The sequence below is a fragment of the Pangasianodon hypophthalmus genome, chromosome 5 (genome assembly GCF_027358585.1).
Source record: "Pangasianodon hypophthalmus isolate fPanHyp1 chromosome 5, fPanHyp1.pri, whole genome shotgun sequence".
NCBI classification, from domain to species: Eukaryota; Metazoa; Chordata; class Actinopteri; order Siluriformes; family Pangasiidae; genus Pangasianodon; species Pangasianodon hypophthalmus.
In genome coordinates this window covers 4,348,428-4,417,192 of record NC_069714.1, presented here as the reverse complement: position 1 = coordinate 4,417,192, position 68,765 = coordinate 4,348,428, and the positions used below count along the sequence as shown (strand labels likewise).

Here is a 68,765-nt window from a genome sequence, read left to right as displayed (position 1 = left end):
GTGGTTTATTGTCCACGTTGTTATATAAGCCAGTGTACTGCACCAGCAGACTGGTCAGATCCAGCCAACAAACAAACAAAATATTGCTTCTGCCTTTAAAACCAAAGTCCTTGACTTTTAAGTAGAAAGTGTTTTCTGGAGCACTGTAAAACTTCACTTTAAATGATGCACCTCCAAGTACCTTTTATCATGAACGCACTTCCATCATTTTAAAATATTAATGCTTCGGCATCATTTTGATGCTCGGATGATTTATTCATTCCAGAGAGGTAATTCAAACTAAAAGCAAATGATAAATATTCCAGCTGGGACGGGCATCATGGCCAACCTGGGGAACGACAGAAATAAATTTGCGAAAATGGATGTCAGCGTGCCTTTCAGTATCTCGGGTCACAAGTGTTGAGTGAATATATCCCATGACTCTGCTTCTTGCCAGAAGCAAAATATACTTTAGGCCATATGGATGGATGAGTGGAGATGTGAAATATGTCATGCATGGCTACGTTTTTGGGAACGTCTATGAAAAATTGCTAGTTTTATAATAAGCAATCTTGACAGATCCAGCATTTGAAGGGTTTAATTATTAACTAATGAAATGAATCAGTTGTTAGATTAGGGAAAGTAGAAAAAAGTGCAAGACATACACTATCCAAATCATCTATCCAAAGCTGCGTCACAAATGTTAAGACTCAGATGGACTTCGGTAGTGTGGCATCAGTGTTGAAATGGATAAAGAAAATCCATCCTGAACAACGTTGATTAACTTGTGATCTTTAATGGGGCCTAGTTTATTTTGTAATGAAATTCTGAGTTGAATTTTTTTCATTTTAACTTCTTTCTTCAACATGTTGGTCTATTTCCACAATGGTTTCCTATATTTCCTATATATTTATCTGCTGAATTAGCTCTTGCTTCATCTCTACCTGAAGAGAGCGCTGCAGCAGTGCTTTAGTCCTTCAGTCTATCCAGCTCTCTGACCTCCTCCTTTGCACAAACAGTTCAGCTTACAAAGCTTCAACTTTCATGCTAATACTGCCGTTAATTGCAGTCCTCATCTCATTGACCTCTAACTACTCAAGCCCAGCTTGTGCTGTAACTCAGCACTGTGCTGTATAGACGCATTGCATTCTGGAACTACGAGTCCAAAATTTGCATCAGCATCTCCACTACTTTCACATTGGATTTCTCATTAATATGACATTGAACGTCAGTGGAAAATGGTAGGAACTGTAACTGCACGAGCGCGTCCTCCCATGACATCAGACTGGCACACAACCGCAACCGTCACTTCCCACCGGAATAACAAAAAGATGGCACAAACCAACAAAATCACTAAGAACATCACAAATACTGTATTTCAGTACAGACATATTTACTATGTGTCCAGATTGGACTTGAGAATCACCTCAGTGGTTAATTCCTACAGAAATCAGTTTGGTGATGACTCCGTTTAGATGCTGAAATATTTCTTAAGAAACCAAAGCATCGTTAGCATAGATAAAAGCTCTCCGAACAACAGAGTAAATGATTTGTGCACTAATATCACACCAGTCACATTTATTTATTTGACAGAAACGCTGATACTGAACAAGTAAGAATCTAAAGAATCTACCAAATGACCAGCAGGAGAGTTCTAGGAAGAACAGAGAGAATCAAGTAAACAAATGATCCAGTCATCGTCTACAATAGGCACAAAATGAATAAGAATAATAATAAATAAGCAATTACTGTAGAATGATAAAGTGATATGAAGTATTATGATTTGTGTGTTTATATCAAAATACAGCTGTTCTTGGAATAAGTTAGTCTTTAGGGTTTGTGTGTGTGTGTGTGTGTGTGTGTGTGTGGTTTTTTTTTTTTTTTTTTTGAAGGCTAGTTTGTTCTACTTTTACAGAACCACAATGAAAAAAGTCGACTTTTAGATTTTACCTGTGTCTCAAATGGTGCATTAATACTGGATGATGCACTAAAACTGCAAATAAAATAAAGTGTGATGTGATGGACACTTTTTGCGTTTGCAGCCCAGCTTACGTAGCAGTTTAAACTGAAAATGTACCAGTGGCTGTTTTGGAGTGGTTCAATAATATAAGCTACTGCATAGTAATTTGTTATTTGAGTTTAGAACAAAACTTTAATGTTCTATTTAAGAGTTTACTACCCTATAAAATGAGATATGTAGTGTATGGTGTGTAGATTTAATAGTTTTAGTGCCTTGAGACAGTAGCTATCAGGATGGAAACAAAGCCATTGATGAGTCCATTTAGGTTACTCTATAGTCAAGTAATAAGGTTGAATAAGTAAAGTTTAATGCGAGCAGCTATAGGGATCCAGTGGAGTGAGATGGAGAGGGGTGTAACAGACACTGTTTGGTTGATTGAACACAGCATGACAGAGTGGTTTTGGATCATTTGCAGTGGTTTAACAGTGGAAGCGATGCATTAGCCAAGCTGTGAAATGACAAGCACCTGGAAGAACAGATCTTCAGATCTTTTTGACATTATATGGAGCAAGATCAAGAGTTCACCAACATGGTGTCTAATGGAAAGTTGACCAAGTGTTGTTAGCATAAGACTAGCAATGACACACTGACACATGTGATGGTGATGTTTTGTTGGATCGTCTGATCCAGTACTAAATGGAAAGGCTAGTTTTGTTCTTGGTGACCATCCACTAAAGCTAAAGCTGACATGAAGACAGAATATGAATAAACTGAAATTTAATCCCTTTTTATCAGATAGTATATTTTGGTATCTAGGAACATCAGGATATAATTAAGTTCTTATTTACAGTGCCTGGCTTAAGTATTCACCCCTTTTGAACTTTTCCACATTTTGTAGTGTTACAGAATTGAAATGATACGGACTTAATTGAGAGTCTACATAAAATAACCCATAATATTAAAGTGGGGGAAAAATGTATGTACTATGTACTTTATATATATATATATATGGCTATTAAGTCCAGCCCAATTAATTACATTTCAGTTCCAGGTTGTTATATCTACAATATTTGGGGAAAATTCAAGGGGGTGAATACTTATGCAATCCACTGTAAGTGGGTAGATTAGTTTACCTTTTAATTAGCATGATTAGAGTTAAAAAATAGTTAAAATGATGTTTTTTCATTGCCTTTTATATCCTATATAGCCGTTATATCTTATATCTGCAGGTCTGCTTTTTAAAAGTGCTTAAACATGTGCTACATGAGCTTTCACAGATTTCTCTCCCTTGACTGCTCTGGTCTCCACGACACTTTTCAAACCTAACTCACAGAACAGAGCAACTATTTTTGGTCTCAACTGATGTTGTTTATTTTTGTTTGTTTATATTGCATGTATTATATGATACATAACCAAACAGACTCAGGAGGCACATTTCTATAAAAATCCAAGCAACATAACTCAAAGCTCAGAGTGTGAGACAGGCAATGGTCAAAACTTGGTCAGATTCATAACAAGGCCAAAGTATAATCCAAAGAATAATTCAAATGAACAGGCATAAGGTCAAACACAGCAGAGACCATCATCGGTAAACAAGGCTCAGATCTTACGCAGCCGCTAGGAGTGGCAAGACTTCACAAAGTTATTCAGAAACTTGTTGAACTGGAGGTGGTAAGGTCCTGGGCTGGTATTACAAATATACAATATAATTCAAATTTTTAGAAACATCATCACTGTGAGCACTGTGTCAGAAAAAATGGCCAATCTCACAGAAATATCTGTAGATGTCATGGAAACGGAGTTATTACAGATAGAGCACTGCAGAGTAGGTCTGGAGTGCTAGTTGTTAAAGGTGCTGTTTGAACTCTGTAGAGACGCTAACACACTGTGCCGTTATAATTCATGTCGATAATTCAGGAGCATACTGGGAACAATTCCAGCAGTATTGTAGCAATGTGTTTACTTACTCAATAAACACAGCATGTCAAACAGTCATGCTGTTGTTGCTATGCAATTTTGTTATCAGTTGTGAATACAGCATATTCCTACAAAGAGTACAATGAAGCAACTCACCCTATGAACCTAGTACAAATCATACGGTACATAATATAATAAATGCATGTAGGTGCAGCTTATATACCATCTCACCATGCATTAAACTTTAATCCACAGATTAATGTAAATGCCCAAAATCGCAGGGTCATGCATCATATCAAATGCAACAGAGAATACATACCAAAAACATGTCCCTGGTTTATACTGTCATCTGTTCACAATGTCTGTCAGTTCCCTTTTTCAGTTCCTTTAATACTTCTCTATCAATGTCAACAAATTACATCTATTTGCCTTCACTAAAAGAGAAAACAAGCCATTTTAGTTTGCAGCGCTTTGCCGCAAAGCTAAATTTGAAAGGTAGCAAGCTTAAAGGCCTTGCCATTGAAGCTCATCTTTGATTCATCAATATCCAGCATGCCGTGCTGCTGTAAAGCATGCGTGTGAATCAAACAGCCTGGCTAAGCTTTCAACACAAAGGCTAAAAAACATGTTGCCAACTCTTATTTCCTCCCAATCTTATCATACATCAAAAGAAAGGAAGGTTTTTCTTTTTTTTGGGGGGGGGGGGGGTGGGGGGGGGGGGCAAGATGAGGGGTTAGGAAACATTGAAATAAACCTCGAGAAAGCAATTTGTCTTCCACAAGTGGCTCGGCACATTGTGGGATTTGCAAAGAGATGGCGAACACTCAATCTTAATAGATGTCACAGGGAGCTCGTTGCCAGAGAAATGCAAAGTGTAGGCAGGACACTGAGAGACATTACAGCTTTGTGTTTAATTCTTTTTATGGCCGTGGGATAATCTGTCTTCTGATCCCGAGGGAAAAATTACGATATTGCGCCGTTTGAAAAAAAAATTAAGAATTGCTGGAATAAAAAAAATAGTAGAAGTGTGACTATACAATGCTGATATAAATTGTGTGGAATTTATTTTCTTAACTGATGTCATCTTAAGAGGTCTGTGTCTGTCACTACATACACATGTAGTGTGTGTGACACTACATTGTGAGACATTCTCAAAGGAGTAATTTGTTGTTTTTGTTGTTGTTGTTGTTTGGTTTTTTACCTGCTGTCCTCATGCAAGGACATTTTGACAATCAATTCAAAGTTTCTGGCCTTTTTATAGTAACAGCTAATTTAAAGGGACTTGTATGGCAGAGACACAATTTTTGCCTAATAATAAATGTATTTAAAGAAAAATTTGTGCTGTTATTTAAAAAAGAAAATATACTATATGGCTAAAAGTATGTGGACAACTGACCATCATACCCATAAGTGTTCCTTCCCCAAAATGTTCCCAAAAAATTTGGAAGCACACAATTGTATAGAATTTCTTTGTGTTAATATGGTGATATTTTCTGTAAGGAGATGTTTAACATTTTTGAAAGGAATCTCCAGTGTCAGTGCCTGTTCCTTTCAGTTTTCCAACACAGGGAAAGTCTTCAGGAGCGAGAATTTTTGAGCTTTTCTCAAGAAGAAGAAGAAGAAGATGCCTTTATTTGTCACATACACATTACAGTGCAGTGAAATTAATTTGTTTGCGTATCCCATCTTGTTAGAAACTTGGGGTCAGAGCACAAGGTTAGCCATGATCTTGCACCCCTGGAGCAGAAATGAGGTAATGGCTATTTACTTTGCATCACACCACCCTGTTGTTGATTATTTTCTGCCTATTTGAGAGGTTAAAGAAAAGCCTCCTGGATGAAGCTCCTCATGAAGCTGGTTAAGAAGATACGAAGTGACTGTAAAGGTTCATTAGGAATAATTTCCTTAGTCACTATACGCTGTAATTTCATGTGTTATTTTATAGTGTTTCTTCATTGTTATTCAAAAATGTTAGACAATTAAGTGTATGTGTAAAATTACGCTAAATCGTTTTATGTTTACTTTGCTATTTAATTACACTTGTAATTAAATGTGCCTTCCTTCAGGCCAAAAGAGTAATTGCAGGCAATTACAGGAAATCTGTATGTACATCTTGCTTGTACATACCAGCACCGTAATCAGTTGGATTGTGTGGGAATAATAGGAATGCAGCTAACCGTACATCGTGGCATTATATTACACCCAGTCATGAGTTTCATTTCATTTTGAAATACTGTACCCATAGTGTGGTTTCATTGTATTATTATATCACATTTACATAATGAAATGCACCAAGAGTAGAACAACGAGCTAAGCAGCTGCCAGTACAATCAAGCCGGGGCCACACTCAGTACTGAAATCCCTCACTAGGCAAATCAAGTTAGGGAAATTCATGATGAAGAAAGCATATGCCTCTATCTCTAGAGAGAAGAGAGAGAGAAACAGTGCTATTTCCATTAACCTACTTTTCTCTCTCTCCTCTGATTTCCTTCCCGCTGCTCTGGCCTTCACCCACAGCGAAGGCCAAATCCACTCCAGCCACACCACCTTTCTCCAGCTGTGAGGGTCGTCGATGTGACACTCAGGCAAACATCTGGACACACTGGGGGTGGAACAGGGGTTGGACACACCATTTGAGTTCTGATGGTTATATTTAGAATGTCAGGACTAAGGTGAGAATGACCGCAACACCAGATAACCCTGATGTCCGCAGTAACACCACAGGACAACATGGCCTGCCTTTTCTGGGCAGCTTCACCTCAAAACAGAGCCAATTGAGTATTATGGAAATGGAATTGGACCTGAAGCCAAGGGTTTTAGATATAAGAATAAACTGTCCTTCCGAGTCATAAAAAAAGAACATACAGCATATGGTCAAAAGTTTGTAGACATCTGACCATCACACCTATGTGTGTGTTCCTTCCCCATTCCACAAAGTTGGAAACGCACAATTGTATAGAATGTCTTCGTATGCTGTAGCATTACAATTTCCCTTCACTGGAACTAAGAGGCTGAAACCTGCTCCAGCATGACAATGCCCCTGTGCACAAAGCGAGCTCTATGAAGACATGGTGTGTGAAGGTTGGAGTGGAAGAACTCGAGTGGCCTGCACAGAGCCCTGACCTCAACCCCACTGAACACCTTTGGGATGAACTGGAACCCCAGACCTCCTCACCAGCATCAGTGCCTGATCTCACTAATGCTCTTGCAGCTGAATGGACAAATACTCTCAAGACTCTCTTGTCCATCTTCATGAGTCTTGGAATTTATGGTATAGCATGGCAATGGTTTGCTTCCTACCTGGAGGGTGGCACATGCGTGCAGCGTATGGAGTAGTCACTTCTTTTGGAGCTCCTTTCTGTCGGCGCTAGATTTCGCAATCATTTTATAATTGTGGCATTAGTCCACCTCATAGCCTATGATGAACTATTTTATTAGCTTTCTGTCACTAATTTTGAATGCATTGTGTAAATTTATGTAGGTAAAGGGTTGCTTTTCCTCATTTTGCTGCCTCATTATGAGCCCACAAAACTGCGACGAGTCCACAAAAGCTGCTGCAATTAATAATGAGGTCACACAATACTTGCTGCAATAGAAAATCAACGTAATGACTTGAAAAAGCTTATAGAAGACAAGGTGATGCCTATAAATGCACGTCTGCCCCTCAGTGTTCATCTCTGGCCTGATCACTGAGCTCTTCGGCCATGATAACGTCCCAAAGCCTTTTAAAATAGACAGGGCCCCTAGGGCACTGTTGCCCAAACCCACCAAAGGACAAAGGCCTCACACCATTATCGCAAGGATACATGATGACGGCGATAAAGATTTGATCCTTCGTCTCATCCATGATAAATTTAATTGGAATATAATGGAAAGTGTATACACTTTCCACCGATTATATGCCGGAAGTGACCATGCGGCAACGTGCATTTAACCCAGTCACCAAAACACTCCAAGATGCCAGATTAAAATGGACCTTGCGATTTCCTGCAAAATTGTGTTTGCCTCATATCAGTCGGGAACTTTCTTTTGAATCCCCAGTGGAGGCCAAGATGTTCGTGGACTATTTGCAGAAGAATTTGTTAACCTTCATCTAATTGTATGGGACGAGAATATGCTGGTTCCTCGTGCTGCAGAGAGCAGCTGTTACTTCACTGTGGGTGTTTTTTTTCTTCTTTCTCTGTCAGGGTAAGCTAAGTTAGCAATTTCATCTTGCACTCTTGCTGTCTTCAAGAGGATGGGAATGTTTGCTGCTTCACTTGGGGAGATAGCATTTTCTTTCAAGTCCTTTGTTAAAATGAATGTAAATCCACATAGCCATGCTCTAAAGTCTAGTGGAAAGCCTTCCGAGAAGAGTTCAGGTTATTATAACAGCAAAGAGGGGACTAAATGTGGAATGGGATGTTCAAAAAGCACATATGGGTGTGATGGTCAAGTGTCCACAAACTTTTGGCCATATAGTGTATCTGTGTTGATCAAATCTAGCTTCAGTGCTGGTGATGAAACAAAAATAAAGCAGAAATGGCTCTTGATGGCTGAACCAACAGACAGTAAACTGAGAATGGACATCTTCTGGACATTATGTCTGAATCACCTCATTTTAAACGGACCATTGGATGGACCAGAGTGGAATGTTGAATCTTTAAAGAGTCAGAAAGCCTGTGAAATACAAGGCACTCATATTTGGTAGTCTTTTACCGTTAAATACCAGACACTTATTTGGAAATGACTTTGAACAAGCCAAGGGTGGCTGATTTTTATGCTGAAGAGGAAATGGTTCTAGCAAAGATTATAGGTGAGTCAGTGATCGACGATAACTCTTGTTTCTGAAGCAGTTTCCCTCAGGTTTACATTAAATGCTATGTATGAGTGGTGCTCAGTCAAGTTCTGGGATCTCCATCCAGTGCACAGGTATGTGTTTTCCCAGCTCCAACACACTTTTTCCACTGTTTATGAGAACATATATGTTGAAGCAAAGAAAAAAAAAAAACACATTTTCCAAAATTTGCTTTTTGGATAGAGATATGTTTCATGAAAGTTTAGATAATGTTAACTAAAGAAGGATTCATAGCAGAACAACTGATAGTTATAGTTGAGGTTTTGAGGAAAGCTAGGACCACTAACCTCACTCTTCATCTGTCTCATAAATTTAGAAATTTCAGTGTGAATCATGTCCTTCAGTCATTAAACTACAACTTCAATCTGTAGAAAAAGGGGCAGTTTATCCTGCTCCTGGGTGTATTATTTGCGCTATCATTTTACAGACTTTGGCCCCAGTCTTTGTAATATGACGAATGCCAGATTTGGTTCTTTGGTTCCAATTTGGCTCAGTCTGGTTCTGTGAACACTGAAAACTGGATTTGCTGATTGAGCTGTCTGAGATAATAGTATGTTTCTGTGTTGTCTAAAAAGTTACAATTATTGAGACTTGAAACCATGATCAGCAAGTCAACAACTGGATAATGAGAACAGTACGGAAGCATGGACAGGTCAGTCAGTGTTGTTATTCTCTTGTCCTTAATGTAGCAAGATGTACTAATATGTAATAATATGTGCAAGATGTAATAATATTAATAATAATAATGCCTGTACTACATGTAACTATTTTATTTGTACCCAATTTGCTATTCTCGAAATCTCGAATGAATGAAATTGTGCCCATGTGTTGCTTTTGCTCTTGTCTATAGGAAACCGTTTAATTTAAGCAGCCAAGGTGCTGTTCATGTGCAATAGTCCTGTTACAGTAATGCTGTTGGAGGCAATGGCATCATGTTTCACATCCCATGCTAACACTTGAATTTAAAATGTCTATCCATAGAATAGGTAGACCCAGAGCTGAGACCTCTGAGCTCCACCTACTTAAAGTGAGCTGTAAGCTGCTTGTTCAGTTTATCCTATTTTTTAGACAATAACACAAAATGTGGCCAATTTGAATGATTTCTAGGATTCACAATAGCAGCATGAAAAAGCCTTACAGATTTTTTATTTACTATCTTATGGAAACCAAAATATATGTGCACCAAAATATATTTCTATAACGATTCCAAATGAATGATCTAATCTTGTTTACAGCAGACATTTTGTTCAGGGTCATGAATACAATCCGGCTAACTCAGTAAGCCACATTTGTTTCAGCCCAGTGTTCATCTACAATGTTTCAATGTTTCAGATTGAAGATTTAGACAATTTCAAAATTCTCGCTGTGGTAGAGTGGACTCTAAACTGGTTGGTTCAATGATGATAGGCTTTAATGTAGGCTAAATTCTGACCAATTACATACTTTCAATTGTACTCCCTATTGCTAGTGTGCTGTAGTCTATAACCATGCACCATTTCCATGCATTAGTCTGTCTGATTTTGCACTTTTTTGATTTCTGGGAGTTGGGACTGGTATTAGAGAGATCAAATGAAACTACAACAGTCACCCTCATCCCATCCATCAGTGCACATGGATTGCTTTTTAAAGACCTCATCATTTAGCCTTGTTACAATTGCGCATTCAACTTACACAATGACTTTGACACGGTGTGTTTTTTTTTTTTTTTTTTCTAGATGCAAACATCAGCAACGTGCAACACTACAGAAATGGCTCCATTTTACCCAGAACTCTTTTAACTTCATCCATGTATTGAGCTCCTGCAGGCCCACTGAGTCATTAGAAGACTCATGAAGAAAGCATAAAGCTTGTGGTTGCTGATCCCGGGAAGCGTCCAGGCATATCGGACGAGTCAGCGCACACTGCCGTCTTAATCAGTGTGTTTAAGAGAGCCATTACATGGAGCCTGCGAATCCCCAAAAGGCTCAATTACTGGAGGAAAGAGCTGATTTATCGGACTTTATTACAGCCACATCCGGGCCAGAAAACAGCTCTGAGTAAATGAATGTACATTAGCAAACTTAAATTGTTGATGTTTCTAGATAATAGAAACAGATAACAGACTGCAGCTTAAGCTCTTAAAAAAACTTTTTACGGGTAAGTGTTACAGCAGAGGATCCATAAGCATCAAATAGAAATCCATCCTTTAAGAAATATGCCCACACAGCACCTAGACTGACTGGTGATATTACAATGTGTGTGTGTGTGTGTGAGAGAGAGAGAGAGAGAGAGAGAGAAGATGATGATGATGGTGGTGATGGTGGTGAAGTGTCATTTTAGTGTAGAAAAATTAGTTTGTTGTAAATTTCTCTCAGGATTTAAGCTTCTGATCTCTGGCAGAAAGCCAACCCCAAAGCTACAAACTAAATTCAACTAAAAGGAAATACACAATGCATTTAAGCTGACATGTAGCAGCGTACCGCATGTGGCCATTTCTCCCTGCAGCCTTCCTCCAAAAAACACATCCTTAAATACAGCATTGATGCTCCAAATAGCTTTGTGTTGTGTGGAGACCAGAAATAAATCTGCCATGACAGCAGAAATGCAGTACAATAACTAACAATAAAGACATTTTGTGCTATCTCTGCCTTATGGGTCTCATATTAAAGACTATTCCACAGCAGTAACAAATAAATGCACTAAATAAATCTAATCAGACTCAGTCCTGTGGAAAAGAAAAAAATAGTGATAATCTCTAATCTTTGGAGACAAATATAGCTTCAAAATATTATACACTTCTATACATATTTATATTATTATATTAGAAATTTATTTGGTTTCTTGTAATGTATGTCAAGAGGAATTCCTCTTTTCCCAAAAACAGGAAAGGGAACTTGAAAGCAAATGCAAATATGATTGCAAATATGAAATAATAAAAAAAAAAATTATAAAAGTGGTGAGAACAAAGGGCAGTGCTTTTCTAATTCCTCCTGAGTGTTTGTCATAATAAATTAATACTTTAGTACAGTTCATATTAAACAATTGAAATATCTAATTATTCTATTTTCAGATGGAATGATTAGTCATTATTAAGCAGCATAACAGCTGTATAATGTGCTAATGTTCTACTGGTCGTGTGTTTTTGACGACAGCCTGCTTGATTAATCATGGCTCAAATTAATTACGACAAAAAACACATGCAGTTACATGTACCATCATGTTACCCTTGCTCCAGCCTTTCAGGAAAAAAAAATGCCAGGTTGAGGACAACAAACCAATTTGGGTGTTGTCACGTCAGAATTCCTGCAGTGTATAGGAATTAATGAGCAATGTCCCAGTTTCTGTAAAAACCCTGCCTAAGGCACACAGCTCCCATGCGGAGACTTAAATCGGGCAGGTCACGATTCATTTAGAGGTGACAGATGCTCGGAGCTCCCGAAAAGGCCAGTTAAATGTGTGCAGCTCAAGTCAGGGTTCAGCCCATAATATTAAAAGAGAACACTGAGGGATTTTCAATATATCGACATTACAACTCAGTCATTATGTAAATACAAGATGTCAGGGATGATGCAAAGCCGTGTCTTTTAAGACGGTTTCTGAGGCTCTATTCAAAATCCTTGGCCTAATATTGCTTCCTGAGGAAGCGATTAAGCAAAACATGATGACAGTTTGCGTTTCGCAGAAATAGAAATATGACAGAAACAGATTATAGACATGCCTGGACTTTCAAAATTGATTCTCTTTTGTTCTGCACGTCATGACCGTAGCCTGCTTATGTCCTTGGTTATGATACATGTGTCATGTCCGAGGCAAGGTGACAGACCGAATTAATAACAGAATGATTTTCATGCATATTTCAATTCCTTATAGGGGCAAAATCCTAAAGCTCTACGCGTAATCCTGTTTGTATGACTGACTTATGTGCCATGCTCTGAATAATTGTTAGAGGTCATGAAATATTCTGCACTGATGAGGAATTGAATCTCGAGAGCAAAGGAAAGTACTGAGACTCCTTGACAAGGCATGAAAAAAATCTGCAGAGGCAGTACTTGTGATTGTAATCCGTCTTTCTTTTGTGATTTTATTTGTAATATATATATATATATATATATATATATATATATATATATATATATATATATATATACATATATATACACATATATATACACACACACACATATATAAAATTAAAAAATTATAATTTTATATATATATATTCGAAAATGATGAGACAAAGCATAGGTGCCTGGGGTCCGTTTCTTTGTTTCTTCCACTGAATGAACCTTCTCCTCTGTACCTTTCAGGTGCGCTCATTATCCCTCAAAACAAATAGCTCCTTTATACCACTGCCTCCCCCCCATTTGTTTAAGACAAAGTCATGTAATTAAAATCTAATCAAAGAGGGGAGGGAAATCATGAATATTTAAATCTGCTTGCTTTCTGAATCTTAATGAAATGATAATTTATGAGAGCTCAGGGCTTAATTCTGGCCAGGGAGCAAATTAACTGGATTTTCATGGATTCCCTAAAGTCATTTCTCCCTCTCGTAGCCTCCGTGTTTAACATATGGAAACATGATTAAAACTTCTATTTAAAGCTTAGATCACCAAAGTGTTTGTGAAATCAAGTGTATTCAGAGAGCACGTTACTCTTGTTTTCTCAGTACAGAAAGACGACGTTAGCCTAACAATGTTAGGATATAAAACACCTGGGCCGCTAGTGAGACCGATAGCTGATGGATAATTCAGTAGAGTTGACAAAAGTCTGATCAATTTAGCATTTTGCATCCACACGAATGCTCTGATGGCTTCTGTAAATCCATCAGCAAGTGTGTTTGATAAGCAAGCTGCAAGCCTGCAAGCTGCACCTCGGGTGATTTCCTTACACCTTTTTTTTTCCTTTTCAAGTTTGATTACTGAGAGACAGAGTCGCCTGTTGTGAGTTTGTGTCAGTGCTATTCCTGATGCTGACAAAAGTGTTAATATAACCTTAAGAGACAGGGTGTTTTATAATCAAGGCAATTATAAACTGCCATCAGCATCAGGAATAGCAATGACACAAACTCACACCAGGCGAATCTGCCTCTCAGGAATGAGAGAGAGAGCAGAAGTTTAGAACGCTGTCTTTAGCGCTATTTCACACATTGACTTGTGCAACACTCAAATATGCAACAACAAACTCAAAAATGGACTGTAGCTCGACTCGGGGTTTGAGAGTGAGTTCTGCTAATATAAACTGAATCAATTTGTCTTGCCTAAATTCATCATTATTCAAAAGTGACGGGTACCAGGTGCTCTGATGCTGTAAACCTTTCCAAAAAAGGCTCAGCTGCTTTTTCATCGACAGCCAAATCAGCCTGAGTGTAACTGGGTCAAGTCAGATGAGTCTTTTGAATCACTGCCCTATTCTGTAGACTCTTGTTCAGCCTCTCCTTTAGTTTTCATGTGAAGAGAAAGAAAGGATAGAAAACGTTGCAAATGTACAGGTGACGCTGACCCCTTGAAGACTCTTATTATTTACTGGTCTTCCTGAAGGAGGTAAATTTCTCAACCCCCCCCCCCCCCCCCCCCCAGCGATTCACTTCAAGTGCAAGCATTGTGCTCTTCATCTGGAAGCCTGCCACAGTATGATGCACTACTGTAGTTTACAGCCTTGGGGTTGATGACAGCAGGGATCAACACCGTAGTCAACTGAATCCAGTGTGTGTGTGTGGACCTCATAAGCTGCCATCACTGAGCACGCCGATGGTAAGAGATGCACGGCATACTGGGTGATCACATTAAGGTCGTCTGGTCACATCTGGCCATGTCACTGTTTTACCCTATTCCTTATTACTGACTCTATGGTTTCATGACCTTAACATGACCATACTTCAAATCATGTTGCCAAAAGAGTATAGAGTGCATAAAATGCTGGAGATCTCTGATTGGATTATGTGAATTGCAAATCAGTGTCTTTGCTAGAAGATAATTTGATATCCTTTAAATGCCAAAACAGACAAAACAAGAAAAACTGAAAACATAACCTTTGGCACTGAATCAAATTGAAAACTTGTTTTAATCACATTCCCATTATATCAGTCTTAAGAACTCTATATAATAAAATCCATACCACAATGCGGTTGAATTCTCAAATCTGATTGGCCAGAAGGTGTTGATTAATCTTCTATAACAGCAGCTCTAACAGTAGCATTGGCGTAATTGAAACCACAGGCTCATCTTGTTTTAATGCGTTATGGTTTCTATAGTAACAGCTCATTCATTTACATGGAAGAAGTTCCAAATAATCTAAGACTAATAATAAATGAATTCAAATATGTATTATTAAACAGAGAAGAACATCTAAATCACTGATATAGTGAAGTGTTCTACAAGGACATGGCAATGTTTATTTAACATTTATGGAAGGGGTCTGTGGATTCACTGTGGTAAAAGTGGAATAAAACACTTAAAACACCTATAACTGTTATAGGGAAATGATCAACTTCAGGGCTGGAAGAGTAACTCTGCCTCATGTCAGGCCACATCACAGTACGCTGTCGTTGATTATTTTCCTATAATTTGAGTTTTTATAATCCCGTTTACTCAGTTATAAGACCTAGCTATCCTATTTTCTAACGAATTTAGTTTTTTTTTTTTTCCCCAAAATACAAACCATTTAATTAGCCTAACTTAAACCTTAGGCAGTTACTAAGGATGCTGTAAATGTTATTCATGCACCACAGTGCAGGACTTCATTTTGTCCCTCAAGCTTTTTGGTTGAGATCCCAGTCCTGATGTACATCCTTTTTCTACATTCAACTTTCCTCAGAAGCGTAGAGTCGGAGATCGGAATTGCGTCATTTTCAACTTCTGCAAATTCGAGGAATTAAAAACATGTACGCCTCCATGTTCGTCTTTTATTAGCAACAAGCTAGCCAACTAACTGTGATCAGTGATGTATATTTGTGTGTTTTCTTTGTTTTTTTTTTTCCTGGTCAGAAGTCAGTCAGGAATTATGACTTTCGGCCTCTAGTCGAAAAACAGGATTATTCTCTACTCTGTGATGTTTTCTGGAATAATAATATTATAATATTATTATAATATTAAGTCCAATAATATTCTCTGTATTTGTATAGAACACATTATCTGTATTCATATAATCATCGATTACATCCCAAATTTCCATGGCAAACCAAGTTGTTCAAATTGCTGAATTTGCAAGGAGCTAAGATAGTTTTGGACTTTCAACATTCAGAGAAAATTATTAACTTTGGCATGAAGCCGACCTTTTGAAACTTCTCAATTCGGGTGAGTCCAGTGCATCACCTGTGCATTTAATCAGATTTCTGAGATGTGCTCACTCTGTATGAGGGTTTGATCAAGGCAGCATATGAACGACAGCCGGAGGGACACTTCGCTTGGAAGAAGTGGCAGACTGGAATGGAGCAGCAGTTATCATTTCCCAACTTCAGGGTTTTGCACCGAATGTATTAGATTTTCTGGGAGGATGTGATGCGATGTAGCCTCCGGGGCCGCTGACTCTACTCTCGCTGATAAAATCCCGGATGAGGGAAAATCAACATCAACTTTGCTTTTTCAGCCATATTTCTTGCTGATCTTACACTGATGTCAGTTTGTCCAACTAGTTGTTTGGTCTTGCAAAAAGAACAGTTTCAAAACTTACTTACGATTGAGTAATGCAATATATTTGGTCATTCTTACTATAGTCTACACATGACGATGAAATTGTACTGATAAAGTCATCAGACGTGGAGAGCCTCTGTAGAAAGTATTCCTTGATGAGAGGAAAAACCCTGTTTACTCCTCCAATTCGGAAGACTCTAGGCTGATACTGACAGGTAGCTTATAAAGCTGTGAAGCCACAGCCATTAGCATAACCGCATCAATTTATCACAGACGCCTCCAAGTGTAGTTCTGGGAAAAAAAAGAAAAAAAAGAAAAAATAAATAAAATCCTGACAGCAATGTGGATACTTTGCCAATTTTGACCAGTATAGCAGTAAATCATCTTTGCTTTAAATTAGGACAAATCCACATGCAGAATTTCTGATATTAAAATTTCACTGAGAGAAAACAAACTGTTCTGTAGAGGCAGTAAAAGCACCATAGTCCATTAACACAGCAATGAGGAGAAATGGCTGTTTATATAATGGTTTTTGTGGAAATTACACTAATTACACAATTATATGATAGAAAATTATAGTCGTGTGGCACACATGAAGCCAGACCGAAAAGCACCAGAACATTCCTGATTCAGGACCAGCTAGCAAACCTTGGAAAATGACCTCATGGACACACTGATGGACGGGCAAAAGTAATCAAATTTCCACAAATCACATGACCACATGCATGTTAACCATGTATGAAACATGATTAAAATGACAGTAAAAAGGAAATGCTGTCACGAGAAACAGAAAAAAAAAAAGAAAAAAAAAAAAGATGGCCGCTCTCGACACCAGGGCTGTGAAATTGTAGCCAGGGGCTTTCTTCATGATCCTGATTTTTTTTTTCTTTTTTTCATCTTTTTCCATTTTCGTTTCTTTTCTGAAGGACACAGAAAATGCCAAGGACTTCCAGGTGGAGCAGAGAGCACAGATCCACTACTCAGCTCCCAGAAAAAGTTAAAGCGTACCTTTCCATCACTTTAGTTGAGCTTAAACTTGTTTCCAGAACTTTTGTGGCTGTATTTCTTTACGATATTTCTTGCTCTCAAAGTCTTTTTGAAAAGTTGGATTGTGATACCTTCACCCCTTCCCTTTGGTTGTTGGTGATTGCTGACTGTTGTATTTGGGTTTTTCTTCACAGCTTTCACAATGTTTGTCATTAACTGCTGCTGTTTTCCATGGCCAGTCAGTTAGGTCTGGTTGTTAGTACACCAGTGGTTTCTTTCTTTTTCAGGCCATTCCAATTTGTTGTATTGGCTATACCCAGTGCTTGTGCAATGGATCTTCTCACCTTCAAAACGGCTTGCTTTTCTCCCACAGACAGCTCTCTGGTCTTCATGTTGGTTTATCCTTTTTAACAAGAAATACAGTCTTCATAGGTAAAAGCCAGGGCTTAAAACAAGAGTAGACATTCAGAACTATTAAGTGTGTAACAATCAATCTAACAGGGCTCACCTGGGCATCAAGAAACACCCGTCAGTCACATGTTCCAATATACTTGATCACTTGAAAAATGGGTGGGTTCAAACAACAGGTGCCATGTTCTAAGTTGTTTAACATATCTAGATGTAAATATCAGGAAATGAAAGCTGAAATTCTGATCTACCGTCACATTCATCTTTTGATCTCAAACCCAAATGTATTTAGTGTATAGTAAAAACAAAAGAAATGGACCTGCTGTTCCAATACTTTTGGAGGGGACTGTGTGTATGTGTAATATATACATATATATACATACATACATACATATATACATTGTATGTATGTATATATATATATATATATATATATATATATATATATATATATATATATATATATATATATATATATACACACACACACACACACACACACACACACACACACTATATATATATATAGACATTATGTATAAATACATACACACGCACGCACACATTTTATATTTTAATATATTTACAAATATATAAGATCAACAAAACAGACTTCATGTGATAACTAATGAATTTCCTGGTTACACAACTGCACTATTTGACCATGTAATACACAGATATAGAAGGGAGTTATTTATAATCGCACTATCCGGTGTCACCCAGATGAGGATGGGTTCCCTTTTGAGTCTGCTTCCTCTCAAGGTTTCTTCCTCATATCGTATCAGGGAGTTTTTCCTCACCACTGTCGCTTCTGGCTTGCTCATTAGGGATAAATTCATACATTTAAAATTTATTTCCTGAATGTATTTACTTCTGTAAAGCTGCTTTGTGACAATGTCCATAGTTGAATTGATTTGAAAACCACTGACAGGTGAAGTGAGTAACATTGATTTTCTTGTTACAGTGGCACCTGTCAAGGGGTGGGATATATTAGGCAGCAAGTGAACAGTCAGTTCTCGAACTTGGATTTTGTATTGGAAGCAGGAAAAATGGCCGCTTGCTGTGTATGGGGCTGCGTAGCCGCAGACTGGTCAGAGAACCCATGCTGACCTCTGTCCACTGTCCACTGTCCACAGCACCTACACGATTCTGATGAATCACGTTTTCTTTTACATCATGTGGAAGGCCAGGTGCGTGTGTGTTGCTTACCTGGGGAAGAGATGGCACCAGGATGCACTGTGGGAAGAAGGCAAGCCGGCAGAGGCAGTGTGATGCTCTGGCCAATGTTCTGCTGGGAAACTTTGGGTCCTGGCATTCATGTGGTTGTTACTTTGACACGTATCACCTACCTAAACATTGTTGCAGACCAGATACACCCCTTCATGGCAACGGTATTCCCTAATGGCAGTGGCCTCTTTCAGCAGGATAATGCTCCCTGCCTCACTGCAGAAATTGTGAAGGAATGGTTTGAGGAACAAAGAGTTCATGGTGTTGATTGAGATCTGGACAATTTGGAGGCCAATCTGATCGAGCATCTGTGGGATGTGCTGGACAAATAAGTCCGATCCATGGAGGCTCCACCTTGCAACTTACAAGACTTAAAGGATCTGCTACTAACATCTTGGTGCCAGATGCCACAGCACACCTTCAGAGGTCTTGTGGAGTCCATGCCTCGACGGGTCAGAGCTGTTTTGGTGGCACAAGGGGGACCTACACAATATTAGGCAGTTGGTTTTAATGGCATGGCTGATCGGTGTATATAATTGATCATAATCATATCATGCAAAAACAAATAATGCTTGGTCCAGATATAATTGTACACAAGCCTGGTTAAGTATTTAAGTAGAATATGTGCCACTTCTAATATGGCAGTATGAAACCACATGGTAGTGATCTAGGTGCAGATCCTATTTTATTTCACCTTAGTATTCATAACGTCAGGAAGTAACTTCAGTGCAGACGGTGGATAATAAAAAAAAAATGTAAAAAAAAGGTGAATTTGCCATCCAGCTGAGCCAGATCTAAATATTCAATATTAAAACACAATTTCCAGTATACGCCAGCCATGCCATGCCCTTCCTGCTAACGGATTTGCAAAGCACAATCCATTTCCATTGCGTTAACAGGAAAAGCTAGATGTCTGGCGGTTAAAAGCGGATTATCAGAGCATCTATTAGGGTGCTGGAGGAGCCATTTGAATTCACTGCACACTCACAATCGACTAGCAAAGCAGAAATGCCCACTAAAGAGCAAAACAAATTTTGAGTTTTACAGCTCCTCCATGTACATTTATAAGCAATGTGACCTACTCACACTGTTTCTGCCTAATCACATCTAAAGGAGAAGAGGATCAGAGATCAGTTTTCAATCTTCTACGCTATGCTAAGCGCCTGTGACAGCTGTTCATGCGGTCTGTCATGCTTCTTTCTGTCCTTTGTGTGTCAACACGGCAACACAGGCTTTGTTTATCTTTCCAGCCTGCTCATTTATTCTCCACTCCTAAACAAGCTGCCTGTAACGATCCACGATTCAGATGGTAATGTCACACCGGATTAAACCAGCCGGAGCGTGACGCAGGCCGAGGCCTCACGGTTTTCCGAACTACTGCAACCTGACCAGAGAAATCTGCCCTTTTAAAACTCATTATACCACAGCAATGCTGAAATCTCAAATCTGATTGGTCAGGTGTAGATTAATTTTCTATAACAGCAGCTCTGATAATTGTGCTGTCTTGCTGCTTGCAAGATTTATATTAATGCGCTCGTTCAAATGACTTATTGTTTCTATAGTAACAACTCATTCGCACAATCTAACAGTAATAACAAACTGGTTAGAAAATGTGTGCAATTGTTGATATTGTGAAGCTTTCTGTGAGGAGAATTACCATTTATGGAAGGAGTCTCCAGTGTCAGATTCGTTTTCAACCACAGGAAAGTCTTCATGAAAAAAAAAAAAAAAAAAAAAAAAAAAAAAGGCAACAACTGCTTATAGCGACTATAAATTACACAATATTAAATGTAACTTTAAACGGATAAATAGTACGGCATGTCTTAATACATTTTAAAAATGAATCGTTGGCAAATGGCTGCAGTACAAGAGCAATAAAACACTCCAGGACGTGTGGTTATTGGAAAATAATCAATTTCTGTCTGGTAACAGTACTTCCTCTTCACTTCGGGCCACTTCACACCACCCTACTGTTGATTATATACCTGTAACAGCTTACCCGTAATGTTTTTTATTCCTTACTGAGTACAGCTTAGTGCAAATGCTAATGAAGCTCAGTTCCTGCAGACCTGCACTGAACTGCCTGATGTGTTATTATTAACCAAAATGGAAGTTTTTCTTCCTTTTTTTTTTCCCCCCTCAGCTATTATACGAGTTGTGCTGCACCATCCAACTATGAGTGCAGCAGAGCTAAAATAACAACTAAGAGAGGATCGCAGGCCATGAAATATTTATATATTTAAAAGAGCGCTGTCAAAATAAAAGCCTCTTAATGTCAGCTACACCTAAGGCACAAGCTGAGGGGCAAGAGAAGGGAAAAAAAAAAAAAAAGGGCTTCTGCACAGTGAAGCATGAATCAGTGATATTTTAAATTTACTTCGAAAAAAGTCTCAACAGTGCCCTCGTTTGGCAAGTGGATAAAATTGCAAGGACCAGAAACAAACAACTTCTTGTTGTCCTTTGAAGCGTGTATGAAGTCTGCCATCCAGTGGTTTTTCTCGCAAGCTTTATATTCCATCAACAACAACTGGAGATAAACAATATGCACCTTTGGGAACATCCACATTAACCCTGTATTCAATACTCAGCAAGAGATGCAGATTGTAATCACGGTACAATTGTATTCGAAATGGAAAGCACCTGAAAGCACTTCCTTTGCTTGGGGATCTAACTAATGGCTTTAAAAAAAAAAAAACTGACAGCAGTTAAAGTCACTTTTTTGTTTCAAAGAAAGACTGGTTATTTTAACACTTTTATTTCAGACTGCTATTCTCAGATCATAAAAACAAGACCATAAAAACATGAAGATAGATTTCACATTCTTGCTCCACATTCCAGTCTGAACAAATCAGAAATTCTAAGCGCTCTCTCCTAATAGACGCATATATCAGTCTTTTCCCCTCCATGATGTCCACTGCAACTCAAGTGACTGCAGAATCATACAGAGGATTTCTAAAAAAAAAAAAAAAAAAAACCATTTTTTCCACACTCTCACATCACTATTCTACTCATATCCTTTACCCAATCACTCACTGCAGGACCTGGCTGCACTTCTGCACCATCAAAGAGACACAGATATTCTGCCATGCGCACATCAAAGCTGTTTGATTGCTCGGTGTCATACAAGTACGGCACTTAAAAAAATAAATAAATAAAAAAAATAAAAAAATACGTCTAACTCCTTCAGTGTAATTGGAGAGCTTCATGAATAATCAGTATTTTTTTTGTGGACGGAAAGTATCAGCACTTGCAATCACGAGTTGATTATGGTAATCTGAAGCCTCTTTGGCACACAAAAGACATGAATTAATCACTAGTGGCACACACTGCTATTTCTGGATCAGCATTCTTCCTGGCAGCAGGAACGAAAGAAAAGCCGCAAACCGGCCCAAGATAGCATCTTCGGGAGGGGAGGACTGGGACTAACGAGAAACGAGTGGTTTCGGGTGGCTAATGAGTTGTGGCGAGCTCTCTTCATCGTGCGTCTCAAAAGTGACTTTTAATTGGGGCGATTAGTCACCGTCTTGGTGCACTGAAATGAGATGAAAGCAGATTTCGCTTCTTCATGGCCGTATTTCCATCGTTTTGGAGGTGTGCGCGAATGCTAAGTACCAAACGGCCGCTCGGTGTGTTTTCTTTCTCTTCATGAAATGTCACCATGAATGTTCGTGAACTCATAAAACTGCTGAGAAACATACTAATTTCAACATATACCATTTATTTAATAACAATTTACAGAACAGCTGCAGAACAGCAGAATACATCATCTGTTTTAACTTATCTCTCCTCTGAGATGTGGACAAACAAGAGATCGGCAAGATGGAGGATTCCTCTACATCGCTTTCCCTTCAGTTGACTTTTCACTTCAGCCAGATGCCTTTGTCTCCTGCGTCTTCGTTGTAACCCTCTGCGTACTGCTTTCCTGGAAGCTAAAGCGAGAAACAGTAATGTTAGTGACCAATTTCCACACAATCAAGTCTTCCGGAAATTAAAATTGGCGTTTTATGGGTTTTTGTACAAGTCTCTTGGCCCTGTAGACAAAAATAATCCAGCATATATTCGAAAAATCTCAGATGATTCATCCCGTACTCGTCCAATCCGCATCCAATCAAAAGCTCTCTAGAACACATTAGTCCCGCCCTGGAAACAAACTGCGTATCGCATCGCTCTACAGTTGAAAACAGGATTTAAAAAAGTGTGGCCTCTTATTTAGCCGGTTTGCTAAGTTTGTTTAGATTCAACGGGACATGCAGCGCATCTTGGACGCTATTGGCTGTTTTGGAAATCAGTCATGCCTTTTGTCACGACTTCCTGTTTCAAGATGAAATGCATCAACAAACTGAATCAAGACAAGGCTCTCAATCCATTTCATGGGCAGTTTAAAGGCATAGGATTAGCTGGAAGGACAGGTGAATTCCTGAACTAATATACAAATAAAGTCCAAGTAAATATCTATTTAAGTGGAAATGAGTTTTAGTGTATAATCAGGTGGACAAATCATAACTTTTAGTGAAAGCTGTGATGTCCCATGCTTTGTTTACCTGGAAGCAAAACTCAGTAGATTAAAACATCAATCTAAAATATCACAAGCTAGATAGCTAGTATATAAAACTAAATTCCTGTTTAATGAGTGATTCTGTCAAACGTCAGCAAATCATTGGTCAACGATTGGTCATGAGCTATCGGGTTTTCTCTTCACTTCCCACATAAAAGATACTGTCCGAGTCTGGCTATTATCTTTATTTTTTCCTCGTCATACACTATATGGCCAAAAATATGTGCACCCCTGACCATCACACCCATATGTGGTCCTTCTCCAAATTGTTCCCACAATGTTGGAAGCACACAATTATACAGTCTTTGTATGCTGTAAAATTACAATTTCCCTTCATGGAACTAAGAGGCCCAAACCTGTTCCAGCATGACAATGCCCCTGTGCACAAAGCGAGCTCCATGAAGACATGGTGTGTGAAGGTTGGAGTGGAAGAACTCGAGTGTCCTGCACAGAGCCCTGACCTCAACCCCACTGAACACCTTTGGGATGAACTGGAACACCGACTGAACCCCAGACCTCCTCACCAACATCAGTGTCTGATCTCACTAATGCTCTTGTAGCTGAATGATCACAAATCCCCACAGCCACGCTCCAGAATCTAGTGGAAAGCCTTCCCAGAAGAGTGGAGCTTATTATAACAGCTGTTCAACAATGACATGGGTGTGCTGGTCAGGTGTCAACAAACCTTTGGCAATATAGTGTATTTAATTATGAAGTGGCTGTGTGTAGCTTTCCGCTGCACTTCATTTTACTCAGTTTCATTTGTGTTTCCCGCAAGTTCCCGATTCTGAATAGGCCGTAGGTCATCTGTTCCTGATAAATAATCGTGCGGTGAAGCGGGTGGTGGGATTCAGAATGAGTAACGCATCATAGTTACAGCATCAAGATGAGTCACACCAAAGAGAAATGCATTACATTTAAGCAAATACACACACCACATAAAAACTTTTTAAAAGTCAGCAGTGAGTCAGGGTTTTCTTTCTCCGTTGTTGAAGGAGAGAAGACGTAAACAGTAGAGACTGCTAGCCTCCTGAGTCTACTTGTCCACTGGGAAACTAAGAATAAAAAGCAATCAACAAAGAAAGTGCAACAACTGAATCAAAAACAAACCAAAAAATGAACCCCAAAAAAAAAAAAAGAATCTGTTAACAGAGTGAGTGCAGGAAACTGTTCAGCTGTGTGAAGATGGAAAGCTGGAGTATTAAACTCTGTGTGGACTCAGCAGTTTTGTAACAAACGCAGGTAAACTCTTTCCCATGGGCATAAGCACAAGTTCACAATAGCTCTCATCTCTTCCTGAATGTTCAGCAAAGTCAAATCAAATGGCCCCTCAGGGCTTGTTTCGCCAACACCGATCAAGCCAGTAAAAGGTAAGAGTTTTTAATGGAGATAGCCCACTGACAGCTTGATCCAGACGAAAAGCTGCATTAATCCGAGTCTGAGAATAACTGCTTCTAAACTGCTGCTGTCCAGTGAGAGGAGAGAGTTTATCCGTGAACGGCCAAGGGTCTCTTCACCAGTCCTGTATTTTAATGTATTATTACGAGTCCCATTAGCAGTTACATAAAAATGACAGGTTATGCAAAGAAACCACCAGGACTAGAAGTATATAACATAAACTTACATGAACAATAACAGGTGTAGATGAATGAATGAAATGAATCCTTGATTATTATTCTTGGCTACATTCCATTTTATGTGGTAAAATTAAACAGACTCGAGCACCTTCCTGGAGTGTCTGAACGAAAAAGTCAAGGCATTCGCTTGTATTACTTATTCCCATTGCCCCTCACACATATTGCAATAAAATACAGCATGGAATTAAATGTCAGTCGGAAACATCCAATAGTGTAATTTACACCTCCTAGTCGAGACGCAGCTCGTGAAAAGCCATTCTCTGAGCGCTCGGGCTTAAAGGTCAGGTGCAAATGTTTTTTCTGGCAGAGATGATGGTACCAAATCACTTGCAGCATATTGAACAAGTGCCATTTAGGAATCTTCAGCCATCTTTTTGCAGTAAATATGAGCTAATGCCACCAGTGAGAAAAATAAAGGCAAGTCATTTTGTGGTTTAGGAGCTGGAAATGCATTCCACTTCTGTATATAATAATGAAATAAGTCACAGTCACTCGTTTATATTCATCCAGTGGCATGTTCTTCAGAAAAGCATGAATTCACCTGGCTATGGATTTTAGAGTTGTTGTGTACATTGTGAAGGAATGCCGCATCATGAAGGAACCAAGTGCAGAAAACTGCGAGAGGCTGTTTATATCAAACAGGACGTCTCTCTGGACTCGTGCTGATTATGCCAATTTCTGTTTCCTCCAGCAGCAGGATGCAAAAGGAACATGAATTCATCTGACAAGGAAACTTTTCTTCCGCTCTTAACAGTCAGGTTTTGACTCTCTTGGCACTTGACTTTGTGTGAAATGGGCTGCAACAGCTGAAGTTTGATGCGATTTGCCTGGCTGTGAACCATCTGTTTGTGCGCACTGTTCTCACCCAGTGTTCTCCTTTCTCCCCTCTGATCTACAACCTGTCTTCACCCACATGTCCCACATTCAAAATCTCTAGGCTCACTCAGATAACTGAATAATTAAAAACGCTGGCCTTCCTTTCCTGATCTGTAACACACACACTGCTGTCAGGTTCTGCACAACTTATTGGAATGTAAAATTTGCTTAAAGGGGAGGGCTGGGCCTAATAAACTGGCAACTCGGCTTTACTTATCTGCTGATCAATATTGCTAGAAATTAAATCAGGATGTTTTATTGGAGCTAGGGGCAGACTTGAATGAATGAATGAGAGAAAAAGATCTGACCAGGACAAGAATGGAAGTAAGGATGGGGGAAGAACAGACGGAGCAGACAGACGCATACTTTACAGATCCTGCGAGCCCAAGTTCCAATGCACATGGCTTGTGCATTACTTTTTCCATAATTTTTCCATGCTCATGGTCTCCCTTTTTTTTTTTTTTTTTTTTAAATTGTGATATATATATAATTTAATCGTTGACTGGTATGATTTAAAAAATTTTAGGTTTTAAGGAGAGTACACAAGGGTGTAATTGTATTATCAGCTGTGTGGTCGGTAACTGCTTGCTGGCAGTGGCGACTGCAACAAGTCAGCTGGATTTGGGATTTTGAGTAGCGGTGATTTGACAGTAATGCACAGAAAAGAGTTTTAAAAAACCCCAAAACATAGCAGTACATACTGTATACAGTATAATCCTTTTACAAACCAGCTGTCTAATATCCACATGGTCAAAATTTTCACTTTCTTATACTGTTCAAGTGTTGAGCGCTGACCAGCACAAAAAAAACCAAAAACAAACAGCAGTGTATTTAATGCCTTGTCATTACCATTATTTGTAAAGTGTTAGATTTGACACTTCGTTGTAGGCCTGCTGAATCTTTTTTTTTTTTTGTTAAAAACAAATTTATGGCCGAAATATTTCGGTAGCACGCCTAATAAATACATGGTATGAAATATGTACGTGTCTACTGTTAGCCAAGTCGAACACACACTGATACATTTCATTTCACATTAATGAACACAGAACATTCTCAAATCACTCCAGATTCCTATATCTCCTGTGTCACTGAGGAGAAAATAACTGCTCTTTAGGCATATTTTAGAGTGGTAACTCATACTAGTGTACTCTAGTTTTAAAACAATACGTAAAAAAATGCGTAAAAGGCTGGCAGGTCTGGTGATGTAATCAGAGTAAACTTTACTAGATATCGCAGCAGTGAAATATCATGTAAAGACGATTAAATGATTATTGAGGATCAGCCTACATAGGGCCAAAGCAAAGTACACGGGACTTCCTCTGTACTTTTGCACAGGATGCATAGTGCTGTGATTAATGCAGATGGATTGCTGAATGACTTTTTTTTTTTTTTTAGTCATGAATGATGTTTTGGTGTTAATCAATTCAAAATAAAAGTTTAGGTCAGACGGCAAAGTTGTGCTGAACATTTGGATTAATTAAGCCTGAAATAAAGCAAGAGAGCAACACTTTTTCCAACAGTAACCCCTCAATAGATTGACTCACAGTGTTGCATTTAAAATACTATTATGCCACATATAAGACGTAGCTGTAACACTACAGCGACAGTGCAGGTATCTGTTCTTGAGGAAAAAGCTAGAATACAGAGAGAGTCTCTCTTAGACTTCAGCTGTTTAACAAAATGTAGAAATACGGCTTATTTCAATTCATCTCCTGGTACATTTCTATTGTATAAAGCAGAAAATACTTTAAAAACTTGCTGTATATTTTAGGAAGTGCAATTGGATAAATTTTTTTTTTTCCATCTTTAGTGTTTACAGATTTCCAACATTTATTTAAAGAATCTTCTGATTCCTATGTTTGTACGCTGAAAATACACAAAATTCTGGCTCCTACCTTCTGATGTGAGAAGGTGATTTAATATGCAGCAAAAACAACCTGAAGTTTGATGCCTAATCATTTTACCTAACAATGTAATACATTTTTGATGAAGTCCTCAGAAAAAAAAAAATCCCTTTCCATTTGGCAAATCTTCACTCCTTATTGTTTTTCTTCCACTGAATTAGCTTTCAAGGACTATGAAGGACTGCTGCTTTTCTGCTCTAGTTGTTCCACGATCCCTGAACGTATTAGCTGGAGCCGCTACAGTACAGTCCGGGAGTTAATCGAGGTGACCATCCATCCCATCCTCTCTCACACACACTCACTCACACACACTTTATCCACTCATGCGGTGGATGTTCACGGTGCACGTACCGATCTGAATGAGTAGTAGCCTTTGTCAAACTCGTGAGCGCCGATGGTGACCTCGGGGATGTATCTGGGGATGCAGGTCATGTTCGCCACCCGCTGTTTATCTTCCACACTACAGAAATAAACAGATGTAGGAGTAAATTTATGGATGCTAGACAGATAGAAACGGCATACCATATTCCATCTGCTTGTTCTTACACTATTAAATTGTGTACAATTAAAAGCCATTGTTAAGGTCAGTCAAAAAGGGCACAATATCTCAACAAATATTTCTTTGCTGTGGGAAAAGGTCAAAGGGCAAGAACTTGAATGTTCAAGTGCACGTTCTCTTCCCTAGGCTTGATCTACAGTTTAACGGCGATAAAACTACACACTCACAGAATTCTCATGTGATGGAACGTGACATTATCCTGCTCCAACCACGGGCCCTTATCGAACTTCAGATACTCGATATCCTCTGCAATCTGAGAAATATACACACACGCACATCAGTATAAACTATACATACATAATTATGCCTTACAACTCAGTAGATTAGGGGAAAAAAAAACAAACAAACAAAAGATTTGTGTCATAGTTTTACTAAAAGAGATTAAAAATCTGAAGAAAACCTTCGTCTTGATTTGTTTCTGGCATTACCTTCTCGATATCCTGTGCTTGTGTTGTATCGTACGCAAGCACTTCAGCCTCCTCACTGAAATAAAAGCAGAGTTTTATGTGTTACAATTAAACGAGAAAAAAGTTCAAGGTGTCACTGGCTAAAATTAGAGACTATTACCTTTGAGACTGTGGATCACCTTAATAAATGTGACCCATCGGATGCTGGTGTGAATAAATTCTAAATATAAATCTACACCCGGAATTTTGTAAAGCTGCTTTGTGAAAATGTCTATTTTTAAAAGCACTATACAGTTCAAATGGAACTGAAATGAATTCTGGGAACCAGCCAAGAATGGCAAAAAAAAAAAAAAAAAAGGGTTTTGACCACAGGTTTTTCAGCCAATAAGAAACCAAACATTTATTTGACCATAAAATGAAGATAGAAAAATGTCAATTTCTTGTTACAGCTTTTTCCAGGCTGCCACACATATTAAAAAGAAAGTTTTGTATAACTTTTAGATTCCAAAACAATCACAATATGGATGCAATAAATAACTATAAGACCTGGGGCCTCATTTATTCAGCATGTGTACGCATAGTTTTATGCAAGAGCCCCTAGTGGTAGAAAAGTGTAATAGCAGGTAAGCTGACAATGCAGAGCTTCTATGCCATGTACTGTTTATTATATCTGCTCATGCAGCTTTGAGGAGGGAATGTATTTTAAGCACCACTGGAAACATCAGTTGATTTCGTTTGTCCAGTGCAGTTTTTTGTCACTGTCTATTCTAGGGCTTTTAGCTACGAGTATATTTTAAACAGAAACTGGAGATGGTACTCGCATTTCCCAACCAACTATGAGCTGAACAATTTCACATCTTACCTTCATTCATATTGCAATACATTACATTTCCAAAACCAGCAGGGGAAAAGAGCAAAAATGATGAATTTTCATGTCATTGCAGAGTTTGTAAATGTAATTGGGGATATAGAATGCACACACACACTTATAAAACCTTTATCATATTTATTTATTACACAAATTACTTGTTAAAGTGCCAAATAAACCATTTTGTTTTGCTCTACTTTGTGCAACATTATCTTTACTTCATTATCATTGAAGTTCAAGTTCGAGCAGGCCACTTTTTTGTTGGGGGGGGCGTAGGTGTCCGTGGAGGACTAGAGATTAGGCCTCAGTGCTCTCAGAGCCACGGCCCGGGTTCGATTCCCAGCCACTGGGGTCACATATGACAGGGCAGTCCCAGTACCGGTCCCAAGCCCAGATACAAAACTGAGGAAGTTTGCATCAGGAAGGGTATCCAGTGTAAAAACTGTGTTGAAATCAAATATACGTACCAATGATCGGCTATGGCGACCCCTAATGGGAGGAGCTGAAAAAACAACACCTGCGCGTTTTAAAGGGAAGTCGTTTACCATATATGGTGATTTGAGGGTGCTTCTTTATGCAAATGAGCGTGGCCATGCACAAGCACATCTATTTAGAACGTGTGGCATTTACCAAGGGCCATTGCGTGCAGCTGTGCGTACACACGTGATAAATACCGCGTATGGGCGGGTCTTACACGCAAGTTTAGTACTTGTTTTACGGACACTTTGTTAAGCTATGAAATATCAGTTTAGATTTATCATAGTTATATAACTGTTATATAACAACATCATATAAATAACTGCGCTATATCTAGCACTTTGTCACGGTAGCACCCAGGCTCCTTGATTTACATCTATGTAGATTTAAGAGTGGATACATGTTACCTGATCTTAGGCAGGAAGGTCTTCTTGTATGCAGTCTCGATGCTCTTAAGGTAGGACAGGGATACGTTTTGGAGATAGGGCTGGAGAAGAGATGCACAAGATCAGTGTTAAATCCGTCTGAAACTGTCTAGAATGCAAACTGTGCTGTCATCACACGATTTTTCAAAATTCACCAGATTGACATCAGTGGAAAAAAAATTGTTTGGGTTAAAGTGTCTTGCTATCAGCTGAATGCATCTGATGGGAGGAAGGAAAGCACGCTCGCTGCCCATATAAGTGAAACTATTAGTCTCAGAAATAATCTGCCAAGAAAAACAAAAAAAAAACAAAAAAAAAAAAACACTGAAATGATTAAACAATTATCGGGACATGTGCGATCACAAACGATCCAACAAGGAAAGCATGCTGTTATGATGGAAGGTCACTGAAATCTCATCCTGCAGCATGTCATGTTACAGAGAAAGCAGAAAGTGCAAAGCCGTCTCCTCTCACAAAAACTTCACCACATCAAGTGTTCTGTTTTTTTCAATATATACATGTTATCTGTTCATTATTAGAGTTAGATTAGGTAGATCATCCACCATACAAGGCCTTGTCCTCTGTTATCAACTGCAGTCTAGTGTCTAGCTACACAATCGAGTGGAAAGACTTCGCGGAAGAGTATAAGTTATTATAACAGCAAAAACTCAATATTAATATCCATGGTATTGGAACGGATGTTACCCAGGTGTCCACATACTTTCGGCCATGTAGTGTATCTACAGGCTCTGCATTTACACACTGGATTAGAATGTTACCTGTAAGTTAATGGGATTATTATTATTATTTTTTTTTTTTAACGTGTGTTCTGGTCATTTCTGTTGTCTTCCATGTTTACAGACTAACATCAAATCAACATGGCCGCTCACACTGAACAGCGTAAACTCCCCCTTCTCTACTTTTAAATGAGTTTATAGCACTATTGGCTTTAGATCAGTCACAGTTACAGATACTTGGTTAAATCTATAACACTGACCTTACTATTCTCTGTCTTGAGAAGGTAATCATCAACATTAGAGTTATCACTAACATTAGCCGGCTAGCTTGTTGCTAAGCTACTCGCTATGGTCAGCTGTTGTTGTTGTGTTGCAGTTTCAGTCCAAAATTCAATTCAATTCTATTTGTATAGTACTTTTAACAATGGACGCTGTCACAAAGCAGCTTTACAGAAATATATAGGACACAGAACGCTGCATGAATGTTTGACGTTGACTATAGTAGTGCAGAACCAATCTTCAAACTTCACTCAGTTAAAGTAGCTTTTTATGAGCTTTACGTGACCTGACAGTGCAAACAAATTACATGCTTTCATGGAGGCGTCCAGTTTTTTTTCCACATTGAACATCCCGAGTTGGGAAATGAAATTATAACAGCTTGCAAAATATCGCTTACAAGACATCATGAACGCGCAGCATTAGTGTTAGCCTTGCTCATCACACACCAGAATCCACTCATTAAAGGCTTGCTGAAGTGTACGAGCTGAAAACTAAATGTGGTTTGATGTGTGTTCGGGAAACTAGCCATGTTTCTGTTCAGCTCTTTTGGTGGAGTAAGTGTTGTTCATCATACTCACCTTTCCAGACGCTTTGAGCTTCTTCTGCACCTCCTCAGCAGGAGAGTCCACATAGATGACGAGGTGAGGGGCCCAAAACTCACAGATGCTGATGTCCTTAATCTCATTGTAATGATCCACACCTGCCGGCCAGAGAAAGAGATGCTTCACACACTTAAGTTCCACTTTCAGGAATAGATAAATTAAAAGATTTAGGCTAGACAATGACACATGTGACAAACACACATTACTAGAAAACGGCTGATTGCTTTCCCCACTTTCTCCACCACAGATACAGTGGGGATCGAAAGTTTGGGCACCCCAGGTAAAAATTTGTATTAATGTGCATAAAGAAGCCAAGGAAAGATGGAAAAATCTCCAAAAGGCATCAAATTACAGATTAGACATTCTTATAATATGCCAAAAAAAAGTTAGATTTTATTCCCATCATTTACACTTTCAAAATAACAGAAAACAAAAAAAGGCGTCTGCAAAAGGTTTGGGCACCCTGCAGAGTTTATAGCATGCACTGCCCCCTTTGGAAAGCTGAGACCTGACAGTGTCATGGATTGTTCTCAATCATCGTCTGGAAAGACCAGGTGATGTCAATCTCAAAGGTTTTAAATGCCCAGACTCATCTGACCTTGCCCCAACAATCAGCACCATGGGTTCTTCTAAGCAGTTGTCTAGAAAACTGAAACTGAAAATAGTTGACGCTCACAAAGCAGGAGAAGGCTATAAGAAGATAGCAAAGCGTTTTCAGATGCCAATATCCTCTGTTCGGAATGTAATTAAGAAATGGCAGTCATCAGGAACAGTGGAAGTTAAAGCAAGATCTGGAAGACCAAGAAAAATATCAGACAGAACAGCTCGCAGGATTGTGAGAAAAGCAAGTCAAAAACCACGTTTGACTGCACGATCCCTCCAGAAAGATCTGGCAGACACTGGAGCTGTGGTACACTATTCCACTATAAAGAGATGCTTGTACAAATATGGTCTTCATGGAAGAGTCATCAGAAAAAACCTCTTCTACGTCCTCACCACAAAAATCAGCATTTGAAGTTTGCAAATGAACATATAGACAAGCCTGATGCATTTTGGAAACAAGTTCTGTGGACCGATGAGGTTAAAATAGAACTTTTCGGCCGGAATGAGCAACGGTACGTTTGGAGAAGAAAGGGCACAGAATTTAATGAAAAGAACCTCTGTCCAACTGTTGAGCATGGGGGTGGATCAATCATGCTTTGGGGTTGTATTGCAGCCAGTGGCACAGGCAACATTTCACGAGTAGAAGGAAAAATGGATTCAATAAAATTTCAGCAAATTTTGGACGGTAACTTGATGCCATCTGTGAAAAAGCTGAAGGTAAAGAGAGGACGGCTTCTACAAATGGATAATGATCCTAAACCCACCTCAAAATCCACGGTGGATTACATCAAGAGGCGTAAACTGAAGGTTTTGCCATGGCCTTCACAATCTCCTCACCTCAACATAATTGAAAATCTATGGATAGACCTTAAAAGAGCAGCACGTGACAGACAGCCCAGAAATCTCAAAGAACTGGAAGACTTTTGTAAGGAAGAATGGGCAAAGATACCTCAAACAAGAATTGAAAGACTCTTGGCTGGCTACAAAAAAGCGTTTACAAGCTGTGATACTTGCCAAAGGGGGCAGTGCATGCTATAAACTCTGCAGGGTGCCCAAACTTTTGCAGACGCCATTTTTTTGTTTTCTGTTATTTTGAAAGTGTAAATGATGGAAATAAAATCTAACTTTTTTTTGGCATATTATAAGAATGTCTAATCTGTAATTTGATGCCTTTTGGAGATTTTTCCATCTTTCCTTGGCTTCTTTATGCACATTAATACAAATTTTTACCTGGAGTGCCCAAACTTTCGACCCCCACTGTACTAGTTTAGGCTTAAAAACAGGCCAGTTTACATCCAAACACTGAGTGACGGTTAAATAAGAGTTTATAAAGACCATTTCTGTGCTTTCACTGGCCTAAATCTTCCAGTTATCTTATTACAATCGATTTATTCCATGTGTGCGTTTATACCACAGAGCTGTTGAACTCTCAATCCTGATTGGTCAGAAGGTATTTCTAGAACAGCAGCTCTGACAAAAGTGGCAGCAGGTTTCTATAAATCAGCTCGTTTCTATAGTAACAGCTCATTCACAGGGACTTGTACAGCGGACGCACAACATAACCTAAGCCTAAGACTAAAGTAAATGAATAAAGTGTTGTTAATCAACTTATAAGATGTATTACCATCGATATGGTGAAGCTTTATGTACAGAGACGTCTATTTAACATTTATGGAAGGAGTCTCCAGTGTCAGTGCCTTGGATAACAGTCAGTAAGTTTTCCACCATGGGAGAGTCTTCAGGACAGAGGAGTTTGCATTTGTGTGCATGTGTTTGAGTGTGTTTGTTAACTTCAAGAGAGACAGAGAATTACTGTTTAGAGCCACTAGAACATAAGTAATAGTAAGATCTAACTTATTTCGTGGCCGTCCCACAACATTAACTGTAAATATAAAGGATTAAAAGCATGATGTGTCATTAACATTTGTAATCGTTGGCAAATTGCTGTGGTATTAGAGGAATAACACACTTCAGGGCATGCTGTTATAGGAAAATAATCCACTTTGGTGTGGTAACAGTAACTCTGCTTTACATTTAAACCAATGTGTTTCATTCCTGTTTATCAGTTTTGGTCTTTGTTTTTTTAAAAAAAAAAAAAAAAAAAAAAAAAAAAAAAAAAGACTCCTTTCCAACTCATCCTAAGAGAACTTATTTAATATTTCTTTCACACGTTTTTCCCCAGACTCATTTACACCTTCAGCTCTGTGTACTAGACAGTTTTTTGCCCCCGTTTTGACCCAAAAAGTGTTACCCGAGAGACCAACAGAAATCTCCTTAAGGACTTACACTGCTTCCTGATGTAGCCTTGATTGAACATGGCTTCCAAAAACACCACATCACTGAAAGGAGATCTCTCAAGGATTACTCCTTGGCCTAAAAGAACAGCAGAGAACATCTTAAATCTACATATTCCCAAAAAAAAGTCTTAAGAAAGAAAGTCTTAAAGAAACAGTTGCTTTGAACCTGTGGTGAGAAGATGCTCGACGGCGTCCGAGTACTGCAGCAGCCTCATCAGGTACATCCAGGACTGCAGACGGTAGGAGTTTCCGTCACTGGCTTTGGGATCCAGGTAGAACTTCTCAAGGCTGCAGTTGCCGTTGTAGGCTGAATCCAGAGGTACTTTCTCCTTAGTCATTTTGTCCATGTAGTGCACATCAGGCTCAGGCATGTAGAGCATCCCTAGATACAGACGAGATAAGCAGGATAAAGTCTACAATCTGTCCAACTCACAATAACAGAGCAACTGAAGACGATTTGTGAATGATGAGAGTACTAGTACTGACTTGTTTTTTTTCAAGAAGAATGTATTTAGGAGGCTAAACATTTAAATTATAAATGTTTACCGTATTTCTGGAATTTACTGTTTAATTTTTTCGGACCGCAGTAAAACCGTGGTAACTGAAACAGCATATACAGGGGGTTTTACTGTATACATTTGCCGTCACAAACATGTCTCATTATTCTCACTGCTTCATTAATATCAGAGTTAAGAGATCATCAGTACGTGCCTGACTCTGACACTGGTTGCTCTGAATGCAAAAATACACGAATGGCCTCATACAGGCAAAAGCCAGACATCACGCTGAGACTACTGCTAAATAAATAAATAAATAAATATCTTTGTGCAGATTATCTACTCTTCCATGTGCAGGTTTGGGCTGACTAGCTAAATTTTAGCCAAGGTTTGATGTATGTTAAAGTTTCTGGTGCACCATGAGTTTGAAAATAAAAGGCAGGACTGATGGATTGATGGACCTGATGCTGATAAAAATACAAAAACACACCAAATTATCATCAACCTCCATGCCATAAACGTAATCTAATAATCTTAGAAAAGCAGTATTTTGGTTTATGAACGGTCAGGATATAATCTCAAGTTTGAATTTTTTTTTTTTGTACACTTTTTTCCCTGCTTTGGGGTTATATATGAAAGTATAACCTACTACTGCACTGTTTATTTTGTAAAATAAATTAGAAAGGTTAAATTCAGTTTTGCCTTAGACTTAGAGACTTTGCAGCTAGATTTGGCGACATTTCAGACCCCTTTAGTGATTTTAATTTAAAAAAAAAAAAAACTAGCAACAAATCTAGAGACTTTCTGAGCAGATGTTAGTGACGGTCCTGAACCCCATACGCTGTCCAGCTCACATCACAGCTGCTGATAAATGAGATGAGAGAGCAGGTTCACTCCACTCACCATTACTGTGTAACGCCTGACTGTGTTGTGCTTTCGACCAAATCACTCATCACCACTGTTCCCCTCTGACCACTCACTCATCACCACTGCTCCCCACTCACTCATCACCACTGTTCCCCACTGACCACTCACTCATCACCACTGCTCCCCTCTGACCACTCACTCATCACCACTGCTCCCCACTCACTCATCACCACTGCTCCCCACTCACTCATCACCACTGTTCCCCACTGACCACTCACTCATCACCACTGCTCCCCTCTGACCACTCACTCATCACCACTGCTCCCCACTCACTCATCACCACTGTTCCCCTCTGACCACTCACTCATCACCACTGCTCCCCACTCAATCATCACCACTGTTCCCCACTGACCACTCACTCATCACCACTGCTCCCCACTCACTCATTACCACTGTTCCCCTCTGACCACTCACTCATCACCACTGCTCCCCACTCAATCATCACCACTGTTCCCCTCTGACCACTCACTCATCACCACTGCTCCCCACTCACTCATCACCACTGTTCCCCACTGACCACTCACTCATCACCACTGCTCCCCTCTGACCACTCACTCATCACCACTGCTCCCCACTCACTCATCACCACTGTTCCCCTCTGACCACTCACTCATCACCACTGTTCCCCTCTGACCACTCACTCATCACCACTGTTCCCCTCTGACCACTCACTCATCACCACTGTTCCCCTCTGACCACTCACTCATCACCACTGCTCCCCACTCACTCATCACCACTGTTCCCCTCTGACCACTCACTCATCACCACTGCTCCCCACTGACCACTCACTCATCACCACTGTTCCCCTCTGACCATTCACTCATCACCACTGTTCCCCACTGACCACTCACTCATCACCACTGCTCCCCTCTGACCACTGACTCATCATCACTGTTCCCCACTGACCACTCACTCATCACCACTGCTCCCCACTGACCACTCACTCATCACCACTGCTCCCCTCTGACCACTCACTCATCACCACTGCTCCCCACTGACCACTCACTCATCACCACTGTTCCCCTCTGACCACTCACTCATCACCACTGTTCCCCTCTGACCACTCACTCATCACCACTGTTCCCCACTGACCACTCACTCATCACCACTGCTCCCCACTCACTCATCACCACTGTTCCCCTCTGACCACTCACTCATCACCACTGTTCCCCTCTGATCACTCACTCATCACCACTGCTCCCCACTGACCACTCACTCATCACCACTGTTCCCCTCTGACCATTCACTCATCACCACTGTTCCCCACTGACCACTCACTCATCACCACTGCTCCCCTCTGACCACTGACTCATCATCACTGTTCCCCACTGACCACTCGCTCATCACCACTGCTCCCCACTCACTCATCGTCACTGTTCCCCTCTGACCACTCACTCATCACCACTGTTCCCCTCTGACCACTCACTCATCACCACTGTTCCCCTCTGACCACTCACTCATCACCACTGTTCCCCTCTGACCACTCACTCATCACCACTGTTCCCCTCTGACCACTCACTCGTCACCACTGCTCCCCACTCACTCATCACCAATGTTCCCCTCTGACCACTCACTCATCACCACTGTTCCCCACTGACCACTCACTCATCACCACTGTTCCCCTTTGACCACTCACTCATCACCACTGTTCCCCACTGACCACTCACTCATCACCACTGTTCCCCTTTGACCACTCACTCATCACCACTGTTCCCCACTGACCACTCACTCATCACCACTGTTCCCCTTTGACCACTCACTCATCACCACTGTTCCCCACTGACCACTCACTCATCACCACTGCTCCCCACTGTTCCTCACTGACCACTCACTCATCACCACTGTTCCTCACTGACCACTCACTCATCACCACTGTTCCCCACTGACCACTCACTCATCACCACTGTTCCCCTCTGACCACTCACTCATCACCACGGTTCCCCTCTGACCACTCACTCATCACCACTGTTCCCCTCTGACCACTCACTCATCACCACTGCTCCCCTCTGACCACTCACTCATCACCACTGTTCCCCTCTGACCACTCACTCATCACCACTGTTCCCCTCTGACCACTCACTCGTCACCACTGCTCCCCACTCACTCATCACCAATGTTCCCCTCTGACCACTCACTCATCACCACTGTTCCCCACTGACCACTCACTCATCACCACTGTTCCCCTTTGACCACTCACTCATCACCACTGTTCCCCACTGACCACTCACTCATCACCACTGTTCCCCTTTGACCACTCACTCATCACCACTGTTCCCCACTGACCACTCACTCATCACCACTGCTCCCCACTCACTCATCACCACTGTTCCCCACTGACCACTCACTCATCACCACTGTTCCCCTCTGACCACTCACTCATCACCACTGTTCCCCTCTGACCACTCACTCGTCACCACTGCTCCCCACTCACTCATCACCAATGTTCCCCTCTGACCACTCACTCATCACCACTGTTCCCCACTGACCACTCACTCATCACCACTGTTCCCCACTGACCACTCACTCATCACCACTGCTCCCCACTCACTCATCACCACTGTTCCCCTCTGACCACTCACTCATCACCACTGCTCCCCACTGACCACTCACTCATCACCACTGTTCCCCTCTGACCATTCACTCATCACCACTGTTCCCCACTGACCACTCACTCATCACCACTGCTCCCCTCTGACCACTGACTCATCATCACTGTTCCCCACTGACCACTCACTCATCACCACTGCTCCCCACTGACCACTCACTCATCACCACTGCTCCCCTCTGACCACTCACTCATCACCACTGCTCCCCACTGACCACTCACTCATCACCACTGTTCCCCTCTGACCACTCACTCATCACCACTGTTCCCCTCTGACCACTCACTCATCACCACTGTTCCCCACTGACCACTCACTCATCACCACTGCTCCCCACTCACTCATCACCACTGTTCCCCTCTGACCACTCACTCATCACCACTGTTCCCCTCTGATCACTCACTCATCACCACTGCTCCCCACTGACCACTCACTCATCACCACTGTTCCCCTCTGACCATTCACTCATCACCACTGTTCCCCACTGACCACTCACTCATCACCACTGCTCCCCTCTGACCACTGACTCATCATCACTGTTCCCCACTGACCACTCGCTCATCACCACTGCTCCCCACTCACTCATCGTCACTGTTCCCCTCTGACCACTCACTCATCACCACTGTTCCCCTCTGACCACTCACTCATCACCACTGTTCCCCTCTGACCACTCACTCATCACCACTGTTCCCCTCTGACCACTCACTCATCACCACTGTTCCCCTCTGACCACTCACTCGTCACCACTGCTCCCCACTCACTCATCACCAATGTTCCCCTCTGACCACTCACTCATCACCACTGTTCCCCACTGACCACTCACTCATCACCACTGTTCCCCTTTGACCACTCACTCATCACCACTGTTCCCCACTGACCACTCACTCATCACCACTGTTCCCCTTTGACCACTCACTCATCACCACTGTTCCCCACTGACCACTCACTCATCACCACTGTTCCCCTTTGACCACTCACTCATCACCACTGTTCCCCACTGACCACTCACTCATCACCACTGCTCCCCACTGTTCCTCACTGACCACTCACTCATCACCACTGTTCCTCACTGACCACTCACTCATCACCACTGTTCCCCACTGACCACTCACTCATCACCACTGTTCCCCTCTGACCACTCACTCATCACCACGGTTCCCCTCTGACCACTCACTCATCACCACTGTTCCCCTCTGACCACTCACTCATCACCACTGCTCCCCTCTGACCACTCACTCATCACCACTGTTCCCCTCTGACCACTCACTCATCACCACTGTTCCCCTCTGACCACTCACTCGTCACCACTGCTCCCCACTCACTCATCACCAATGTTCCCCTCTGACCACTCACTCATCACCACTGTTCCCCACTGACCACTCACTCATCACCACTGTTCCCCTTTGACCACTCACTCATCACCACTGTTCCCCACTGACCACTCACTCATCACCACTGTTCCCCTTTGACCACTCACTCATCACCACTGTTCCCCACTGACCACTCACTCATCACCACTGCTCCCCACTCACTCATCACCACTGTTCCCCACTGACCACTCACTCATCACCACTGTTCCCCTTTGACCACTCACTCATCACCACTGTTCCCCACTCACTCATCACCACTGTTCCCCACTCACTATAATAGTTTCTATTCTGATAAAACTCTATTCTAAGTGAATTTCTTCATGTACCCTAATCTGCAATTTGCTATGCTAATAATCATGAGGAATCATTTATATGCAAATTAGTCGGGGGGTCATCTAGCGGCTTTCTGAATGTGCTTTAGCTACTTTCCTCTGACTAGCGCTGCCAACACTGGTTAAGCTGCTGTTGGGTTGCGACTCGATCATGAAGGACAAACACGAGACCACAAATAAAACACAGCCGTCCCGCAGCTCCACCTACCCAGCCGGTCGGCCAGTTTCTGCGCGAGTGCCCCTTTTCCAGATGCCAGGTTGCCGTCTATACAGAAGATCTTGCTGTTCTCCTTCAGCCTGGGCGTCGTCCTCTCGCCCAGAACATACGCCCACCATCCGTATCGCAGACTCCGCCCCGGACACGTGTGGATCCCGGCCTGAAATCAGAAAAATAATAAAATTCAGTAATCTTCTCATCACTGAAAAGTTCTCGTTGCTTGACCTGTGATTCTGCTCACACGCACCTTCAACATTAAAGCTTCACGAGCGACAGTGACACTTATTTCAGCTGAACTGTGTGTGTGTGTGTGTGTGTGTGTGTGTGTGTGTGTTTTAATCTGATTCACATCCCAAATTTGAAAATGTACAATCAGCCTCGTTCAGAATCACCTTTACTGAGTGAGGGGAAAAAACAGCAGCTCACCTGAGACGTGCCGAGGAAACATGGCAAAACAGAGCACGTGTGTGTTCAGGTGCGCAAATTTAATGTCGATTTAGTGTCGAGCCTTGGGCTGGATCATCCATGATCCATGAGCTAGATGTATAGTGAGAATTTTTTGCTGTATGGAGATTATAATAATCTCCATACAGCAAAAAATTCTCACTATACATCTAGCTCATGGATCATGGATACCCTGAGATATTATATATATTATATATATATATATCCCTTTTTTTAAAAAAAATAAATTTAATTACAAACTGACAGGAAACAGTTGATGTGATGTTAGAATTTTATTTAAACCTGCAAAATGTTACTTTTTAATTTTACAGAATTATTTATGCGTTACTCCTTTTTAGTCTGATATTTGTTTATTCCTATAAACAAAAACCTTATTTTTTTTAAAATATAATAATAAAAAGAATTTTTGTAGACACGAAATGAAGCTGTTCAAATGAAGCTGATGACACCATTTTATTTTATTTTATTGTTAAGGAAAAACCAAACCATTTAACTTTGCCACCATTTAAATTTGTTGCCACTGGCTTTTATTTATTCATTTTATTCATTGCGTTGCTGCTTTTCTGCTTCATCTCGCTGAAATATCGCGATATCGCCTCCAGCTCCAGCTACACATCAGCAAACACTTCTACAAACTCGCACAGATTCTCAGATTCAGGTGAAACTGCTGCTTTTATTTATTTCATGCTCGTGTTGTTCCTGCAGCGCAGAGACTGAGAGAGAGAGAGAAAGACTGAGAGAGAGAGAGAGAGAGAGAGAGAGAGACTGAGTGTCCTTGGCTTATGGGACTGTCGAGGCCTCGTCTTCAAAACAACTTTTCAGTTTTAAATCTTACCGTTTGTGAGAGTGAGCCGGTTTTAAACGCCGCTGCGCTCGAGCGCACAAACAGCCGGAAAACCCGTAACGCCATCACGCAGCTTTCTGCAGAAAATAAAACAAATAAAATCCGGGTGTCGCTCCGACACCGAGGGCGACCGTCTGACCGAGACAGCGGCTTTATCGTCGCGCAAATTTTGCGTCATCAGTTCCTGCTTTCACAATAAAAGTTCCGCGCTGTTTCCTTCAGCGCTGTGATCTTTTTTTTTTTTTTCCCATTATTGTTGTGGACAGACTTGATCAAATTTGCAATTAATAATCCATCAAGGCATGGACAAGACCTCTGAAGGTGTGCTGTGGTATCTGGCACTAAGACTTTAGCAGCAGATCCTTTAAGTCCTGTAAGTAGCGAGGTGGGGCCTCCATGGATCAGACTTGTTTGTCCAGTACATCCCACTGATACTCAATCAGACTGAGATCTGGGGAATCTGGAGGCCAATTCAACACCTTGTTCCTCAAACCATTCCTGGACAATTTTTGTAGTGTAGCAGGTCGCATTATCCTGCTGAAAGAGGCCACTGCCATTAGTCTTGGCATCCATGTAGGCCCCAACTCACAATTTACAGGACTTAAAGGAAACTGCTGCAAAAGTCTTGGTGTCAGATTCAACAACACACCTTCAGAGGTCTTGTGGAGTCCATGCACGCACAAACACACACACACACACACACACACACACCCCGATTACAACCTGTAAGGGTAAAGAGATTACAGGTTTAAGTGTTTCTCTCCTTATCAGGCTGTTGAGAGTATTGATTATTATTAATTAATAATTTGATTTTCATTTTATCAACATCATTTGAATGTACTTCAATGTATGTTTTTTAACTGTTATTTTGACCTACCTTGCTGCTATTTTTTTATGCAGACATGGGTGTTTTACTAAATAATACTAAATATAAACAAGTGAGACTTGTTTCTCATTGAAGCATTATTTATTAATTTAGAATACATTTTACTGAATTATTAAACACTCAGTGAAGATTAAAATAAACTAAACTTTGAAGCTTGTGATAGTATTTAATAACACAGAAAAAACTACATATAATTCATATTTATTCGGTATTTGGAATGACAGTCCGAACTGGATTTTTGTCAGCAAATAAGAAAGATTATTCTTAGCACAGCTTTGACATTGACATGGTGCCATGACGGGTGTGTGAGTGTGTGTGTGTGTGTGTGTGTGTGTGTGTGAGTGTGTGTGAGAGAGATATGAGTGTAACAGATACTGCAGCACTGACAACTAAACTCAGTAACTGAAAATGCAGTTTTTTATGTTTGTGTTCCTTTTAAACTGGAACTAGTACATTGTTTAACACTTTTATCATCCAGGGATAAAAGTGATAACTGTGAAGCAAAGTTTTTTTTGTTTTTTTTTAAAGTGGACATTCATATGACACTTATTACACTTATGACTCTATAGTACTTTGAATTAATTACAGTTGAGGCCAAAGATACACCAAGGCTAAAGATATTCAAGCACCACACATTTCATGTTACCTTACATTTATTTTTATATTTCTTTAGAGCATCTATTTTGTTCATACGTGAGGTTAGGAGAAAGGGGCAAAAAAATCCTGTATTGTGAGAAGCTAGTGGAAGGATACAACAAGAGTGTGATCAAGTTAAGCTAAAAAAAAGTCTGTCTCTTAGCAATTATTTTGAAGTGACCTTGTATGAAAATAAAGTAGATGCCCCAAGTGACTTCACACATGAACTGTATGATAACATGAATAATTGAGAAAGTCTTAAGCCTCACTGCATGTAAATTATTTGGCCTCAACTGTAGCATGACGTAATACATTTTGGATGTTAGACAAATTTTCAGACAGAATAAAGAACACCAAGACACTTCAAGTGAAACTTTTCTTTATATATACTGTATATAAAATGATTTCCATAATTGTTCTTGGAAAATCTATTTCATTTGCTTGTATAAACATTTGTCAAAAGGAATATCACAAAGATAAAATGGAAAAAAATACGATATATGAACGATATATATGCCGAGTTGTAAGGTTAATATACATTATATAGAATATACATACAGCAAAGAAGTGCGAAGCGCTTTTGAAAATGTCACTGCATCTTACTGATAAAATCATCTGTGCGTTGAAAATATTGCTATTATATTATTGATGTTCTTGAAAAAACTGGTGGATATGAAGTGTAGATAATTCTGTAGTATGTTATAAAAGGCATGCAGTAGAATCAGTGGAATACTATGGAGGTTTTTTTCCTCTGTGGACTTTACTCTGACATTACACATAGAGTGAATATCATAAGATACCCTGTGGAAGTGGCACTGAAAGAACACGCTGTGCAAAAGGAATATCCTTTAAAAGCAATCAAGAAAGCGAGCTAGACAAGAACAACAACAAACTGTCAAGTCACAAGCCATCAAACATCAGTCCACTACATTTCAAAATACAACTTGACGATTAATTTCATTACAATGGCTCCAATTTGGACCGAACTTATTTCTAATATGGACTATCCTTAATACTAAACAATATCAATCACCTTTACTTCCATGTTGTACTCGAATAACAATGGTGCAGTTCTTTAGACAGAACATAGCGAACACAAATACAGTTCATTGTGGCGTCTATTTCAATGTCTACACAAAGGAGCTCGGGAAGTTTTAGTCGAGACCCTTGCTGTTCTCAGAAAGTCCACTGACAAGGCGAGGACAGGAAATAGTGATATCTTCAACGTGATGGTCATTGGCCTGTAAGAGAGGAGAACGTGATTAAGTTAATCCTAGAGACAGTTTGTGATCCACAGAGGCACATGAATCTTCTACAGCTGAGAGTGAAAGCTTTGTGCACAAAATAAAGGAGTCTATAGTGGTCTATAGGGTGATGATAAAACTTTTACTTCACCGATAACTTCTTTTTTTGGAGATTCATTGTAAAATAACGTTAGATCTTCTTCACGGCCATAATCCACAAGGAAGGCACACTTTACACTCAACTATAAGTATTCATACTTTAAATTTGGTATGTAGTTATTATACGCATGTGTGGCAGCCTGGGGAAACCAGACAAAACAACATGGGAATGTTTTTAGCGAGCAAGGTTTTAGACATCTTCAGTCTTGTTTTTTTTTACTTTGTTTCTGCTAGCTTAGTGTGATTTCCTTACACAGTCAATGTCACACTTTGTCCAAGTTAGTGGTTAGTTACGTACCACTCAAATGGACGTAAGCCTAATCAAACCAGTTTGTAATCAGATACCAGCTGTCAAAATGTCTGTGATGTTCCTGCACCGTAGTCGGAAATAACCAGAATTTTTTAAAATGCTAGAACTTTACTTGGACACTTTACTTAAGATACATGCAAAAAGGAAACATATTTCAGGAAAACATTAAAGATGTTTAAGAAAGCATGTTTTCAGAGCTATCTATTGTAAAAATATGAATATTTCAGCATTTCCCAAACTCTAATTGTTCGATTCCTATAAATCTATTAACCCATGCTCCATTGCAAAACTATTTCCACCATGTTCAAACATAATCTTTTATAAGTTGATGACAATTTGACTTCTTTTATTAGGATGTGCTAAACAGCAGACACTCCAATGTAGAAAGAAACTACAGATATCCGATGGAATATACAAGTGAATTCTGACACATCTGTGTTTTTATTACCTATATGTGTCCATTGCAGCCAAGGTATCTCTGGAAGACACTGTGACTGTCGAGAGTAGCAATGCCAGGACCTATCTGGCACGACGGAGGACTGATGCAAGTATCCTCTTGTGGGATCGAGGACGTGCCCACCAGTGGCTCACTGCACGTCCACTGAAAGTAACAGGATGCTTGTGGTGGACTCTGACTGATGGGTAATGTACTCTTGCCACATGATGAGATGGCCACAGCATGTGCTTGTGGATGCTGCTGATCCGCGTTTGTATTGAGCGGAGAGTGGTTCTTGAACATGCAGCTGCTGAGCGGTGAACACTCATTAGCTTCCAGTCCATTCTGTGGCGACTGGTACACATTATTGACGAAGTTGATGTGTTTATCGTTGCAGCTCTGAGAGCTCTCTGGCAGAAGATCAGCTGGAGGGAATCCAGAGGTCTCCAAAGGCTGATAACAGCCCTCGGATGCAAGTCTGTTCTTGACCAGGCTGGCACAGGGCTGCTCTGGTGATGCATTTTGCCAAGCTTGGATCTGGCTTTGCTGGGGGAATTTGGAGAGATTTGGGCAGTTTATGATAGAGGAGACACAGTTTTTGGATGGGCACAAGGATGGATTATGGTCCCCTGTACTCATATTGTTCCAAGAATTTGTAGTTGTTTGGCTTAGCTTGTGAATATGATTTTGTGAATGATTCGTTTGTGGATTTTTAGTGTGATTAGCAGGGTAGGACGCAAACTGGCAGTAGGATTCTGTACTTTCCACCTTGGACGTTCTGCCATTCTCAGTGGGTTTCGGTGGTCCCCAGCCATTGCAAGGGGCAATGCTGAACATGCTTTGTGTCACTTTTAAACCCAGATGCATCTCAGTCTGGGTGATCTGCTGTGAAACCTTGCTACCGCATGTGAACAGGCCAGTCTGCTCTGAGTGGGATGAGTTATTCAGGTGATTCTGGGAAGATACATCTCCATACCAGGGAACATTGTTTCCCATGGTAGCGTCTGTACTAACAATTCTGTCCATTTGTTGCCCAGTCACAGTGATAGAGTTCAGTTTTGTCTCAGCCTTTAAATCATTTTTGTCTGCTCCTGTGCTTTCGAAGGTGTGATGTGTGAAGTCACAACTTGAATGCACTGTAGTTGCAGAATGTCCTCCAAATGGATCGGTTTTGATGGCGTTTGGTTGCGAAAGAGAACACGTATTGTTCTCCTTGTATAAGGCATCCTCCACATAGGAGAATATGTCATTGGTGAGAATTTCATCAAGACTAAGAGGTCTGTCATTACCATTACTGTCTTTGGTCATCCTCAAAAGGGCATTTTCCCACTCTTTCAGATCGGCCGTGTCCACTTCCATTTGCTGAAGTGCCGTGCCCAGATCTCCATCATGAGCCAACTGTTCCAAGGCGTCAATCATGGACACAACAGCGTCCTCCTCAATCACAGTTTCATCTTGCACGGCATGATTGGGCACATTGAAGAGAGCCCAGCTATCCGTGAAGGCATCATCTGCTGTAAATTGAGGCTTGGTGTCCTGATGATAGATCGACTTGTCCTGTTTTTGCATAGAATCAAGGATTGAGCTAGGAACCAAGGTCTTCTCGTTTACTCCATTTGTGTCTTTGGGATTCGTCATGTCAAGTATCGGACAGGTATCATAGAGCACTGCTTCTCCTGTGGTGAAGCTGAAGGGAAGCTGCATTCTCCTCTGGCGCAAGTGCTCTTCTCCTTCCGCATTTCTGAGGGGAAATAGAAAATAATTAAGCTCATATCCTAATTTCTATTTTCAAGCCTTTTACATATGGGCTCTGAGGCAATCTCTTGTTCCTTTTGGATTTTAATTAATTCATACATACACTAGGGCACGTTGACGAGCAATGATGAAGTCAGGACGTCCTCCTTTGTACACAAGCCTGGCATTTGCCTGCACCCAAACCCATCCTCCATTCTTGGTTAAAAGTCGGAAAACTGTCATTCCACTCTCGCCAGTCTTTATCACTAGCATGGGATGAAGGGAATTTTTTTTAAATTAACAACTAAACAAATTACTCTGGCACAATAACTTTGCTTAATCATTAATATTTACTTACTTAGTATTAAACAATATGAATGACTGATTAACAGACAAGGTGGAGACTTCAACACACAAGGTAACATTAAGAGTTTTTCCCATACTGTATATTTTATACATACTTCTGACGTGATTGTCGGCACAGTGCATCATATCCGCTGCATGAATGAACTGATATCCCGACCCCCTCATACACAGCTCCATTTCTGTGTAACCCAACACAACTTTGCCCCTAAGAAAAAAAAAGGCATAGGGTCGCTCAGTATTTCAGCATGAATTAAGACTCCTGTAGCAAAAAAAAATAAAAGAATAGGGCTTATGGAAAACCCTAGAATTTACCTGGAGTCAATACCCATAGGAGTAAAGTCCAGCTTATGCTTGGTCTGAAATATTAGTGTCTTAGTACGGATCTCCAGGATAGCTGACGGCTGAACAGGAGTGGCAATGGCGAAAAGAGCAAGCTGAGGCTGGACTAGAGAACCATCCTCAGCCTTCCGATTCTGCCCAAGCAGGAACTTCAACCTTCCTTGAAAGTTCAGTTTCTAAAAAAAAAAAAAAATGACGAATGTTGAATATAACCTGTATTCAGTGAACACATATATTTTTTTCTGTTTAAATAGGGAAGATCCTAGATTGTACCAGAAACCCAGACGAGTTGTCCAGGAGGCATCGGAAGCGACACACAAAGCTCCTCTCTAGGAAAGATGAGTTTTCGGGTGGGATGTGCTGTGGGTCGTAGGTTACAATATTCCTCGTGATGTCACTGCTGGTCTGGGTGTCTGGAAGGTGAAATAAAATAACCAATGATGAAGTGATAAACAGTGAACTTCCTGTTGATACAGCAAATAAATGTCACTTTGGTTTCAGTACATTTTGTGACCTTATATGGTCTGGTACTTTAACCAAAAAAAAAAAAAAACACATAAGCTTCACTCATCTCCTATAGTTTTTTTTTTTTTTTACAAAGTTCTTGTTGTAGTAGTGAAAAATACTTCATATCACCAAACCCTTGGTTCGATCAGCAGCCCAATCATCATCCAAAATAAAAGCACAACATACACAGCCATGGCCAATAACATCCTGACAACTTTAAGTTTTTTTTAGTAAATGTTTTGGATATATTCTCAATTACTTTAGTAAAAAGTAGGTGCACAAAACAGGCTCAGTCTTGATCTACTGTACTCACTAGTCTTACAATGTGTAAACGTTCCATCATGATTAAACATAGTCTAAATTTCAGCAAATGTCAAATACCTTTAACATGAAATATTACAGATATTAGTTAGCTACATACAGTGTGCTTAATAAACTGAATCTTCTACTGTAACTGACGGTCCTAGCAGAGTTTATGCTTTTGTTACGTGTGTGTGTGTGTGTGTGTGTGTGTGTGTGTGTTGCACAGAAACATGTATTGTATGTTCTAATGTATCATTTATAGTACAATTTAATCAAAAGTTTATAACAAAAATTATGATTTAATATATAGATAGATAAATATTTCAAAATAAAATGTTAAAGTACAATTTTGTTTAGAAACAACACAAATTTGAAGGTGAAATATCTTGCTTTCATTGAATAGCATATATGATCAAAACATGGTCCCTGTTGCGATTGCTTAATGAAAAAGTCAGATGATTCAGTACTTGAGTTTTCAAAATAATAAGCATCTATCAGGCCAGATTTAAAAAAAAAACACTTTGTCTCAGAACATTGATAATGTCGATCTGAAGAAAACCTAAAGTGTAGGTCTTGTTAAGGTGTAAATGTCTCAAAATGGCCCTCCACCCAGATAAAACCTAATAATACTACAGTCACAATTTATTAAATGCTCTAGAACACAACAATATTTACTGTACAGTGTCAAATAGAAAAAAAAATTATAATGTAAACGTAAACTGTAAAAAAAGTAAATGAAGCCTGACTAACCATCAGCCTCCACATCTAACAGCTTTGGGTTGAGGGCAAAATGCAGTTGTCTTCGGAACATGGCTCTGTCATCTATGTGGATGAACTCAAACACACTCTGGTGGACCACATCAGACTGCAGAATAAAGTTAAAAAATACAATTAACAATACGTTGTAAGTGCGTGAATAATGAAAATAGCTATCCAAGCTGTTCATGAATACTGACATGGATGGAAAACATTTTCTGTGTTGTGTGTGGTATTGTTTACAACATGGATAGCTTTTGCAAAACACATTATTGGTCTTGAAAAGAATAGACAGTTACGAATCCATGGAATTTTTTCTGATTAAAATCCACGAAGCTACAGGTCAGAAATTGTCATTTGAATAATAGACCGTCAAACAGTATTCCTGATTCCAGCCATCTTCAGTGGAACGCTGTCAACAATAAACCCCACCCTTTCATGCTTGTTTTTTTTGCCCTGTCATTCATTTTTTTAAAAATTGACCATACAATGACAAAGCTCTAAATATCGCCGATACCAGGTACCGATCCAGTACTGACATCCTGTTATAACTGAGCCGAGCAAGCTTCTGTTGCTGTATGCAAAACGTGATGACACTAATGATTTATTTTCCCAGCATAAAGTGTACAGCAGTGGATCTAGGCAGAAATGATTCAACGCAAATTCAATTCCATAACACTGTTCAGCTTCCCCAAAGTATAATATCTGAGCCACCATTCAGTAATCTAAGTGTTACACTGTATTTTAGAGTAACCAGTTATCTAGTGCCTCTCACCTGATGGAACCCAAGGTAGTCCTGAATGGTTGGTGACGCGTAGAAGACATAACCCTCTGCAGTGACCACCAGTACAAAACCATTGAGAGCCTAGCAAAAACAAATGCACAGATATGCAGGAAATTAGGGTATAGCACATTCACTTCGTGTACTTCACTATAAAAGAAAATGCCCTTATAATAAATGTGATGGTATTGGTAACTGGTGTGCAAGCACATTTTAGGTGTTGTAGTAAAAGATTTACACTATAACGGTATATAAAGCCACCTGACATTATAATATAACTACATCCTCATGCTTGTGAAACAATCAGTTGTAGTACAAATGTGACAGTTTTCACTAAGGAGCCTTTTGACGCCATGTTGAGTACAGCAGATGGTGCAAGTGAAGCCAAGCGAAGGAGAAATGAACACATTGCTTTGTTTGCTGTTGCTAAGCGTGACCGTTCTTTCATAAACAGGGCCTGAACAAACTGTATTGTCATAACTCCCTCACTATTTTTTTTTTTTTTTAAATAAATGGCCTGGAGTGACCTTCATCCACCTTAAACACTCTGTATAGCTACTGGGTTACAATGCACTATGGCCCAACTGCTGTCTGTGAGTAATAAAGGGGTTTCACTCCTAGAATTAATATCTGGTCAATCACCTGAAGGAGAAGGTCCCCCTCTGAGAAGCCCATGGCATCCGTTTTGCCGGTGTCTAAACCATTCCCTGTGTGAAACTCCGAACTGTTTTTCTTCATGGTGGCTGTAACGGAGAAGAACGACAAGAAATCAGCCTACATCTCCATGCAAATGAGCAAGCAGTACACAAAGGTTGCTAATTACATTACATTCATTCACAGGAACATGATTTGTTATGCAAGGTACTTAACTGAAAGCTGCAAATTTCAGGTGAACCAAGTGCACTAAACAAATTTCATGTTGTCTTTAGCTGATTTTCATAAATCTATCAAGCACGGTTACTGTACGGTGGCCCATAAGTGCAAAAAAAAAAAATTAGCAAACCAAAAATGCAACAGCAAATCAGAAAACATAGGAACAAAAACAAAACACAACAGCAACTTCAAAAACACAGGAACATTAACTCAAAGGAAAGGGTAGGTCCTTATTGTGTATCGCATGCTCGTTGCTGATTGGCTACAGCGCATGTCAGTCTGAGAGACTGTGGAAAACTGACAGCTGGAGGATGTTTACAGTAAGAGACATTAAGAGCCTAAATGAAAAGGACTTTTATATGATGTTATTTTAGATATGTTGCCAACTTTGCATGGCATTAATGAGTATTCAGATGCTGAAAACCTTCCTACTTTTGAGTAGGAAAAAAAGAACATAAGTAACTTCGATTTAATTCTTTTTTTTAAAACTAGATAACAGACTGAAAAAGTGCAATTCTTTTTCCTTGTGATAATCGTACACCGTGTTCCATCAGCAACAAGCGGTTCCCTTTTTCTGTTTTCAGTGAATGTCAACATGTTTTTGGTTTTACTGCTGCGTTTTATGATCTGCTTTCGCATTTTGCTTTGCTTTGGTTTATCTAAAGGTGCTATATAATTTCATGCTGCACAATCAGCAGCTGCAGCTCCCAATAGAGTTTACTGATTTCCTGTTTCTCACAATAAAACAGAAAATACATGAATGAAGTGAACATATCTCTTTGCTTTCATTTGAACAGACCGTGCCTGTGTGACTTTTTTGTGCTTGTATTGTATCTAAACCATTTCTTAGAGGGTTTGAACATGTCATCACCAGCACTGAGAGCACTGGTAGTAAAAAGTCGCTGACAACAAACTTCTTTACTGAGTCGTTGATACAGCTATAAAATTTCATGTTGAAAGAAATTTTGCAAATGCAGATGTTACACCTGTGGAAATTTGTAGTATAAAGCTCTTTTAGACAAGTTGTATGCAAACGTTAATACTGGTTACAAAATATTTTACCTTGAGTAATCAGAGCAGTAGTAACTGACAGACTAGCAAACTACCAAAAGAGTCTTTAGCTGTAGCTCTAATTTCTCAGGGGCAAAACAGACTTAATAAGACACCAATTTTAACAATTTTTTTAAAATTAATGGTTAATTAGTAGTCCTCAAATAATTAGCCCCACATTTCAGAATTTCTGATTCAGCACTTGTATCAGATCGATGCTGCATGGTAATAACACTTTTATAAAATAAAAAAAAATCATGCCATTGCTACCCTTGTATTGCCCAATCCTCCCACAGAAAGAAAGAAAGAAAAGTGTTTGTATCTGAATTCTGTGTCAGGAAATATTTCAAAATTATATTTAATTTAATCCAGTTTTTAATTGGACCACTAAGACATTGTCACAAAAAATTCTCTGAGACAGAGAACTTGAGGAAATTGGTATTAAATGTGTTATTATTAAATGTGTTAAATGTATTATTAAATGTGTTAAAATACAGACTATTCAGTAGTCTATAGAATTAACCACTTGGTACTCTTGGTACACCTGATGCTCTGGGTTTCCTTATTGGTATTTGGTATACCTTTACAAAATGTTATACGTATAGTTTAACACTTTTCAATATGTTATCTCTTAGATTTCCCACAAGCACTATGGCTTCAGGTCAGATCTAAATCATGCATAACTAGCAGTGTATATAGTTCATGAACAAATGCGTCAGTTCTTTCCAAGGACACTCCAAAGGGATGTGAATTTAAATGTAGACCCCCAGCTCTGCCATTAGAGCACACCATAAAAGCTGTCAGTTGAGTTGTGAAGTCAAATTAGCTCTTAGTTCCCGGTTCTGTGATACTTATTATATCTGTTGACGTTCTCGGGTGAGTCGCAATAACACAGTAACGTATATAATTAATCTGGATGTTTACCATGATCCAGTTCAGCTTTTGTCCTTTTGTCGAGTCCTTCATCGCAAACTATGAAACACAATCTGACTAAACTGACGCCAAGGCAGAACCTTATCCTAAAGACACATATAGTCATGACGTGAACATGAAACTGCCTTTGAATGTTTTGTGCTGCTTTTGAATAGTTTTATCAATATGCCTTGACCATCTTGATTAAAAACATTTAAGACCTCGAGACTGGAATTAGATATTTGATTAACAACAATGTCCTATCACTGTAAAAGCCTGTTTCATTAAAACAATCGACTCAAGAACTTGTAATGCGGCATCATCAGCAAGACTTTGCAATCGTTTTTTTTTCCTGAATTTCCAAAGTTTCCCCCAAAAAACACATAAACCACATTCACATCTTGGCCCCATCATCCACCACACGCTTAATCTTAAACTAAGCTTTTGTTTCATGTCAAAGGAACCATGCACCATCTGAGACAGAAAGGCACGTTCAGACTTGCATGAGTTACTCTGGGAGATTGAACAAGGACAAAGACAGAAGAAAAAAAAAAAAACCTCATGTAGGATTTACCAAACTAACTCACTGTTGTTGAAACCAGCAATCTAAAATGTGGCCCTGCTTTAAATAACACGCAAACACCCTTATTCCAAGAGCAAGAGTAGTGAGTCAATAATAAGATGCGTCTCTATGCGGTAGTTAAGTAAGGGTGAAGGAAAACAGCAGGCAGATCCCTGCAGGGAACAAAGACCAAGCTAAAAAAAAAAAAAAAAAAAAAAAAAGCCTGAAAAAGAAAATTTGAAACAAACAAAGCTCTAGTGGAAGCAATGAAAAAAAAATGATGTGTAGGATTCAGCTTTTGGAGTAAAAAATATGGCTTGTGTGTGTGTGTGTGTGTGTGTGTGGACAATAAATGAGACAATGGAGAGCTAATGGGTAGCAGCCAAACAGTTGCGTGACTAGAGTAGACGGCCGGAGCAGGGAGAGGCCACATCCTGGCTTTTTCCTGCGGCAGCTGTTCAGATAAGGAAGCATTCTTGTCAGCGGTGCTTACAGAGGCCCGAGGGACCCTTGCAGGAGAGATGTGAGTGTGTTGATTGCAGTAAACACTGGGTCCCCTGCCATTAACCTCAAACTCATGGGTGCAAAGAACTCGGGCCCAAAGCTAATCTCCAGAATGAAGGTTCTCCCCAATCTGGACTAGCTCGTGTTTTTTCACTAAATGTTCTGGGTAAATTTGCTTGCAGAGACAATGGAAAAAGAAATGTTCTGCCTGAAGTAACATTACAAACTGTATGTATTCCCAACACCATTCATTCAGCTTTCAACAGACAGAGAATATGAATATATGTCCAAATGCAGTTATAAATACAGTATAAAACTGCAAAACCTGCAAAGAGCCTGAATTCAAGGATGCTAACATTGAGACTAATCAAAAGACTACCATTTGTTCCCCTTACGATTAGCCACACTGTTAGACTTTTAGGTAAAACATTTGCAAGGCTGTGGAGTTAAAACACCAGAGATTAAAATGACCGGGCTATGGCTCCAAATGCATCGATTTCTGCTTAAGGTGCAATATTTGGGTATTAGGATGGCAATTGTGTTGTGTGTTGTGCTGTCTATGATGTGTGTGTTATAAACTGTGTTGAATGTATCGTGCTGTGACCAAACACCAAGAAACGTAAATGTATTGCAACTCTCTCTACTTGATCCGAGGTAGCTAATGTAGCTAGCAAATGCATTTCATTTAACTAGCTAATGTTACTGATGTTATAAAGAATGACTAGCCTAAGGGCATTTCATGGCCACTATGTAACAGGAGGAAACATAAATAATGCTAAATGAAATGTTTGTATCAGTATCGATATTAATATACTGTAGGTATACAGTATATTAAAAAATATGTACTCTTACTCCAGTCTGAAAAAATGGTATCGATGTATAACCTAGCTAGGACTGTTCTACTATCATATTCATACAATATGTAAACATGCTTGCAGAACAGGATTTAAACATCACTGAGGGGGAAAAAATGCTTGCAGAGAAAATGGCTAGCTAAATCTGTTGGTAAATTAGACTTTTTGAAAAAAATGTCATAACTAGTTAACTAGTTAGATTGTCATTTACGCAATCTTACAATGCATTTAAATATTTTTACAAACGTCATATTTATAGTTAATCCATGCTTAAAAGGCTTGGAAGGCCAAATTCAGGTAAGAAGATTTTGACGGTCCTGTATATCACAATGTTTCTCACAACCTGTGGGAAGACCGGGTGTAATCAGGGGAAGGTTGAGTTGCATGAGTTGAGTCTCCTGCTCAGAAGTTACAGACAAGTTACAGGAAAAGGTATGTGGTCATCTTCTTGGGCATGTTTATTGATGAAACATACCAGACTCACTAGCGAGAAGTCTGGCTTGCGAGACTACAGTTTGACTGATGATGGGAATGGGTGGTGGTGGTGGTGGTGGTTTGGGGTTTCTGTGAGATCTATGATGTTTATTCTGTACAATGCAAAGTTACCATCTAAACACTAAATTCAGGAACGGCAAACAATGAGCAGGCATGGAGAAGCTTTACCAGGTCTTTCAGGTTCCCTGTTAAATTGTTCATTTGCATGTTGCAGGATTCTGCAATATTAGTACTGCAAAAGGCAATCTTACAATAAATATCAGGCCTCATCGTGCCTGTTTGTACATAAGAAATGTAACAGGAACTGAATACAGTCTCTCCAAATGAGTGATAGGAAATTAATTTATTATGATCTGTTAACACTATTGAAACATGGAAATCCTGTCCTCGGCACCTTCAAAGGAAATCCGGACTTCTCCTATGGATGGATATGAGAGTAGACCACGCTCGACTTCTGCTTTCCAATCATGAGACAGGAAGTCTATACAAGCTATAAGTTGAACCTCAGATAAGGACTTTAGCTGATCATCTCATTGGACAGCAGATAAAGGAGTTTCTGGTTTAATTCTATTAAAATACATCTTATGTGTGTGGACAAAATGGCACTCCTGTAAAAAAAAAAAAAAATCAGTCCAGATTTTATTATATTTTTGACCTTTTTTTTGTGGTTCCAGTTAAAGCAGATTCAACAAGTTCTTTCATAAGAAGGGTAACTGTGGAGGGTTGGGCAATAATAAAACATATTTTATGACTACATCTTTACTAAGCTTTAAAGATGATTGCTTAATATCTTTAGTTCACAGCTTATACACACTAGCATGCACTTACTATGGTGTTACTCACAATCCAAAGCACAAGAAGTCCTTTGAATAGGCAAATAGAATAGATACCTCCTGCAATCAATTCTGAGGCACACAAACTTCGCAATTTGCAGTTTCATACACTTACTTTCTATGAATCCATCTTCGCTATCATCAGTATGATGAAAGATGTATTCATCAGTTCTTCACCCTATTCAATTCTGTTTATGCACATAAACAGGAACAAACCAGACCACATTCCACAGGTAATTTCACCAGAAAGAGCTGGTGGTTCTCACAGTTTTTCTAATGTCAAATCCTTTCCAAATCTAGTAGAAGCGGAAGATAAACTCCAACCTCTCCATCAGGTGGTATATTCACACATTTTGAAAGTAAAGGTTGACAGAACAAGCTAGAACCCTTCATTTATTTGCACCCAGCTCAGATCCAAACAAGCCCTGATGTGTGCTCGCTTATCTGGATTCAGTAGAGGCCCATCTTTCTTCACTGAGGATTTTGCTCGTATGATCTTTATCATTTTCCAAGATGATAATCAAAGGCTTGAGAAAAGGAGCCGATGTGCTGGCGTCATCATGATTTAAAACAAAGATGGACTAGCCCAATATATGTCTAAATTTAGACGCCAGGATCTGATAAGCCGGCAGTTTGCATGGGGGTGGAAGGTTGTTTTGATAGGTGCACATTTGCTAAAAATTAAAGGCCTTTTTGGTGCCTTGATTGAACACTGTATCTCAGTGAAATCTGAATAAAGTGTGTGAATAACAGAGAAGGGACAAAAGCCCCAATCATAAAGTTAGGATTATCAAAAGACATTATGAATGAGATATATGTTTAAGGAAACAAAAAATAGTCTTTTAAGTGGTTGTTTTAGCTGGGTCAGTTCCCAGAGTTGTGTATTTTTTTTTTCCAAAGCAAAAATTTAGCTCTTAACTAAATGGTTCAAACATCTGTTCTTAGTCAAATCTCGAGGTGTAAACTCTCCCCTCCTTAACAAGAGGTGCTTTTTTTTTTCTATACAGATCCACTTTGCGTGCTAAGCATTTCCTCGATCGCTCAAGGAGGAAAATATTTGTTTTGGAATGTCGTTGTGTCATTGTGAAACCCAAAGAAAAGTTGCAAGACGACGTCTTTTAGCATTGTCCAAGTGCGGCTCTAGATGGATCTCAGCCAAACCCGTTCTCTTTGTAAATTTTCAAAAACACGTAATCATGCACAGTTAAACTCAGTGAGAGGAATAGCAAGACAATGTGCAGAACCACAATGAATCACATTCAAGTGTGTACAAAGGCTTGTAAGGAATTGGGCCTGGAATCACAATACAGCAATCTGATACCGGACAGTTTACAAAATGTCAGCCATTTAAAGTATTGTTCATTTAAATGCCTGCACCTCTACCCAAAACAATCAGCCCTCTTTGAAACCTCTCAGTCAGTCATTTGCAGTTGAAGTCTCCTTAATATTACATGACAAATGATTGCATACAGTTTATGAAAAAGTTGTCTGAAAAACATTTATATCTGGCTGTTCTGGAAGTTTCCTTGGGATGTGTATGGACCTGAAAACTTTCAGTGAGTCAAGCTATCATGTTTCCGCTGATGGCTTTCTTTGATGCACTATACACTATATTGATATAAAAAGTGCCTCTAGCACTTAATCATTTTTTGAGATTTTAATGGCTTGAAGTCGCTGATGTTAGTAGCACTTTGTGAGTAAGCAATGAATTATGGGCAAAAGATTGCAAACATAACAGATGTTAAAGCCAGAGTCTGCTTCTGAAGCAATCAACAAACAACACTGTAACACAACGTGGTCATGTGAGCATTCTCAGCGTGAGAACTCTGATTAGATAGTATGGATTTCCCATAACGCTTTGGTTCTTGGTACATCATCATCTCTTGATGCTTGTTAGCTACGCCATAGCAATTTTCAATCTTCAGTCGGATTAAGAGCTACGTGGACAGAAGGAGGACAAAGACAAGTCGGGAATAAAGGATGCGTCCTCAGAGAAGTTTTTATGGGCTACTTTATGATTAAGAACCTCTGAGACCAACAGGAAGTTTTCCAACAACATTTACAGTGTGTGCGCTTCCACTCAGGTCGACGCAATTCTGGAAAAATGAATGTTGATCAAGCGCAGAAATGGACGCAACTTCCTAGAGTATGAATGGAGAGAATTCGTTCTCATAATGATATAGTTAATTAACTATATCATAAACTATAGCTCAGATACACCTCCTGCTCGTCTACCGGCTTGCCAAGAGCTCCTCATAGAGTGCTGCACAAAACAGAAAAGTGTTTAGTGACTAGCGTGAAACCAGCTTGAGGCTTTGTCTGTGATCGTTCTTCATGTTACGAGAAGAGGTTCATTTGCTGAACACAGGAAGCTTCGTGTCGCATGCTCGTACATAACTCAAAGTGCAAAATGAGGAATTGGGTAAGAGAGAAACTAGGGGTGTCCTGAACACAGGGAGGAGTCGAGGCATCAGGAATGTCACCATCTCAGGTGCTGACTTCCAGGCATTGGAAGAAACAAAAATAAACGGTCTAGCTCTTATGTAAATCATTTGCAAGGGTTAAATAAATAATGTGTTTTGTTGAGAAGGCATCGCCAGTTGATATAATTCAAACTCACTCGTTACTCCTAATGTGATTCATTTCAGGCTTTTCAGTTCATGGATCACAGACATCCATCTATGAAGGAGATCGGTCCATGTAATAAACAATCAGTTCTGTTTTGAAGGAATTTTTTTCTCAGACAATAGACAAGGCCCAATAAGGTGTGGTTAAGATGTGTAGTTAGGCTCAAGAATAGAGAGACAGCCCATGTTTTTATGAGTGCTTCATGACTGAATGAAGCCGAACGACTGACTCAATGGCATTTTGTATGACTAATCGCTTTGATGCAAGATAAAAGCTGCTCATGTACGTTCATTTTACTGGCATAGTTATTTCAATAAGCCACATGTTTCTCCTTTGTTCAGTACAAGTTTGGCATCAATTTATTCTAATCCTGGGCAAACAGATTTTTATCATAACACATCTAATGACAGTGTATCGCTGCGTCTTGGACTATGGATAGATTTGCTTCGACGGCCAGTAGGTAAAAATCCAGTAAAGCATTAAAGGTCAAACTGTCTAGACATTTGGTCATTATTTCAGGTCATGCATGGCATTTGTCGCATAGCAGATGTTCATTTCTGATATGACCTTGTTTGATTTTTAACAGTAGAGGAGCCAACAGTATAAGTTGTGAGGATGTGTTCTTGGTTTTTGAATCAGATTTTCCACATGCTAATCATTCCTGTGCACAGGATATTCATCTTGGTGGCCTCCATAGTCACTATATGTCCAGGAGAGTATAATGACATCATGACAACATCTGTAGATTCTGCTTGAGATAATAGTCTAAGAGGAATAAGAAGCCTTTCCTCGGGGTTCTTTGGACAGTTAGAGGTTCTACTTTGAACCATTTTTGGAAAGGAAGCAGTATGTCTGAAAATGCACTCAATTCGGACTTTTCTTTTTTTGAGCCATGCCTGAGAGCATAGTGGAGGATTTCCAGTGTTCTTATAAAAATCCCACAACGCATGGCAATGGGTTAGTGTCCAAAGGACAAACTGAAGAACCCTCTAGGCTGCTAGATGGAGCCTAGTACCATGAAATGTTTCGTAACTTTAAATCACAATGGAAAAACATCTGGACTCGATTACAACGATGACCTGAGCTGGAGAGTGTTTCAAAAATTATTTCCTTGTTTCCCTAGATTAGGTTACTGACTTGACTGAATGACCCTAAAACAAACACTTCATTCCTCATACTAACCGATTAAAAAACTATTTCTGATTTATCAGACACCACACTGACACTGTCTACTGTTATTAAAATAAAACTAACTGCTTTCAAACTAACCATTGAAGAAGCTCTTCACTTTCAGGTAGCCCACGCTCAGACGCAGGACTGAGAGTTTGTCCAAGCGAGTGCGCACATTCTCAGGGAAGGGCAGCATGTTGGTGAGCCTGTCCAGTTCGCCATTCAAGCGATCCCTGTGCCTCTTCGATGGATTGGACTTGGTGGCATCAGTAGAAGGTTTCCTAGTGAAGGAAAATGAAAGCATATTGAAGGACTTGTTTTAAAGTAGAGAAGCTTGACAAGTGCATATCTAACAACATCTGTGGGGGGAAAAAACACAAATTAAGGCCAAGCCATCATAAAAATGACCACTTTCTTGTAAATAATTTACATGGTGAGCTTGGGACATGAAATAAGAGATTAGAATTGTGTTACTTAGAATAAAATCCTAGAAACATTGTGATTCTAAGTAACACAATTCTAATCTCTTATTTCGTGTCCCAAGCTCATTCTCAGTTACTACCATGTAAATTATTTATGACTTGTTTAACACAATGACTTGTTTAAAGGGTTAACAGCTGTGTATAAACCTTATATCAGTCAAGAAATCACACATTAAATGGTCTGATGTTCTGGATTTTGGCTACTTTGTGTCTCTGAACAAACAATAGAAACGTCAGGATTATTAGTTACCATGAAGTAGAGTAACGCTTCATTTGACTTAATTTGGAAAAGGGGAGTTGGAACTCGTAAAGACATCATTTTTGACCGTTCATTTCAAATTACGAAGTGAGAAAACAACATGGACACTTCCATGTTCATCTTTTGTTAGAAACAAGCTCTAACTATCGGCTAACTCTGATGACTGATATATATATTTACCTCCTCAAAACAGTGAACTGTATAATGAGTGTTAGAGATTTAACAAGCAAATATGTCTGTATGTTGATTGATCTAAAGCAAATCCTTGTATATATACAGCGTAACTCATTTAAATGTAAGAGGTGCGACTTTGTTTATTGTTGATGCTGTGAGCCGCCATGTTGATTTGACATCACTTGGGTTTGAGAAGACTGTCTCGAGTTCTTCGAGAAGGAATTCTGGGTTTTCTTTGGCTTTTCCTAGTCAGAGGCCGAGTTATGAGTTTTAGTCGAATGCAGCATAAGTAAAGATGGTACACATCAATGTCATCGCAGTCTTCATTTTGACGTGTCCCCTATGGGGCACTACGAAATCATGTGACACACAGAACACATCTATTGTAGACTACAGTCTTTCTATTATAACTATAGTCATTATAGTGTTTTAAGAATAGAACGTCTGTTTTTTTTTTTTTTTTACATCCAACCATCATCCATATAAAAAGTTACCTTTTATATGTGTATACAGTGTGTTATTTTGTTGGAGTTTAATGGTATAGTTTTATAATTGTAGGGTAAGAAACTGTAAGAATGATTGGACTTTTTCTGGAGTTGTCCTAGGATATAGTGTGTTGGGTGAAAGTGTGCTTAGAGACAGAGAAGCATGTATTTTGGAGAAAGCCACTTCTCTATATGTGTTGTTGTGATCTGCTACTCTCCAGCGTCTAGCGTCCTGACAGCGTCCAGCCAAAGAGAGACGTCTGTTTGGGAAACATTAAACCCCCTCTTCTCAAAGCCACATCAAAAACCACTCCCAGACTTCCTCTATGCTAATAATGGGACTATGTTTAGACTGGCAGGACTGTATTTGTCTTTGAACATGCAAGTTTCTGTTCAACGGTTCATTAGTGAAATGTAATGCAAACAAGTAGGCAAAACCTAATTACACAGACTCAGAATGCAGGCGCAGGTGTAGTCAAGATGTGCTATGACTATGCTCTTTGGGTTTTAAAATTAAACATGCGTGTTTGCGCAGAGGTTGTGAAGTCCAACAGTCTTCGCCATTTGCAAATGATCTTAGCCTGGATGGCGCCCAGTACTGGCCTGCTAAATATGAATCACTCAGATGAAATGTGATCTCATCACACATCAACCATGTTATACATCTAAAACACATGTAGTAATCAAATTCGGGAGATGAGGTTTAATGTGATGTGTACTATCAGTGTCAGTCTAATTACAGATGTGTAACAGTATGATAATATTTATGAATATTTAAGTAATATAGCATACAGGATCCCTAAATCGAACACAAAAAGTATAGGGCATTCAAACATACAACATTTTCACGGCAACGCAAACAAATCAATGCCAGACGGAGACTACTCACACACACAAAAATAAATAAATAAATAAATAAATGAACTATACAAATACAAGACTAAAAAAAGGAGGCATGTAGTATAACAAAAAAAAGATTATATAAAAAAAATGGCGAAATCTGGAAAACTCCACATTCCACATCTGTTTCTTTTTTAGTGTTTACAACTTACATCTATGAATATAACAATAATAGTGAAATAATTAAATTGCAAATAAAATATTCAATTTCAAGTGCTCTTTCATAATGAGTTAATATCTGAGGTTTTTTTATTATTATTATTAAGCAATGATACTATATATATATATATATATATATATATATATATATATATATATATATATATATATATATATATATAGTGTGTGTGTGTGTGTGTGTGTGTGTGTAAACATATATATATATATATATATATATATATATATATATATATATATATATATATATATATATATAAGGACCTTAGCACCATACAGACTAGAGCAATATAGATGCAACACTAACAGTATGCTGATAATAAGGTAACATTAGGGTAACACACACACACACACACACACACACCTTATCTAGATAGGAAAATCAATCCATCACCTGTCTGAGCACCCTGGAAGAGAGTTATAATGTCTGTACATGTACACTGTACAGTTGTCTTTTTGTTTGTTTGTTTGTTTGTTTTTAATAAAATTAATGGATTGGTAAACTATAAACTGATAAAGTTGGATTGCAATTTTTTTTTTGCTTGTGTATAAAAAGCTGAGCATATCAAAATTAGCATATTCATTAGAGCATATTCTCTACTGGTAAGAGCAGAGTGTACCTTTAGCTGAGTTCATGTTTAATTTATAGACAGTAGACATTAATAATGGCGCTAATGAGTCAGTGTCTTGTGCGCAGGCGCAGTAGCAGGTTCTCGACTCGCGTGCGTTTCACTCATCTCTGGGGTTGCTCAGTTCGTTTCGTGTGAACAAGTTTCTTTTTTTTTTTAAGAAAAAAACAGAGCGGGTCCTAAAATATGTCAACAGAGGGGTAGTGGAGAGGGAAAAGAGCTTTCCCACATTAAAAAGAGAGAGAGAAAAGGGTGGTGGTGAGGGTGGGGGTGTAGTGTATATCAGATTACACTAACATACTTGAGGCCAGTGGAGCCCGGCTCTTCCCCCTCCCTCTCACGAGCATCGCGTGCGAGCAAAGCTCCGCTCGCACTCTGCGCTCGTGCCCAAATCCCTCCCTGTTCCCTACATAGGCGCCCTAAGAGCACCACAGGAAATAATGGCGTCTACACAAAGCCGAGTGCACTACATATCGAATGGGACGCGATTTAGGATTTCCAGTCAGTCTTTCAGGATTAACAATTATGCTCCAATTATATGAATGGCAAAAAAAAAAAAAAAAAGAGCAGCTTTCCCAATCAAAACAAACAAGCAAACAACAGTGTAGCTGTTCACTGTATAGCTTTACAGGATACTACTGCTACGTGTTGATACATGTTTACAACCTCACTAAAACACACACACACACACTTTCTATTAGTCTGACAGCATATTTTAGAGCATGACAACTTACTGTTTTTGGACAGGCTTCTTCCTCTTCTTGCCTGCATACCTGTCGTTATCCAGCATGATCACACTTCAGAAAGACTCCAGCTACCTGCGAGAAATCCGTCAAGGTGAAGCTGAAATCCAGCTGTGAATAAAACTCCAGATGTGCGCGAGGTCCAGAGTCATTAGTGGTTTGAGTCTTTGTGCTTCAATAAATGGACAAAAACAAAACAAAAACAAAACTGAGAGTCTGAGGTGCTGGAGAGCTGGAAAGTCGTCTTTACGTGGTGTACACACGCTGAGTGTGATGTTCCGCCTTTAGTCTTCAATCAGAGCACACACACACACTCACACACACACACTCACACACACACACTCACACACACACACACACACACACAGAAATCCTTTCGATATATACATATATATACATATACATATATATTAAAAAAAAACACAAATCCTGCCTTTGACTTCAATTTGGACACACACACACCATTCTGGCAGGTAGTGTAAGCGCGCGTGCGTGTGTGTGTGTGTGTGTGTGTGTGTGGCTTTAGGCATGGGGCGTTTCAGGAAACTATGTTACTTTTTTTTTTTTTTTTAAGGTGGACTGTCAGGAGCCACACACTTGAAAAAGCACATTCACAACATTCGTGTGTGTGTGTATAAATAATAACAATAATAATAATAATAATAATAATAATAATAAAGCATAACTGATTTCTACTGTATATTAATAGGTTATGGTTTCTCTTTTGTAAACAAATACTTCACAGAGTTACTGTAACCTACTGCACCTGATGGTTTCGTAACACAGTCCAGTGCAAAACTTTGCATTTCCTTAGAAGGGCAGAGGTGTAGTTATGGAGTGGCCTGCTTAGACCTAATGACTTTACCAGGGAGGTGATGTAGGGTGGGGCAAAATTCTAATCCACATCCAGAGAAAATGATATAATGTGGCTTCCCTTATCTGTGTATGGCCCGAGTAGGGGCCCCTTTGGACGTAAAACGCACACACACACCTATTTGTTTGCAAGCTACAAAAGTCATAACTGATATAACATTAGGCTACATCTTATACCAGGGGTTCCCAAAGCTTCTGCGCAAACGACTCCACATGGACATTATTGACTTTTTTAAAATTCCAGATGTATAATTTAGGACGAGTGTAACATTTGAAGATTTTATTATGCACTTCTGTAACATACATACAGTATAAGGTATGTATGACTAATGACTAAAAACAATGGAATGTTCCTTGCACTGACTTACTAGTCTAGTGGAAAGTGGTGTGTTCTTATATGCTCCTTGCCGGGGTGGTGTGATACGGTCAGGCGTGAAGCAGAGGAGTCTGATATATACTTGACAACAACAGTAATGCATGCGGTATTGTTCACACACTCACCTGCGTATCTTGGGTACATCTGGAGGAATAAAAGCGACATTCACTACCTGGCACGTCAGAGCCAAAACATCCCTGTCCGTCTGGTTTCCAAGTCGAACTGTAAAATGTTTAGTGAGTTCATGCACAGCAGTGTTGACAAACAGACTGACAATCCAGAAGACTGGAATGCAATAAAAACCCTTTCTGTAGGTTTGAAGGTGATATGAGAAGTTTTTAAAATTCAAACAATAACTGTAATAAGAAAACCGGTTAGTGTTAGTACTCAATAACGGTCTAGAATAATGCATAAATATGCAATGTGAGACACAACACTAGTTTGTTTAGCAGAGTTAGACACACAGGGAAATTTGACAATTTTTTTTTTTACTCAATTCAGGATAGTGAAAAAGACTAGTATAGTATGTACACTTTTAACAAGTAACAATTTAAACCATTAGCACACACAATCCAACTTCAATATCTGAAATTTGTAGATAAATTAATTAAACAAAAGAAGAGATTGTGAGTTTCATTCGTAAATCAAACAATCCCACATGGGGTCATGATCTCTAGTTTGGGAACCCCTGTCTTATACACTAGTGTTACGAATTCAATTCAATTTTATGCCTCCAAATGTTAATATAAAGAAGTTTGACCAAAGTTTACTCTTCTGTTTGTTCTCTGTGGCCAAAGTATAGTTTGCTTTGGTGTTAGCTGTTTAAACTTGCTTGTTCTTGCACCTTACGGTCATTGACAGTCCTTGCTGTTGAAATCAACTTTTCCCAGAGATGTTGTAGTGGGCGTTCTGTAATTTTTCAAACTAACATGACTAACTAAGCGAGATTTACTATGTTGCTCAGTTTCACATCATATGGCAGTGGTATCTGCACTGGCGATGACAATAATAAACGTGGCCCCGCTCCACGCTAGGGTGACACTGGCCACCCCTGAGCTCTGCCCACGCCGTAGGACAAATGAAGAAGATAATTCTCCTACTACATATAAGTAAGCATACAAACAAATAAATAAAGAAAGAAAGAAATAAGAATGTATGGGGAGTCAAGATTCAGCGCTTTTGACTGTAGTATAAAATCCACGTAAAATCTATGGACACCTTTATTATCTCACCTCAGATGTATTTTATAGATATATACATTTTAACACGTCAAATTTTAGGCACATCAGGCAAATATGCAGGCCACCATCATATGTATTTATTGGAAGCATTAAAACAATTTTTGGCTGTTGCTTTCCATCCACAAAACCCAAACCTGTTACCTGAAACCTGTAGATTTAAAAAAAAAAAAAAGTATCATAAAAAGAGCACTTTTTTATTAAAAAGATTTAGTCTCGTGTAGTTCTTCTGGTGTTATTTTGTTTTTGCAGAAGGTTGTGTTTTTTCCCTATCAGCAAGAGAATCTAGTGACAGTAAGTGCTTAACATTGACAGGTTTGCCTTTCCGAGCCTTAATGATAGGGGTGGAGAGAAGAGTCCTCGGGAGAGTGGCAGTAACTGGAGAGGCAGAAGAGACATGTAAACATTCAAGGAGTATGTTAGAGACCTTCATTTTTTTTTGTTTTGTTTTGTTTTGTTTCTTCCCAGGCATTTACGCAATTGCTTTCAATGAATGTTCTCCACCACTAAAAAGTGGAAGGAACACTGCAGTTTAAAATGAATCACTTCCAGAATTGTTGTGGTACCTCATCATATTTACACCATCATTACAGAGTAATGTATGTAACATTTCTAAACTGAAGCATATAGTTCCTCTGGCATTAGTCACTCGTTTTATTCCAACTCAATCACAGCGATGTGAAATCTCTGTGCAAAGCCAGATCTGCTGTCTAGTTCCTTCATTTCCCTCTCCTGTTTACAGCAGTAAAAAGGTAGTGAAACTGAAAACGGTATAAACATGTAACCTGTTGAATCTTGTATCTTGTCAAAATACCTAAGAATAACAATAATGGAGTAGTATGAGTAACCAGAATGTACCCTGGTGAACATCACGAAGGTAATGACAGGAAAAACGAGAGCATGCCTTGAAAGACATATACACATACACACAGACAGAAAGTGCCAATAGTGTTTTTACATCAATATTTACATGCTCTCAAAATAGCTGTGTCTTCAGCCAGTACATGAAGGCCAAAAGAGCATCTTCAAAACAAAAGACGTTTGTTCCACCGTGTGGAACTATGAGCATAAAGAGACTGGTTTTAGGCTTTAGTGAGATGTACGAGGTAATTCATGAACATATTAATCAAGGATTAGAATGTGTCTCCATGATTTGGATCATCTGCTAGGATTTAATCGTGCAAGCTGGTAGACTGGCCAGCAAAGAGACAAGTCATATAATGCGCCCCATGTCCATGTGGGTTTCCTCAAGTTTCTCCATTTTCCTCCCACCTCCTAAAAACATGCCAGTAGATGGATTGACTAGGATAAATTGCCCCAAGGTGTGAAGGAGTGTGGGAATGTGTTTGTCCGGGGTGTTCTCAAACCTCGCAACAGTGTTTCTGGGACAGGCTCTGGATCCACTGCAATCCTAACCAGGATAATGGACAATGTTGTTACTGGTGATGAATGAAACTCATGAATATTCCATCATCTTCCTGAGGGTGGAAATCTTTATGATCAGGAGCTCACTGTGATGTGGTCTGTGAAGGCAAAACTATCACCAGATATTACCAGAAGAAACTTTGGTTGGCAAATTTTTCTGGTGGGAGTAACCTAAGCTTGAAGGTGATGGTATGTTAGAGTGAGAAGTGTTCTGGTATGACACAAAGCTCTTGTCTTCAAATGGTTGAGTCAGAGGTGGTGGT

At 39.6% G+C, this 68,765-nt stretch overlaps 2 protein-coding genes across 2 annotated transcripts; both read right to left on the bottom strand.

Annotated features, from left to right (window-relative positions):
• Positions 1-22,620: 22,620 nt before the first annotated feature.
• ndufa10 (NADH:ubiquinone oxidoreductase subunit A10) lies at positions 22,621-42,575 on the bottom strand. Its single transcript, XM_026943778.3, has 10 exons — positions 42,395-42,575; positions 41,086-41,254; positions 35,315-35,530; positions 35,138-35,224; positions 32,225-32,346; positions 30,613-30,692; positions 28,882-28,936; positions 28,621-28,706; positions 28,246-28,354; positions 22,621-22,851 (listed from the first exon to the last, which is right to left on the bottom strand). Exons 1-10 carry the CDS (start codon positions 42,467-42,469, stop codon positions 22,783-22,785), a joined length of 1,068 nt encoding a protein of 355 aa, XP_026799579.1. The 5' UTR covers positions 42,470-42,575; the 3' UTR covers positions 22,621-22,782.
• A 1,712-nt stretch (positions 42,576-44,287) lies between these two features.
• On the bottom strand, positions 44,288-65,094 carry LOC113541957 (aryl hydrocarbon receptor). Its single transcript, XM_026939150.3, has 11 exons — positions 64,582-65,094; positions 60,841-61,022; positions 51,503-51,603; positions 50,855-50,944; positions 50,074-50,188; positions 48,787-48,926; positions 48,487-48,689; positions 48,270-48,379; positions 47,933-48,074; positions 46,087-47,815; positions 44,288-45,166 (listed from the first exon to the last, which is right to left on the bottom strand). Exons 1-10 carry the CDS (start codon positions 64,635-64,637, stop codon positions 46,087-46,089), a joined length of 2,868 nt encoding a protein of 955 aa, XP_026794951.3. The 5' UTR covers positions 64,638-65,094; the 3' UTR covers positions 44,288-45,166.
• Between the last annotated feature and the right edge of the window lie 3,671 nt (positions 65,095-68,765).

What these genes read in the sequence shown, in the direction of transcription:
- LOC113541957 (XM_026939150.3), bottom strand. Translation starts at nt 64,637, where the DNA reads ATGCTGGATAACGACAGGTATGCAGGCAAGAAGAGGAAGAAGCCTGTC. An exon ending in ACAACTCGTCTGGGTTTCTG is followed by an intron (nt 48,690 to 48,786) that starts GTACAATCTAGG and finishes TTTTTTTTTTAG; the next exon opens with AAACTGAACTTTCAAGGAAG. An exon ending in TGCCGACAATCACGTCAGAA is followed by an intron (nt 48,075 to 48,269) that starts GTATGTATAAAA and finishes ATCCCATGCTAG; the next exon opens with TGATAAAGACTGGCGAGAGT.
- ndufa10 (XM_026943778.3), bottom strand. Translation starts at nt 42,469, where the DNA reads ATGGCGTTACGGGTTTTCCGGCTGTTTGTGCGCTCGAGCGCAGCGGCG. An exon ending in CGAGCATCTTCTCACCACAG is followed by an intron (nt 35,225 to 35,314) that starts GTTCAAAGCAAC and finishes CTGTTCTTTTAG; the next exon opens with GCCAAGGAGTAATCCTTGAG. An exon ending in AAGCACAGGATATCGAGAAG is followed by an intron (nt 28,707 to 28,881) that starts GTAATGCCAGAA and finishes TATATTTCTCAG; the next exon opens with ATTGCAGAGGATATCGAGTA.